Consider the following 72,089-nt stretch of genomic DNA (forward strand, 5'->3'; position numbering starts at 1 on the left):
ACATAAATATACAAGGGTATAAAATAAATTAAAAGAAATAAAAAGAATCATAAATTAAATAAAATTGGATTCTCAATTTCTAATTATAGAGACAATATATAATCCACTTAGGTTTGACCAGCCCCCAGCGGAGTCGTCAAGTTGTCGTAACTGGTTTTTGTCCGGGTACGAATTTTTACTTGGCGGGAAAAATAAAATAAATAAATAAATGATTTTGATTTAAAAAAAATGTCTTGGGAGTCGCCATTGACCTTTTTGGGTTAGGTAGGCCAAATACCTAAAAACGATCTTTTAAAATAGTTTTTTAAAAAACATAATTTAAAAGATAAACTGATTTGCGTATAACCAAAAAGTTTTAGTAAAAAAAAATTCGTGATCAGTTACGTTTAGGGAAGGATTAGCACCCCTATAACGCCCAAAATTGGTATCCATTAATTATAAATTGTTTCTATTATTAGAAATTTAAGAATTCAAAAATATATTTAATTCATAATCTTTTTATTTCAAATTTAATCTGATACTTCTAAGGAAAAAACATTATATATATATATATATATATATATATATATATATATATATATTTAGGGTTTTGTAAATAGGATATTTATTTATTTAAAAATATCAGAAAAGGACATCTAGTTGCTTTAATACTGTCTTTTCTTTAATATTAATAAATAAATAAATATTAATAAGAATATAATAATAATAAAAACTAAGCAAATATATATACATTTATAAGCAGGATATTTATTTATTTTTTAAAGTATCAGAATAGGACGTCTAGTTTTTTTAAGACCGCTATTTCTTAATATTAAAAAAATAAATAAATATTGAAAATGTGATAATTTTTCCTAAAAAATAATTTAAATAAAACAATATATATATATTCTGGTTTTTATAAGCAAGATATTTATTTATTTTAAAATATCATAATAGGACATCTAGTTATATTAAGACTGTCATTTCTTTGATATTTAAATAATAAATAAATACTATTAATTTGTGAAATTTATTAAATAATATTTACAAATCTTTCATAATATATATATATATATATATATTAGCATGACTAAAATAATAATTAAAATAAAATACTAATTTAAACATAATAAAAAAATAGAAATAAAATTGCAATAAAATGACCAAAATAAAATGAATTAAAAACTTATAGTATTAAAATATAAATTATTTAAATTAATGTACATAATTCGAAATATTATAAAATATAATTATTAACAGTGTAATTTTACCATAATACATTATTAGGGATTAAAATAAAAGTTAATAAAATTAGAAGGGCTAAATATATTATTTACCCTAAATATTATATAAGCATGGTAATGACTAAATTATAATAAAATAAAATTCGGGAACAAAATTAAAATGCTCGAAAACTTAATTTAGTGACTAAAATAGAAGTTTACCAAATCAGGGTAAAACGCGTATGGTTTTCCCATATGGGAAATTACACCGAAGCCCTCATCAAAACGGTGTCGTTTCGTTTTGATGAGGGTATTAATACCCTTTAAACCGGCTCCCTTGAGCCATTTCTCTCATTTTTCTTCTTTTTATTCTCTATCAGAGAATATTTTTTCTCTCATCTCTCCCCTAAAATCTCTGCCCGGAGGGAACCCAGGCACCGATCGATCGTCGTGCTCTGGCGACAGCAGCCCCCGCCGGCCACCATGAATGGTGGACGAAAATTACATTTTTACCCAGATCGAAGCCCGTTTCTCCCTCTTCCTAAATCTAGCCTTGTTTTTACCCAAAACATCCCCTAATTCCATAGATCTACAAATTTTTTACCTTCAAAAAAAAATTCTCGGCGACGTTTTGGTGCTTCTGGCGATGATCGAAGCTTCAAGGGTAAGTTCCTCTTCTTTTCTCCTTTTTCTTTCCTTTGGTTTTGTTGCTTGTTGTTGGTGTTCGTCGATGTTGGCTTGCTGTCATTGTGTTGCTCTTCCTCTATTGTCCTCTGTTTGTAGGTGTGGTCAATGGCTTTTATAGCCATTAACGGTGTGGCTCTCGGACTGGTCCCATGGGTGAAGTTCGATGAGTCACCGAACTATGTGGTGACTCACCATATAGCTTCGACGTGGGTGGCTTCGTGGCGCTTCTGGAGTCTTCAGCGAGGCGACGGCGTGGTGGCATTGTCGGAGTGGAGCACCTAGCAGTGGAGCGTCGGCATGGAGGTGACTGTAAAAGATGAATAGTTGGCTAAGGTGGATGGAATCTTCAGGAAACCCTAGAAGGGATAGGGTTTTTAGGGCCTGGTGGGTTGTTGTAAAATTAGACCTTGGTTTTGGGCCTAAAATGTAAATAAAATTATTTATATAATAATAATAATAATAATAATAATAATAATAATAATAATATGAAAAAATTAGTGTCTACATTAGTGGGGAAAGGGAGCAGCCCTATCAAATTAAATGATTAATTTTAGGTTATCTCTAACTTCCAAGAAATCTCTTTGTATTCGTAAGAAGTATTCGTAAGAAATATTTAAAGACGAACCAAATTAAATTCTTCACAAGTCAAACCAACAACTATAGGTCAAAGGAGGCATATAGTCTCATTGTAGTGCAAGTTGAGAAGAATAATGATACATACGCTCTTTAGAGTTCAGCATTTTATTCAAAGAAATTTTCTAGTTCAATACAATACCCAAATCACACTAAAGAATGCTTTTCAAGAAAATTGAATACCACAATTTTATAGAATTCATTTCCATCGATAATTTGATATGCTTCAAATCAATGGAACAGAAACGATTGCAGAACATTTGATGGAATTAATTTACTCCAAACAGACACTAAAGAACATAAAGGCACGTATATTACCCATAAACTTTTATACAATGATAATAGCAGTTCTATTTATTTTTAAAATTTTAATTTTGTAACAAGAGTGAACACAATGGTTTCTTCCTAAATATCATTTTAAAAATATATCTTAACGTAGGACTATTTCTATGAATGCTCAAGACTTACACATCACTTAAAAGCATTGTCCTTGATCCAGTAATCCCCATAACATGAAAATCAATATTAAATTCTTCCTTGAGGACTGCTACCTGCCCAAAAAAAAGTTCAACCATTCATTTGGGTTCAATAAGTTCAGAAATGACGAAAATTTCATCCCTAGCCAATACTGCTGCCACCAGAGCAAACCTACAGATCCCTACTGTAGACACCCGTTTTTGTCCGGGTCTTTTTTTATTAGTAATAATTATTATTATATTAATATTATTTCATTAATATTATTATATTATTATTAATATTACATTTTACATATTTTTGCAGGCCAAAGCCCAATACAATACAAGCCCACTATCAGCTAACCCATTACAACAAGCCCAGACCTGCTCAAGTAATCCGACCCGAGCCGCCCAACTGACCCGACCCGATTCTACCTAGGGTTTCATCATAACCCTAGGTAGGTTTTCTGCCACTGCCGTCGCCGATTTCCATTGCTGCCATCGCCGTTGTCCTTCCCTGCACCAACAGTGACCATAACTCTGCTGCAACAATGACAGAGAGACAGAAATCAATCACAAATCAACCAAAAACCAAACCCCAAATTAAAATACCAATAAATCCCTAAATATTCGTGATTTATATCTTTCAAAATCAGAAAAAGCCATGGGCTATTCTAGACTTCATCATCTCACCAGAAAAGCATTAAAAATCATATGCAAGCAAACCAAGGGGGGATTGGGGGATTTAGAAAAAAATAACCGAGAACGATACAGAAAGAAAATAGAAAAAATCTTACCTTTCATCGCCTGGTGGTCGTGGATCTCATCCGAGAAGAGGAAGAGCCTAACCAAAGGTAAAAGGTGTATTGATTTTGGGGTTTTAGTTTCGGGTTTGAGTGGGTAAGGGTTGTTTTTTTAGAAGAGATTAGAGAGGAATAGGCCATCCTCAAGTGTTTAAACCCGTAGCCACCAATCTACGGTGGCCGGGGTTTTGGTTTCGTTCTCCTCGACGGTGAGGGGTGCGAAGAGAGTGAGAGGAGAGAATGGGTATGAACGGCTGAGGCTTTAAAATGGTTTAGGGTTTTAAAATAACCCTTAAGTGGGTATATAACCCATACACCATGCGACGTCGTTTCAAAGGGGAGGGTTTCCGTGTTTTCTATTTAGGGGTAAATATCAGTTTTAATCCCTGTGGTTTTGTAAACTCAGCCCGTGTTTCTCATATTTTTAGGGTAAATATTTTTAGGGGTAAATATCTATTTGTTTAATCATTAAATGAAATTCATAATGTTCTGTTTCAGACATGTATTTTCATAATGTTATTTTGACATGTTTGTGTATGTTTACTTTAGTCTCAATGTTTTTAGTTATTTTATTTTAGTCATTGGTAGATTGTGTTGTGTTTTTTTGTTGACATTTAAATCGAGCCATGTCATTTGTAAATATTATATTTTAGTCACTGTGTTATGTATTATACATTTCTTGTAAATATTTGACATTGATCCCGATGTTTATAAATGTTTCATTCTAATCACTGACCCTGTGATATATTATTTTCATTAATGTTCCAAACTGGTCATGAAATCTATTTTTCTTTCGTTTTAATCATTGTATATTATGAATGCATTTTGGTTTAACTATTTATTTTGCCCTTTTGATTTCTGTTTTATCTATTTTAATCCCTAAGTTTATGTTTCAGCTATTTCAGTCCTTTAAATTCTTGTTTAAATTATTTTGGGTCCTTTGAAATTTTATTTTTGCTATTTTGGTCCTTGTAATTAAATATTTACTTTTTTATATCATTTTATTTAGTGATCGTATTATTCATTTGTATTTATGTTAATCCTTCATATATGTACATATCTTTATGTTATGTATTATTTATATCATATGTAAATAAATATGTTTAACTTTATTTGTTGTGTATGTTTTATTTCGTATATTTTTATTTATATTTATTTCCATTATGTTTCTTTATCTAGTATATATTATTCGAAATTTTCAAGAACGTATTTTTAGAACGGGCGTAGAAAGTATCACTTGATCGAAGTGGTACAATCTAATACGACGTTTGAACTAAATGGAATTTGAAATAAATCAATTTCTGTTTTACTAATTAATTTGTTTCTATTATAATTCAAATGATGCAATGAGTAATTTTGTAAATAACAATTTATTTTATTTCATACAAATTGTCCATATTTATTTTATATTCAATTTGTATTTTTTAATAGATGAGGAAATATTTTTTACAGATAAGAAATAGAAGAGATAACTTTCCCGATGGAGGATTGTTAATCTCGAAGTTTCTTTTCAAGTTAAAGAATTTTTCCCAATTAAATAATTCGAAGCAAATTAATTAATTTCGATAAATGAATCATATTTTAATTGTCGATGTGAATTCATTATTTCCACTATTTACGACAAAGTATAGGCGACGCAGTACCAATTTTGGGCGTTGTGGGGGTGTTAATCCTTCCCCATGCGTAATCGACTCCCGAACCCGTTTAAATCGAATCTTTGGTAAACGCATACCAGTTTTCGTCCTAAAAAATGATTTTTCTTAAAACTGTTTTAGAAAGGCGTTTTTAGGTATTCGACCTACCTAACCTAAAGTTCGATGGCGACTCTATTTAATTCCATCCAAATCAATTCCAAATTCCCCCATTTTCCAAAATAAAAGTCATAATCGTTTTTAAATAATATTTTAATTGTTTTACGTAAAAATGGTTATGACAGCTTGGTGACTCTGCTGGGAACCTTTTTTTATGAGAGTCAAACTGTAAAGTCACTTACACATTGTCGTTGTGGTCGAAATTATGAGTTTGAGTCTTTAGTTAATTTATGATATGTTTATTGAAATTTTTAATTGCTTCATTTTTTAACTGTCATACTAATGTTTGAATTTTTGTTTTCAGGGATCGATCCAAGTTTTTGTTGAGTTTTATATCTTTTTCGTTTTGAGTCAATGGTAGGTATGCTCCTCCTCACACACATCACATACATTTGCATAACATAAGCTCTAGACACGAGCTTTGATCCAAATTAGTTAGGGTGATTGCTTTACTCTCGTAAGAATTTATTCTTCGTATGAGTTTTAGCAATTAACCCATGGGATACATACCTTATACCTTCGTAGGGATTTATTCCTCGTATGGGTATAAGGCAGTGAATCCCCTCGAATTGAACTCGTTCCGTTTGAAACCTGTAATGGGTGAGGATCGAGGGTCTGGCAGCCCAAGGGGGCACTAATATTAGGGACAATTCGAGTCCCATTTTCTTGTTAGAGCCTAAATCATGCATATAGTGAACCATAGAACGGTCACCCTAGGTATAGTCATATCGAACCTCTGTCCGTCAGTAGGTACCCAAATTAGGTATACACAAAGGAGGAGTGTTTCTAAACCTTTCCTTTTTGCTTTAAATTTTGTTAAATAATTGCATGCGAACTAGATACCATGCAATTAGGATTAATTTCTTGAAAAATCATTGTGGGTAGAAAGCATGTCCGGGTAGGATTACTATCTATTGAAAGCATGTTCGGCTAGATATCATGACAGGGTAGGTGTTAAATTCATCTTTAAATAACATTTTTATCTATATCTATTGTCTTACCTGAACTAACTAATTTCTTTTGTTTGTGTGCACTAATTTATTTCTTCTCTTTTGTTTGTGTCATTTTGTCATCATTTTTTTTTTGCATTGCATTGCATCATCATAATGAAAAAGTATTGATCCGCAAGGGAATATTCGAGAGAAAATTTTCTCAAGAAGAGATGAAAGTTTTCAATCAAACAGTCTCATATATAGACATGCATTAAAGACTAAAAGGATTTCAGAGTACAAGAATGAGATTTGTTCGAAGATTGTGCATCATTCGAGATTGATATGATGATCCATTAATTTGAGGAATAATCCAATAGCGGAGTTTTATCTACAATCATATCATCGATAGTCATCAAGGAGCGACGCAATGGCTTCAGCACTGCTGAGGTATTAACGAAGTGAGTTTACAGAGCATTGAGGGGCATCAGTTCCAAATACAAAGATTCGAGACGAAGTAATGAGCTCAAAGATTATGCAACATTCGAGACTGAAACGACGATCTATTGAGCCAAAGAGTAATTCAACAGTAGATTCTCATCTATGAATATTCCATCAGTAAATATCAAGGAGTGATGCATTGACTTCACCACCGTCGGGGCAGTAACGGAGTTAGACTACAGAACACTTAAGGGGCATCATTTTCGAGGACGAAGATCCGAGACGAGGCAGTGATCCACTTCAGACTCAACATCTAAGCGAAGGCATGTTTGTAATGTGGATTATCTTGTAATGTGAAGGCTTTTATTTCTGGAGAAAATTATTCTATGATATTCATCGTTGGGATCAACATTTTTGCATCTGCATTTGCATCTTTGCATTTTGCATATGCATTTCATTATTCATAAAAACGTGGAACTAATTCATGGAGAATTCGATGGACGTGATCCTGATCACGTGACGACATTGAGAATCGAAGCAAGATTTGAACAAATTAGAAGCAAGAAGCTGAAGTTAATACGGTGGAAGCTTGTTCGGCTGGTTATAGGACTGAACCTTCCAAGATGATCCGAGAAAAGATTCCTCGTTCACTGAGGTATACGATGTTGATCTCGTGTACAACTACCACATACGAAGCCCCGAACATTTTGCTGAGAAATTGTAAGGCACAGAAGCGCATGATCCAAAACCTGATTTACTCAGGGGCATGGACAATCAAAGATGAATGGGGGCATTGCATCTACCATTTACATCCATGGAGATTGTTTTGTTTAAACTCGTTTTTGTTCTGTCTTTTATATTTGCTTAAATTTTTTAAATCTTAATATTTGAATTTATGTTACCTTCTAAGGTTGAATAATTGAGCGAATTTTAATCTTGATTTCTTTGAATATCAAATGAATTACGGATTCTTTTAATTCTTCAAGAATTGTAGATTTTTGACATATGACAATATTATACCTTTCTTTTCATGTCCAACCCCAAAATAAAATCTCAATTTTTACCCAGAATAATTCCTTATTACCACCAAAGAATCAATTTTTTTTTACATTCCCGCTCTTTGAGACATTGAAACATTCTTTTCAAATTTAAAACATTGTATATATCCTTTCGATATACACAAACCATACCCATGCATTTTGTTGAGCTAATAAATTCACACCATTGTCTTCTTAGACGTCAAACCAACTTTTTCTACCAATAAGACTTACAGACATTGAGTACAAGATGTTCACTTGAACATGAAATTTCCTAGAAGAAGAAACAATGTGGGACATCTCGAAGCGATCTTCTGAGGACGAGCGAGCAATTGAGACATGCTGAGAGCAAGAAGCATAATAAGAGAATTATTTCAAAATAATTATATAATGCATTAATTACATTGTTTTCATGTAACTAAAAATTAATCCTGAAAATCTATCCCCCTGGGGATACATCTTCTGCAAGGACTTCTGTGTATGAGATGATGAATGGCATTCTTTCTTTATCCCTTCACAAAATGAGAAAATATATCCCTTGTGTCCCCTTTGAGCCTAAATTATGTTTTCTTCTTATTCAACCCTAACCAATGATCACCCTCCACACTGGGGGGCAAGATGGAGGAAGTCTGCTCACATGAGTGAAGACATTGATTCAGATGATATACCAAAAGTGAACTAAATGCAGAGTGCAAAGATCAAATCAAAACGAGGAAACAAGAAAAACAAAGAGAAAAAAATCAAAGTAAAAGCAAAGAACAAAAAGAGGACAAAGAGCATAGACAAAGAGCACAGACAAAGAGTCTCTCGACTTAAGTGACTCTTCGAGCTTCAAACTGTGAGATTGATCAAGCACAATCATTCCAGAATCACTTCATTTGAAGATCATAGAACATTAAGAGAAGACATACGAGTAGATTCAAATTGAGCAAGACAAGATCGAATGCATCAGAGTTAATTGATCCTTGGTTCAATTACCCTTAAACACTTATTTGGGCCTTTTATCCCTTTCTTTCATAACTCTGAACCATGGCCTACATTACGTGCCTTAAAAGTCCCTTCTAATCATACATGGATTTCTAAACAGAAGAGACTATCTTCAGATTTCATCCCGCTCATCGGGATTAATCTTTTATTTACAAAAGGTTTTCTAAAATCTTTAATGCATGATAGAGAAAAAATAACAAAGGGGGTTCAAGACGTAAATTCTAAGTAACGTCTTGAAACCAAAGGAGGATTCGAGTTGAAAACCTGAAAAGGCAGCTCGAATATGGAGACTATTACATATGAGGCGATCGCATAATTCCCTTGATGAGGCATCGCACAACATGAATGAGAACATGAGAGTTGGGAGTCGGAGAACACTTCCAATAAATAAGTACAGAAGATACTCCATCAGACCAGTGAACATCAAATATATGAGAACACCATACCTTTGACCAAAGACAATAACCTGAGACATTTTTTCATCACTTCCTTACTTAACCATTTCTCAAAGATAGCATTGATCTTGAAACTTGTCAAATAGCTATAATTTATTTAAGGATTAACAGTGTAATTAATTCTTTGTATCCAATGAACTCTTGTTTTATGAGTTGTCAATTGTGAAACCTCAAAAGGGACAATATTTTCAAACTTTTGATTAAATATTTTTCAAAACTCTTTTAATTGATATTTTCATACTTTTGAAAATACAAGAAGAAGAAAAACGTTTTCCAAACAAGATAATCTCTCTGGAGGCATATATTGGAATTCAACGAAGATCCCTCTAAAGCTCAAGATTGAAGCTGGGGCAAGAAAAGACAAATTTTTAGGGAAATTTTGATGGGGTAAGGAAAACAAATTTTCTCAGTTTGAGGTTTGTAAGAGTACACCTGGTGGAAATGAAGACAAAATAAATCAAAGATAGAGTGAAGACTGCTCTCGCAACTATTCTCCTTCCAAATCGAGAAAGCATATATCAATGCATACATACATCAACACATATATACATATTACATGAGTTTGCATCGTTGTATCAAACATTTATCATCATGTGCATTAAAGACATTTATCTCATCACTTGAGGACAAATTCAATAAAAAAATCAAATAAATTTCATCTTAGCATCCATCATAACATCCAAGATAGTCAGTCAAAAATACATCATTTTGATCTCTCAGGAAATCAAAGCTCAGAAATGACCAGATATCTCTAACTTAAAGAAGCAATGATTTGACTTCTTGAAGTCAACAATCAAGACATTTCCTCAAGATACAGGAACAAGAAGACTATCTATCAGCATTGAGGGTTTTTTTTATTGAAGTAAAATTCAGTCTCATATGAGACATTTTTCCATAAATTTTGAGATTTTTCTAAAAACAAATTTTGTCTCGCTTGAGACAATTTCTTTCAAAACAAATTTCGTCTCATTTGAGACATTTTTCCTTTGAGATAGAAAATTTGAATTTGTTTCATATTAAACAAAGTTGATCTCATTTGAGATCGTATTTTCTTAAAACAAACTTCGTCTTTCTTGAGACATTTTTCCCTTTGATATACAAATTTCGAATTTGATTCACTTGAAACAAAAATTAATCTCACTTGAGACTGTTATTCTTTTCAAAACAAATTTCGTCTCGTTTGAGACATTTTTCCTTTGAGAATACAAATTTCAAATTTGTTTTCATATTAAACAAAGTTGATCTCACTTGAGATCGTTTTCTCAAACAATGTTTTCTCGCTTGAGACAATTTCTCTAAAACAATTTTTGTGTCGTTTGAGACAATTTCTCTAAAACAAATGTTGTCTCACTTGAGACAATTTTCCAAATTATGAATTTGTTTCACTGGAAACAAACATCATCTTTGAGTCATTTCTTTTGAAACAAATGAGCTTTGAGTCTATTTCTTTTGAAACAAAACTTTGTCTCTCTTGAGACAGATTTTCTTGAAAAATCTTTGAGTTTGTTTCACTTAAAACAAAATGAAAAAATCTTTGAGTATGTTTCTTTGGAAACAAAATTTTGTCTCTTTTGAGACAGTTCCTTTTGAAGAAAAATCTTTAAGTCGTTTTTATGAAAACAAAGGTTTGTCTCTTTTGAGACATTTCTCTTAAAACAAACATCTGTGAGCATGTTCCCTTGAAACAAAACCCAATTTTGATTATTTTTCTTTTGAAACAAAGTTTTGTCTCTCTTGAGACAGTTTTTCGAAAAAAAAATCTTTGAGTTTGTTTCTTTTAACAAAATCATATTTGAGTCTATTTCTGTTAAAACAAATTTTGTCTCTTTCGAGACAGTTTCTAATGAAAAACCAACATTTGAGACTGTTTCCTTTGAAACAAATTTCGTCTCACTTAAGATGTAATCCATCTTTGAGTTTGTTTCTTTTGAAACAAAATTTTATATCTTAATGACAATTTCTTTTGAGAAAAAATCTTTCAGTTTGTTTCCTTTGAAACAAACTTTTGTCTCTCGAGACTGATTCTTTTGAAAATACCCACCTTTGAGATCGTTTCTATTAAAACAAATTTTGTCTCCCTTAAGGTAGTTTCTCTAAAAATACAAAATCTTTGAGTTTGTTTCTCTTGAAATAAACTATCTTGAGTCGTTTTCCCTTGAAACAAATTTTGTCTCTTGAAACCTTTTCCCTTAAAACAAGAACATCTTTGAGTTTGTTTCTCTGGGAAACAAGGTTTTCTCCCTTAAAATAGTTTCTTTTGAATGAAAATATTTGAGTTTGTTTCTTTGGAAACAAAATTTTGTCTCACTAAGATACAAGTTTCTGAAAAACAAAGTTTTGTCTCTTATGACGATGTCTTTTGAAAAAAATCATTGAATCTGTTTCTTTGGAAACAAAATTTTGTTTCTCTCGAGACAGTTTCTTTGAGAAAAATCTTTGAGTCTGTTTCTTTGGAAAAATATTTACCATCTTTGAGTCTGTTTCCATTGCAACAAAACAAACATCTTTGAAATCGGTTCACTTGAAACGAATTTTGTCTCATTTGAGACAGTTTCCTATGAAACACCAATCTTTGAGAATATTTCCCTTAAAAAACAAATTTTGTCTCGCTTGAGACAATTCCCTTTAAACGTCATCTTTCGAGACAGTTGCTTTTAAAACACATCACCTTTGAGTATGTTTTTCTTGAAACAAATCTTTGAGTCTGTTTCTTTTGAAACAAATCTTTAAGTCGGTTTCCCTTGAAACCACAATCACTAAAGATGACCAGCCGTCCTCATCACGTAGGAGAAGTGTCATCCCCTGACCAGATCTCTTCATCGCATAGGAGTCGTGTTACCCCTAGATAACCAGACGTCCTCATCACGTAGGAACCGTGTTATCGCCCTTTCTAAAAATGACCAGAACTCTTCATCACGTATGAGCCATGTCATCCCCTGACCAGATCTCTTCATCACGTAGGAGTCGTGTCACCCATAGATAATCAGTCGTCCTCATCGCGTAGGAACCGAGTTATCACCATTCCTAAAGATGGCCAGAACTCTTCATCACGTATGAGCAGTGTCATCCCCTGACCAGATTTCCTCATCACGTAGGAACCGAGTCACCCTTAGACGACCCAAACTCTCCATCGCGTATGAGCAATGTCGTCCCCAACAATAAACCTTATCCAATTTCTAAGTTTGAAAGGGAGAGAACCAGACAAAAACGTGATGTCTTTTCGTCTTTGCCCTATTCTTGTTAACACAAAAATGTGCAAAGAGGGGCAGTTGTAGACACCCGTTTTTGTTCGGGTCTTTTTTTATTAGTAATAATTATTATTATATTAATATTATTTCATTAATATTATTATATTATTATTAATATTACATTTTACATATTTTTGCAGGCCAAAGCCCAATACAATGCAAGCCCACTATCAGCTAACCCATTACAACAAGCCCAGACCTGCTCAAGTAATCCGACCCGAGCCGCCCAACTGACCCGACCCGATTCTACCTAGGGTTTCATCATAACCCTAGGTAGGTTTTCTACCACTGTCGTCGCCGATTTCCATTGCTGTCATCGTCGTTGTCCTTCCCTGCACCAACAGTGACCATAACTTTGCTGCAACAATGGCAGAGAGACAGAAATCAATCACAAATCAACCAAAAACCAAACCCTAAATTAAAATACCAATAAATCCCTAAATATTCGGGATTTATATCTTACAAAATCAGAAAAAGCCATGGGCTATTCTAGACTTCATCATCTCACCAGAAAAGCATTAAAAATCATATGCAAGCAAACCAAAAGGGGGGATTGGGGGATTTAGAAAAAACTAACCGAGAACGAGACAGAAAGAAAATAGAAAAAATCTTACCTTTCATCGCCTGGTGGTCGTGGATCTCATCGGAGAAGAGGAAGAGCCTAACCAAAGGTAAAAGGTGTATTGATTTTGGGGGTTTTAGTTTCGGGTTTGAGTGGGTAAGGGTTGTTTTTTTAGAAGAGATTAGAGAGGAATAGGCCATCCTCAAGTTTTTAACCCCGTGGCCACCAATCTACGGTGGCCGGTGTTTTGGTTTCGTTCTCCTTGGCGGTGAGGGGTGCGAAGAGAGTGAGAGGAGAGAATGGGTATGAACGGCTGAGGCTTTAAAATAGTTTAGGGTTTTAAAATAACCCTTAAGTGGGTATATAACCCATACACCATGCGACGTCGTTTCAAAGGGGAGGGTTTCCGTGTTTTCTATTTAGGGGTAAATATCAGTTTTAATCCCTGTGGTTTTGTAAACTCAGCCCGTGTTTCTCATATTTTTAGGGTAAATATCACGTTTGGTCCCCTGTATTTTGTAATCTGTTTGTTTAATCATTAAATGAAATTCATAATGTTCTGTTTCAGACATGTATCTTCTAATAATTGTGTTTTAGTCACTAGTTCGTTATTTTGACATGTTTGTGTATGTTTACTTTAGTCTTTTTAGTTATTTTATTTAGTCATTGGTAGATTTGTTGTGTATTTTTGTTGACATTTAAATCTGGCCATGTCATTTGTAAATATTATATTTTAGTCACTATGTTATGTATTATATTTCTTGTAATATTTGACATGATCCGATTAATGTTCCAAATTGGTCATGAAATCTATTTTTCTTTCGTTTAATCATGTATATTATGAATGCATTTTGGTTTAACTATTTATTTTGCCCTTTTGATTTCTATTTCTATTTTAATCCCTAAGTTTATGTTTCAGCTATTTCAGTCCTTTAAATTCTTGTTTATTTCTTTATCTAGTATATGTTATTCGAAATTTTCAAGAACGTATTTTTAGAACGGGCGTAGAAAGTATCACTTGATCGAAGTGGTACAATCTAATACGACGTTTGAACTAAATGGAATTTGAAATAAATCAATTTCTGTTTTACTAATTAATTTGTTTCTATTATAATTCAAATGATGCAATGAGTAATTTTGTAAATAACAATTTATTTTATTTCATACAAATTGTTCGTATTTAATTTATATTCAATTTGTATTTTTTAATAGATGAGGAAATATTTTTTACAGATAAGAAATAGACGAGATAACTTTCCCGATAGATGATTGTTAATCTCGAAGTTTCTTTTCAAGTTAAAGAATTTTTCCCAATTAAATAATTCGAAGCAAATTAATTAATTTCGATAAATGAATCATATTTTAATTGTCGATGTGAATTCATTATTTCCACTATTTACGACAAAGTGTAGGCGACGCAGTACCAATGTTGGGCGTTGTGGGGGTGTTAATCCTTCCCCACGAGTAATCGACTCCCGAACCCGTTTAAATCGAATCTTTGGTAAACGCATACCAGTTTTCGTCCTAAAAAATGATTTTTCTTAAAATTGTTTTAGAAAGACGTTTTTAGGTATTCGACCTACTTAACCTAAAGGTCGATGGCGACTCTATTCAATTCCATCCAAATCAATTCCAAATTCCCCCATTTTCCAAAATAAAAGTCATAATCGTTTTTAAATAATATTTTAATTGTTTTACCTAAAAATGGTTATGACACCTACGATTGACTTGTTCTGTTCAAAGAAAGCCGACTTTCAATGGATGCATATAACGGTAGTTTAATTTCACTAGGGATCTAAACAAACCAAATTGAAATGGCCTGGAAAGTACTTGAACTTGACTAAAACTTGATTGCATTTCATTTCTCATACTCAGGCTTGACTTTATATGCAAGCTACTCCAGTTACTCAATGTTGATAGAAGCCAACTCAAGTAAAAGCAAATGGAAAGTCAGCTGAGTAACTTGTGACTGACTCAACTCTATTACATCCGCATTTTTCAAAATGACTGATGAATCACAAGAATATTTGCAAAGGTTAACCCAAGGACCAACTACTACACAAAAAATGTGAAATAATATAGTTATAATAAAGTAGAATAAATTATTTGCATGTTACTGCATCTTAAGATTTACTTCTACAATGTATTTATTGAACAAGTAACAAAAAGAATTTGTTGCATGCTAAAATACAAATATTTGTTAGCAACAGAAGAAAAATAAATAAATAGTACTTCTTATGATACTACACCTGATCTCTCAACTGATAGAGTAATGCCGCACCAATCAATCCAGGTCCAATTATCCCCATTGCTATGGTTGTTCTTGAAAGATAGAACCTCGAATGCACAGCTCGTAAAGCCCTTATACAATCTTCACGCTTGAGAACTACTGTGATATTGTACTCAGAACAACCTTTAGCTATGGCATGAATGTTGATATTAGCCTGTATTATGATATTAGATGGGAAAAAAAGGAAAGAGTAAGTACTAATGCGAATATTATACAAACATATATGAAAAAAAAAGTATTGTCTGAAGGGATATGTATGGAACTTTCTACCTTTGCCAGAGCATTGAAAAGAGTTGCACTGACTCCAGGAGTGCTAGCCATTTTCAGGCCAACAGCTGCTAATATGCTACAGTTAGGAATGGCTGCAACCTGAGAAGGACCACTTATTTGAGAAAATAAACTAGACAAATAGAAGCATACTAATGTAGCATAAAGGTAACTTAATCCAAAATAAATAACACAGGACACTTCTCCATATATATAAAGCTGCCAAGAAAATATTTTGAGTTGAAAAGGTCATCTTCCACCGGCGAGGAATGAACGGCTTTATGGATAATCTGAGCAGGAGAATATCAAGGAAAGCACTATGGGAACTCTTTGACTATCACGGTAAGGTTGTCAGGGTCTTCATCCCGAGAGTCAACAACAAACCAAGGTATATAGCCTCCACCTTCGCGTTATTTAAATTTGCACGCGAAAAGGACCTAGTCAATGCTATCGCGAAAGTAAACAAGTCGTGGATAGATAGGAAGAAAGTAGCAGTAGGGGCTGCAAAATATCAAAAGTTTCGTAGAGGAGAAGCCCAAACTGAAAGGTTACCTGAAGTTTCAAAACAGCCAACTGAAGATGAGAAGAGGAAGAACAGGGAGCAAGAGATGATATCGAGAAGCATAAGAGATGATAGGTCCTATAAAGAAGCACTGGTAACTAATCAGAGATCGAGGGTCACACCCACAACCTTGGAGAACAGAATGGGGATGACACAAGCTGTAAATGAGAGAGAACCAAATGGAGATGTATATGTCATCCAAAGAGACCAAGTGGTTGAAGTTCTCAGGGATTATTAAGCCTTCTTTTGGAGATGAATTTTGTACAGAAGGCCATATTTAATGATGGAATCGACGTGAAGATTGCTAGCTGGGGCTATCCAAGTAACTCCTGAATAATCACTTTCTCGTCGGCTGAAGACTTAACAGAAACATGGAATAACAAGAAAACTGAGTTATCATATTGGTTTGACTAGCTGAGCCCCCTTGTTATGGAAGATGGAATCCCAATGGCTTACTGTTCGATTGAATTATACGGTGTCCCTCTACTCTGTTGGCAAGAGTCTTTTTTAGAAAGGTTAGCTAAAAGGCGAGGATCTCTGGTTTGCATCCAGGAATCAACTAAACATAGAGAGGATCTATCGGTTGCTAGGATGTTGATGAGGGTTGCTAGTCCCTTCGATGTTCCTAAGTCAATCACTCTAGGTTCATATGGGAGATCGTTCAAGGTTAGAATTAAGATGGGTGAGGCTTCCCAGAAGCTGAATGATTGTTTGGAGAAGGAATCAGAAGAGAACTCAAACGATATCTGGAATGAAAAGTCGGAGGAGGAGGAACAGGATGGCGGTCGGATTTTGCAGGACGGTGAGGCTAACGAATCGTCTTAGGTGGAGTCTCAAATCAGAGTGGCATCGTGGCTGTCTAATGGAATGAAAAATGGCAACCCAGAGGATGATTCTGACAACAATTCTTATGTAGGTTCTAGATGCCCACCATTGTTGTCGGCTAGGGAAATGGATTGTAATAATAACCACGAACCAGTTTTTCAACATGTTCTAACGAGGTTAATTCAACTCAGTGTTCTAGAGAAGTTCTAAAATCACAACATGTTGGGCATGATCCATCGATTGAAGTGCCCGTTTGTGCGGTCCAAAGGAGTAGGTCCTTTACTAAGGTAATCTACCTTCTGGGCCTGGTGCAGGGAGTATCCAAAGGGAACTGACTCCGATTAATATGGGCTTCCCCTTAAGAATCAAAACCTTAACCCAACGATGATAAATCCACCAACGGTTAATGCCCAACGTAAGAGAACTAAAGAAACTCCCACTCAGAATCAGCTTGTTCAACCTAGAAGAAGCACTTCGAAAGGAGGGAATGAAATTAGTTTCTTCGATAAGGTGTACAGAATAACCAAAAGAAACTTGATTGTGGAATCCTTGGATCGGGTTAGTACCTCTACAGCTTCTTCCCCTACGTTCTCTAAGTACATTGATGAAGCTTTGGCCACTTGGGAAGTGAGCAAGATGCTGGGAATATCTTTTAAGGGAGGAAAGCAGATTTTGATAGACAAAATAATCAATCTAGAGAAGAATAAGGATAGGGAAGCAGGAAGATAATTCCTTTTCCTAGCAATGGGTGTCTTCGATTATTGATGTTGAAAGTTTCATTCATTTCTTGGAATATCAGAGGCCTAGAGAGGAAGGAGAAACAGAGAACAATTCGGAGGTTATTAGCAAACAAAAAATCAACCTTTCTTTTCCTACAGGAAACTTAGATGGACACTCTAAGGCCATCTCAACTGAGGAAAGAAAGGGGGAAAGTTCTGCAAGGACATGATTTTTCTCCTGCTGCGGGGTCTGCGGGAGGTCTAATTAGTCTTTGGGATGAAAACATCTTTGAAGTTACGGATAAGTTCAATCACAGCATATTCATTGCTATCATAGGGAAGTTAAAAGAGAATCAATGCCAGTGTCGGTTTTTTAATGTTTATGAGTCTGTTAAGAAGCTGATAAAGAAGGCCTTTTTGAAGAACTCTTGTCATAGTTGGAGAATCTGGAGAATCTGAGAATTCCTTTGTGCTTGGGAGGTGATTTCAATGCTTATCTTTCGTCCAAAGAGGAGGGTAGGTCTCAAAATTTGAATAAAATCGAAATTTTCAGAGCTTTTGTCAACAGACCAGACTCATTGATTTACCTCTAATTGGAGGTCGATACAATTGGTGCAATAATAGAGATAGTCCGACCCATGTTAGGCTTGATAAATTCTTGGTGGATGTTGGTTTCTTAGTTGCGTTTCCAGACTTATCACAAAGCCTTCTTCCAAAATCCCTCTCGAATCACAGCGCAGTACTACTGAAGAACCGTGGCTACAATTAAGGGCCCAGACTTTTCAAGCTTTTTAATTACATGATGGAAGAAAGTTTTGATGGGATGATAGAATCGACCATCTAGGAGCTCAAAATAGGTAATATAAGGTTGGGCATCTTGAGTATTCTAAAAAGGCTTCAAGGAGGCCATTAAAAAATGGTCAAGGAACCGATAACAGAATCTGTCTGAATCAATAACAGTATTAGAGAAGAAAATTCATGACTTAGAAATTGAGTAGCAACAGAATCCCCCTTCTCATGCTTTGATTGACTCCTTGGTTGTTCACAGGAAAGAATTGTGGAATCTATGCAAAATTGAAGAGCAAATATGGCACCAAAAGTTGAGAACTAGATGGATCAAAGATGGAGATCGCAACTCAAGGTATTTTCATATTTGTGTCTCAAATCGAAGAAGGGTGAATGCTATTAAGTCGTTGAGAGTCAATGGAAGTATTGTTAATGAGCCTCCCTAAATCAAAGATTGAGTTCATGATTATTTCCAAGAAGCTTACAACTTGAAACCAACATTAGAAGTCAATAAAATATACCTAACTTTTTCGAAATTATCCAAAGAGCATACTTCTTTCCTGGAAAGAGAATTTGCGGAGGAGGAGATTTGGAAAGCAATTGATTCCTCAAACAGCTCCAAAGCCCCAGGTCCAGACAGTCTAAATATTGGTTTCTTTAAAAATAATTTGGTCAAGTCTCAAAGAAGACATTCTAAAGTTCTTTAAACACTTCTTCTCGGGGAAGAGGTGGGAGAACGATATCAATCACGCTTTCAAAACTCTTATTACTAAGAAAATCAACCCAAAAAGCTTGGAGGACTAAAGACCTATTAGTTTAGTAGGGGTATGTACAAGATCCTTTCTAAAGTTCTCTGAAGAAGGTTAAGACAATGCATAACTTTTTTAGAATCTAAAGATAAATATAATAGACAAACAAAACTTAAAACATGAGAGAGAAAAGTTGAAAGGAAAGGTATATTCTGATGAGGTCTGGAAGGCTTTTGTGGATAATCTCAGCATGAGATTGTCACGATGTGCGTTAACGGAATTGTTTTTATCTCAGGGACCTGTTGAGAGAGTTTTTATTTTAAAAGAAACAAGAAACCCAAAATACAAATTCTTCACCTTTGCTTTTGTGCAGTTTGGAAGTGAAGCAGGTTTGAAAAGGGTAATAGTTAATTTAAATGGTTCATTGATAGAAGGGAGAAGGATTACAGTTGGAGTTGTACGATATAGGGATGTTCATTCAAGGATAGCGGAGAAGAATAGTCCATTGAAGACGGTTCCAAATCCGAGTCCAGTAGAAACTTCAAAGTCTAAACAGAGGGATGATTCTAGCAGGAGTTTAAGGGATGATAGAACATATAAAGATGCTTTATTGACAAACATAATGAGGAGTAGCGCATTGGGATATAGGGAGTTATCCTCTGATGGGATTCCCAGGGAGAAAACTAAGAAAAACATTTTGGAAATGCATATTCCTTCTGAGAGCTCGAGTTGGGTTAAGGTCATTAACGGGGATCATTAAACATCACTTTGAGTTAGAGTTAGTTCATAAGCCACTAATGAATTAAGGTTATGATATCCAGATTGCTAGTTGGGGCTATGCTTGGAACTCTTGTGCAGTTACTTTTAAATCTTATGAAGAGATGATGGAGGTGTGGATGAAGAAGAAAGATGAAATAGGATATTGGTTTGATAGATTGGCTCCTTTACTGAATGAAGATGGAGTTCCAATGGGCTTTTTGCCAGGTCGAACTATTTGGGGTCCCTCTCTTATGCTGGAATGACTCTTTTTTGGAACGAATAGATGGGAGATGTGGATGATGGTAGACATCCACGATTCCACTAAAAACACAGAAGATCTCACGACGGTGAGAGTTTTAATTAGGGTAGCTAGCCCTTTTGATGTCCCAGAAGTGATTACTCTGGGTTCATATGGTAGATCGTACAAAGTGAGTATTAAAATTGGATCGGTGCATGAATCTTCAAAACCTTTTTTCAGTAAATCTCCGGTGTTCGGAGCAGTTGGGAAACATTTTGATGAGTTGATGTCTAAGGAAGAAGAATACAGGGAGGAGTCAGAAAATGAGGAAGGTTTAGTAAGATCAGCAGAGAAAATTATTCAAAGGGTCGACACATGGATTGACCAGGGAGAAGCTTACGGTTTTGTTGAAGTTGGTGGGGAACAACACTTTCCAAGGTTTACCAAAGATGGGAAGTGCATTAAAAGAAGGTTGTCAGATTTTCAGAAGGTTGGGAGTATCAAAGTGGGGGAGTTTGCAGGATTGGGAATTAGAAATTCAAATATTCCGGCTGATGGATCACAAGCCCAACTAGAAGATAATGAGAAGTATGGGTTGATAGTTTCAAAGGTAATTTCCTCTGGGCCAACATTTAAAATTAATGAATTTGGGAAAATGGTTCAGAACATGAAACCGACTGAGCCTGGTAGTAAAGAGAAATAAAAACAAGGGGTTTAGCTTTAATTCAAAATCGACTGGTGGTGTTGGAATTGAGGCTCAAAATACTGAATTAATGTTGATAGAACCCAATTCAGATTTTACACAGAGTAATTCAAGGGGTAGATCGTTTTATCGATCTAAAAGCTCGTTATCTACAAAGAGTGAGCCTTTAGAGATGAGAAGAGCAGCTATAAAAGGGTCTATAAAAGGTCTAGGGGGAGGAAATATTAGTTTGGGAATGATCAGAATATTATACCTGTTAGAGAGGAAGCTTCAGACATTCAAAATGCAAAAGATCAGACCTTGAGAGCAGTCCAACATGTTAGTTTTCAGCAGTTTCGAACATCCAAGGCAGTGTGGAACCTAGCACAGATAGAAGATCAGTTGTTAGAAGCTTGGATAAGGAGTTTGATGGATGGTTTTCAGAAGGAGATAGTCTAATTTCAAATCTGGATTTTTGAATAGAAGAGCTAAAAGAATTATGTTAAGGGAAGCCTTAGAACAAGTCAGTATATCAACAGCTTCCTCTTCAGTTTTTTCGGGTCTTTTGGAGGAAGCTTTAGCTACTTGGAAAATAAGTAAGCTAATGGGGGTTTCTTTTAGGCAAGGGAAGGTAACCTTTTTGGAAAAAAATCATTAATCTGTAGAAAGGCTTGAATCTGGCCAATTAAGGCGTTTCATGGGGCATTCAGATTGTTGAATTATTAATGATGAAGGAAACATTACTCATAATTTCATGGAATATAAGGGGTTTGGGAAAAAAGAGAAACAATAAGTTGTTCAGAGATTAGTCTCTAAGATATCTCATTTTATTTGGTTGCAAGAAACTAAATCTGAGAAGATACAGAGATCTTTTTTTAGAAGAAGTGGGTTGAATATTCTTCAAGGTTTTATTGAATCTCCAGCAGTTAGTTCTTCAGGGGGTTATTATGGTGCTGGAATGATAATGTTTATGGGCTGGAAAATCAGTATATTAATAGGAGATTTATTGTTGTTTCAGGAAAATTCAGTTCTAATCAATTTAGATGTGGTTTCATTAATGTTTATGGTCCTTCAGTGGAGGATGAGAAAGCAAGTTTTTTTTTGAAGAGTTAAGCTTGTTCACTTCTGAACAGAGTCTTCCTGTTTGTATGGGAAGGGACTTTAATGTTTACTTGTGTGAGGCTGAGAAGGTTAATAGAGCTCAGAACCAGAAATTTAATAGGAATTTTCAGGTCAGTTATTTAATAATCAGGATTAATCTACCTTTGAATAGAGGTAGGTTTCACTTGGTGTAAACCAAGATATTCCCACATTTGTAAGGCTAGATAGGTTTTTGTGGATGGGTTTTTTTTTGAAGAGTTAAGCTTGTTCACTTCTGAACAGAGTCTTCCTGTTTGTATGGGAAGGGACTTTAATGTTTACTTGTGTGAGGCTGAGAAGGTTAATAGAGCTCAGAACAGAAATTTAATAGGAATTTTCAGTCAGTTTATTTAATAATCAGGATTAATTGATCTACCTTTGAATAGAGGTAGGTTCACTTGGTGTAATAACCAAGATATTCCCACATTTGTAAGGCTAGATAGGTTTTTTGTGGATGGTTAATTCATGGCTGCTTTTCCTAATATTGCTCAATCATTACTCACAGGTTTGTGTCAGATCATAATGCTATAATGCTTGAGAATGGAGGAGTTAATTGGGGTAAAAAACCTTTTAGACTCTTTAATTATTTGATGGAGGAAGATGGTTTTGAGGATGTTGCCAGTTCTACAATCTCATATTGCAAGAAAAAGCATAGGAAAGCTGCAATTTTTAGCATTTTGAAGCAAGATGTAAGCCATGATGGGATAGCAGCAGAGTTGAATGTCTATCGATCAAAATTATGGAGATTTCACAGGATAGAGAAACAGATTTGGCATCAGAATTCCAGAATGAAGTGGGTATATGATGGGGATCAAATACTAGATTTTTTTCATACTTGTGCTTCAGTTAGAAGAAAGATAAATGCTATGAATGCTCTAAGAGTTGAGGGAGATATTATCCAAGACCCGACTGTTATAAAGGCCACTGTTAGGGATCACTTTTTTAAAATCTTTAAAGTTCGGTCTACCTTGGAAGTGGGTGATATAGGTTGACATTTTCTAGGATTTCTTTGAAGCAAAGTCTACTTTTAGAAAAGGAATTTTCCGAGGAAGAAATTTGGGAGACATTAAAGTCGTGTAATAGGCTTCGGGGCCAGATGGATTAAATTTGGGGGTTTTCAAAAGGTTCTGGCATATCCTTAAGGAAGACATTCTGAAATTTTTCCAAAACTTCTACTTGGGGAAATATTGGGAGCATGGTATCAACCATACTTTCATTACCCTTAGGGTGCGTTTGGTTCACGGAATATAAGATTACCGGTGGGAATAAAAGATTACCAGGGAATAGGATTACTAGAATGTTGTATTTTGTGTTTGGTTGGTTTAGCAGGAATATAATATTACCGTGTTTGGTTAAAGGAATAAAATATTATTGGAATGTATATTTTACCAAATTGTCCTTATTATATATTTGATTTTTAATGAGTTGGAAAATATTTATATATTTTCTTTAAAAAATTTAAATTCATAAAATTTATATAATTTTTTTTACAAAAGTGAAAATATAAAAAGGTAATTATAGATTTTTTTTTGTAAATCTAAAATAGTTTAAGGATAAATTTGTAATTTAACCTTCGTAGAACTTTTATTATTCAATGACATAATAAGAATATTTTTGAAAGAAATTTTTTTAAGGGGTATTTTATTCCAAAACGCTAGTAATCTAACAATACCTAAGGAAAGAGAGGTAATTACATTCCCGGTAATATACCCCAAAAAATCCACTATTGGTAATGTAAGATTACCGGGAATAACATTCCCAGCCAACCAAACGGGGGAATGTGGATTACATTCCCATTTGAATCTCATATTCCCCCAACCAAACACACCCTTATTCCCAAGGGTTTTAACATTGGAGGTTTAGATGACTATAGCCTATAAGTTTAGTAGGAGGGGTAGACAAGATCTTATCTAAGTGTCTTTCCAGGAGGTTAAGAAGTTGCATCAGAGACATCATCAGCCCGACACAATTTGCTTTCATCCCTTTTCATCAAATTTTGGATTATTCTCTCATTGCTAAAGAGGGAATTGATTTTTGGAGGAAAAAAGGGCTCAAGGGCTACGTTTTCAAGGTCGACTTCAAGAAGCCTTATGATACAGTTGATTGGCCTATTTTGTTTAAGGTAATGGGGAAGACGGTTTTGGATCTAGATGGAATGGTTGGATAATGAGATGTGTTACTACAGCTTCTGTTTCAGTATTGGTCAATGGAGTTCCCTCTGAGGAATTCCCAATGGCAAAGGGTCTTCGACAAGGTTGTTCCCTGTCTCCATTATTGTTTAATTTAGTAGGGGAACTGCCTAATTTATTACTTCTGAAGGCAGTTTCTGAGGGGTTATTTTCTGGAATGATTATATGTAAGGAGGACGGGTCTTTTAATTGATCACATTTGCAATTTGTTGATGATCTTATCAAAAAAAAATTACGAGGCCTCCACTTCTTATCAAAAAAATTTACGAGGCCTCCACTTCTTATCAAAAAAATTTGCTGATGATCTTATCATATTTTGTGGAGCTTCGAAGATGCATATTTTGAATGTAAAGATGATTCTTAGAGTGTTTGAAGTTATGTCTGGGCTTTAGTTAAATCTAAAGAAAAGTAAATTGTTTGGAATTAACTTATCTCAAGAGATTGTTTAGGAGTGGGCAGAGTCTATTAGTTGTTCAGTTGGGTCATTTCCTTCAGATTACTTAGGACTTCCCCTTGGTGTTATTAGGAATTCATCAGCTCTTTGGGATCCGGTGGTTCAAAACTTTCACAAGAAACTAGCTGGTTGGAAGGCTTCTACTCTGTCATTAACAGGGAGATTGGTATTGGTAAAGTCGATCCTATGCTCGCTTCCTACTTATTTTCTGTCGATGTTTAAGATTCTAGCCTCGGTTTACAAAACCCTCAGTTCTATCATGTCTAACTTCTTACGGGGAGGGGTAATGGAAAAAACAAGATACATCGGGTTAATTAGTCCAATGTGTGTAAATCAAAGAACGAGGGAGGTTTGGGTGTTCGAAATCTCAACAGCATGAACAGAGCGCTATTAGGGAAATGGTCTTTGAGGTTTGCTAATGAAAGAAACTCTGTTTGGAGGAAATTTATGTGCAGCAAATACAATATTGATTCATCCTTGTTATTATTTGACAGAAATGTTCCACCTCAAGCTTCATGGATTTGGAGATCAATGGTGAATAACCATTTCAAAGATGACCCTTTCGACTCTAAGTTTTGAAGTTTGTGTAGTTTTCAAGTTGGTGATGGAAAGTTCATTCGGTTATGGCAAGATAATTGGGCTTTGGATTATCCGCTCCTGGTTATTTTTCATAGACTGTTTTCTATTTCATCAAACAAGATTAGCAAATTATGTGAGTTTGGTGAATATCGTTCTATGGGCTGGATTTGGGATGTTCAAGTGAGAAGGAATTTAAATGATTGGGAGCTCGAACAATGGTCTAATCTGATGGTTATCATTTAAAATTACTCTCTTTCTAAAGATTCCAGTGATATTTTGATATGGAAAGGCAATGGGGATGGTGTGTATTCTGTTAGCTCTTGTGTTAAGTTGTGTTCTTCAGGTTCAGAGGAGGTTCATTTATGGAAAAATTTAATTTGGAGGGGTATGTTTCCTCCAAGAGTTGAATCCTTTATGTGACAAGTTGTTCTTTAGAGGTTGGCAATTAAGAATGATCTGGTCAAAAGAGGGGTTCAGGGTGTGGTCCTTATGGAATAAATTTATGAAGTTTTGGAGGCTTAGATCTGTTTTTCACGTAAATGCCAAGATTTTTCTCCTAGCTTGGGATGACTTGAAGACTAATTCTGCTATATGGTAATTTATCCCAATGGCTGTTCTCTGGACCATTTGAAAAGTCAGGAATGATATAGTGTTCGAAGGGGGGAAGTTAGATCAGACAAATTATTTTTCTTAGCAAGATTTAGGCTTGCTTCTTGATTTTTAGCAAAGTATAAGGAGATTTCTATCTCTAAGGATTCTCTCATTTCTGATCCTTCCCTAGGGGATTCTTGTTCATCCTACAATAAAGTGATTTTATCTAAGATCCCTTGGTTCCCTCATCCTAAGGGCTTCATTAAATTGAATGTTGATGCTGCAACTAGTTGCGTCTGGAAGAAAAGTGGTCTTGGTGGCGTTTTAAGAGATCATTCTGGTTCAATTTTAGGCTCTTTCAAGGAGTCTTCTAATTCGGGTCCTCCTACACTGATGGAGCTTAAAGCTATTCAAAGGGGTTTATCATTCTTTGTCTCTTTTCAAGGGATTGTTAAAGATCGGTTGATTATCAAGAGTGATAGCAGGGTGGCAATGGATTGGATTAAGAATGTTGATTTATGTCCAGATGTGTATGCTTTTATTGTTAAAGACATAGTTGATAGGCTTAAAGCTTTTGAGGGTGTTGTTAGATGGGTTGCTAGGTCAACTAACTTAGAGGCTGATGCCTTAGCTAAGGTTGGAATAGGCTGATTTATGTGTTGTTGTTTATGGTTATCTTATGGTTTTTAGTTCCTGTAAAGGGTGTTTTGCTGTGTTGTATTTCTATTGTAACTTTCTTTATGTTTAATGAAATCTTAAGGCACTATTTTCCTCATTCCGCTGATTAAGGAGCTTCTTTACAAGTTTAATTAATCAAGAAGGGGGTTTTTAACGAGGTCTTCAAATCTTATAAAAAAAAGACGATGCATAAACAATAAAATCAGTTCTTCTCAATTTACTTTCCTACCCGGTCGAAAAATTTTGGACTGTTCCTTCATCGCTAACGAAGGGATTGATTTCTAGAGGAAGAAAGGCTTACAAGGAGTTGTTTTCAAAGCATTTTTTAGAAGGGTTGATATTGTTGATTGGTCAATTTTACTCCAAATTATGAAGAGTAAGGGGTTTAGGAGAGCTGGTGCAAATGGATTTATAGGTGCATATCCTTGGCTTATATCTTTGTCCTTATTAATGGAGTTCCACTGAAGAATTTCCAATGGCTAAAGGTCTTAGGAAAGGCTGCTCACTTTCTCCATTGTTTAATCTGGTGGGGGAGTAGCTTAATTTAACGCTTGCCAAGTCGGTTAATTAATGGTTTTTCTATTAGTTCGAATGATAATTCCTTCATGTTGTCACATCTGCAATTTGCGGAATACTTGATAATTTTATGCAGCGCATCGATCAACCAAATTAAGAATGTGAAAAAAGTTTTACGCATCTTTGAATTGATGTTTGGGCTTTATTTGAACTTCTTCAAAAGAAGACTATTTAGTATAAATGTGGGAAAAGATGTAATTAAAGAGTGTGCTTCAATAATTGGGTGTCAGTAGGTGTTTTCCCATCCGAGTATAGCGGGCTTCCAATCGAATCAAAGAAAATTTAGCAACCTCGTGGGACCCTTTTATTCAAAAATTTCATAGCAAATTAGTCGATTGGAAAACAACTACCTTGTCCCTAGTTGGAAGAGTAGTTCCTTAGAAATCTTTTGTGTTCTTTTCCAATTTATTACCTTTCAATATTCGGGCTACCAACTAATGTACACAGGAAATTAATCACCATAATGGCAAGATTCCTTTGGGGTGGAGGAGCAGAGAAGGACAAAATATATTGGATTAATTGGTCGTCAGTGTGTAAACCAAAAGACTGTAGGGGTTATTGATCTCAGCCTGATGAATAGAACGTTAAATGGTAAATAGACTTGGAAATTTGCAAACAAAAAGGATTCATTGTGGAAGAGGTTGTTATGTAGCAGGTACAATCTAGATAGTAGCTTTATGGTGCTAAGCAAATCAAAATTCCTCCAAGCTTCATGGATTTGGAGAGGAGTTGTTAGCAACTATTCTAAGAATGATGAATTTACAATGTGTTTTCGCAAACACTTACAAATTCAAGTTGGCAATTGAGAGGCTACCCTCTTCTGGCATGATGTTCGGATAAGGGAAGCTCCCTTAAAGTCCCAATATCATTTTCACTTTCAGTCAATAAGGAAGGAAGAGTAGCCGATTTTGGTGTTCTTGGAAGCTCGGGCTAGATGTGGAATGTTGAGATGAGGAGAAATTTAAGTGATTGAGAATTGGATCAATAGTTTGATTTGATGTCTTTATTAAGCAATTTCAGATTTGGCGAAAACATAGTGATTGCATAATATGGAAAGGGAATGGGGGAAGGATCCTACTTGGTGAAGTCATGTATTAGTGTGTTCTCAAACTCAAAGGAAGTGAACCAATTTTGGAATAAATATCTTTGGCAGGGGTTCCTCCTAGGGTGGAGACTTTTATGTGGCAGGTTATTTACCAAAAGATGGTTGTAAGGGTAGAGCTTATTAAGAGAAGGGTCCTTGGCGTAGCAGACCCTCTGTGTCCTATGTGTAGAATAGAACCGAAAACTACTTCTCACTTGTTCTTCTATTGTAGAGTAGCTTGGACCTTATGGATTAGCTTTTTGCAGATTTGGGAAGTGTCCTCGGCCCTACAAGTAAACACATCAGCGTTTTTAGAAGTATGGGGAGATCTGGTGCCCCATTTTTCCATTAGTAGGTTTATCCCTAGTATCATTTTATGGATGATTTGGAAATGTAAGAACGTTATTGTTTTCAATAAGGGGATGCTAGAGTCAACTTACCTCTTCTTTCTAGCAAGATTTAGATTAGCAACGTGGTTTTTAACAAATAATCCTAAAGTTCCCATTCAGATGGACTCTTTAGTTGGCGATCCATCTTTAATGATTTCTTGTGCATTCTCAAGGAAACAGTTATCTCCATCCTCTACATGGACTCCTCCCCCTGAAGGTTTTTTTTAAAATTAACGTTGTTGGAGTAGTGAATGGAGATTGGAAAGTGGTTGGCGTCATAGGTATATTGTGTGATTATTCCAACGTCATTCTTGCGTCTTTCTCGAAACCAAAAGGGCTTGATCCCCCTACTTTGGTGGAGTTGGTGGCCATTAAAACAAGGTTACTCTTCTTTGAGTCATCGAAGTGGAGCTCGAAGAGGCGTTTGATTTTATACAAAAACTGTGTGGAGTGGATAAAAAATCCAACATCTTGCCCTGCTATTTACTTCTTCATTGTAAGGGATATTATTTACAGGATTATGAAACGTGAGGTTGTTTTACGTGTAATCCCTAAGACTGCTAATTTGGAGGCAGATGTCTTAGCAAAGTCATTAATAGGATACTGTAGTATGGGTGGGTTGTATGTTTTGGGATCTATCAGTTTGTGTCTCATGGATAGACACCTTTGTATTCTAGTACCTTGTTGTTTTACTATATTTTAATAAACCTTGAGGTATTCTTTTCCTCCTTTCACTTTTTGCTGAAACACTTTTAGGTTTTTCAGCAATTATAAAGTGAATTTTACGAGACCTCCAATTCTTATGGGAAAAAATTAAGAAAAATTTAACCCATGAGGACAATGCAGATACACAGGCTAGCAATGTTTAATCAAGCCTTATGCTGTAACCAATACACTAGATAATGCCCAGAACAGAAAACATGAAGATAGTTTATATTAGAAATATTAACAAGATGTCAAATACGCTGTTTGTTATGCATGTTCTGAATTTAACCTACAAAATGGGTTCTGAACTAGTACAATTTTAATCTAAAGTTTGCTTATGATGTACTAAAGTTTTCATCTATAAATTTCTAGATACTCTTTTCCTCCTTAGTTGTCCTTCTGCAAAAGGGGATTTTTTAATGAGGCCTAAATTCTATAAAAAAAACTAGTACAATTTTTAGTTTCCATGACCCAAATTATAACGCCAGAGCCCCATGACCTATATAAATCCAAATGATTCCTCAGCAAATTCTTCACAACTTGCCCTGGTAATTAGACCAATTGTTGTCTTAGGAAAATGCCAAAAGCCAATTACATCAATAATCCAAAACCTATATAGCCTTTTAAAAAATTGAAAAACCTATATGATGGTTTGCACAACAGTACTAGTTTTAGAAAATCTTTAAGCTGATTTTGGAATGTTAGTTAAAAACTTGCGACAGGAGCAGAAGTTTTACGTATTTGTGAGAATGAGACTAGTCCAATTTTTACTTTTTTTTCAGTAATCAAGTATTTCAGTAAGAAGAGAATCCAGACTTGTATGAGACAAATTTCAAGCTTAAAAGAATGTACCTATATGCATTGTTAGTCTCTTATGTATATCGTCTCTATTGATACAAGGAATGGAGAGCCCAGAAAGCTAGGAACTCAGGTTTTCTTGAAACATTAAGTGTGTAACAATAGCCTTCTCACAAAATTATGCGAGCTCAATCAAACCAAAATAATAATGGTCTGTTATAGACGGAGAATGTAGATATGCTAGTTGAGAGATTAAATTATCTACGACTTTATTTCAATTTTATATTTTATGGGTTATTTGTAACTTTTATTGATATTTTAGAACATGGTTATTTTATATATATATTTAATTTACATCTTTTCATCAGGGTTCTGAGTTTAGTTATAAACACCTATGTTATTTTAGTTTAAATTAAGTTTTGGATGATTAATATTTGAGATATTATAATATTGAATATTCAATTTCACTCAATTGACTTGCTAGCTTTCCCTCCTAGTTCCCTTTCCATAAAAATCTTCTTTGTTTCAATGCTTCCATCTTCTGATTTCCCCTCGAGATCTTATATTCATTGCATTTACCCTACTTCAACTACATCAGCTATATCATCTATGCTTGTCTGATAATCAAGTCCAAATGTATGTTTAAACTGAAAAGAACTTGTGAAAGACGCCCAGCATCCAAAGCTTGGCGAAATCTAGATTGTAAAGTCTCAACAACTGCTTTTACCTCATTCTCAGGATATTTAGGGACCGTTTCAATTCTCCCGTTGGAATTGAATCATCGCGGCAGCTCTCGCTTTTAAAAATTTTAACTAAGCATGACAAAAGTCATACTTAGCATTTTGGAAAAAAAGCTTGAAAATAAAAGAAAAAAGGGAAAAACTTGAAAAGTAAAAGAGAAACTTTAATAAACTAGAGAAAAGAAGAATGTAACTTGTGTGATGATTTAGGCTTACCCCAAGTGGGTATTTATAGCTTCTCAAAGCTTAAAAGATAAGCAAAGAAAATAATAAAATAATACAAAAGATAATTGTTTTTAAATTTAAATTCAAACTTAAACTAGTCTCCTAATGCAACTCTACTCGTCAATCTAGAATGCGTGCGGATGAAGTCTTATAGAAACCACCGCTAACTGGACCTTCTAGAAACTGTCACGTCAGACCGCGTCATGCCCATGTCTCCAGCCGTGACCAAATAATAATAAAAAATACAGAATTCACCTGTTTTATTACTAATTCTGGAAAGTAAAGACCTGCACGAAAATAGGCATAACACAACTAAATCAGCAGCAATAACTCCACAAAATTGAAGAAATAATGAGCAAAGATTAACGATTCTGAATACTCATCAAATTCCCCCTCACTTATCTCATGCTTGTCTTCAAGTATGATTAACCAAATTAGTCAAAAACTTCATTAAACGTTCTTTGTCAAGTTTCATATTCAATGAAGCAAGGTAGAGACCACAATAACTATTCAAGTCAAAAAATCAATCAATTGAATATCACCAATTGGAACAAGTCAAGTACAATTGTAATATCCATTCATTCATTAATCTCAATGCTCATAACTCAACACGAATTCACTCAAATCACTCAATGTGTTTAGGGTAAAGAAACGCTCAATGTCAGAATTGAGACGGTATTACCATAAGCCTGCAAGTAAATCAAATTTCCACTACTAATAAGAACAAAATGCATAAATCAAAAGGTCTTTTATTGGTTGTAACGAGACTTAGGTAAAGGTGGGGAAAATGCTAAAAATATGGCTAAAAATTCAAGACAATGAACTAACAAATAATAATTTCAACTCCATCAAAACATTAAGCACAACAAGATAAAAAGACGACATATCAAACAACAAATTTCTTGTCGAAATGCATTTTTTCTTTTTCACACTTTTGTTTTTCTTTTCCATTTTTTCGTTTCATGTCTTTTTTCTCTCTTTTTCTTTCGAACAACTTTTTTTTCTTTCGAACTGGTGTTTTTTTTTCTTTCATTCAACATTTTTTTTCGATTGAGAATATAACAGTAAAATTTTTCACTTGCCCTGAAAAAGGTAGAAAAGATGGATAAAAATAAAAAGGCTCAGGTTTATGAATATGGTGAAAACAAAGAAACGAGAATAGGCTCAAAAATGGTTAGCTAAGGGGAAAATGCATAGGTATGCTTTTTAGTCGGGGAACGAAATGGTTAATCTTTAGGTGCCCAAATCATCTTTAAGCATCATGTTCATGTGTAATCTCGACAGTATTTAACATGCAGGTTCTAGAATACCAATGCCAAATTCAACACACACAATCCAACAAAATGAGAGCGAAACTGATATGCCCGTAAAGACTCAAAACTCACCAAATTGTTTCATGCATTTAGCTAATCACATTTTAATCAACAAAGTCATGAAATATCACAAAAACACCAACTTATCACAATTCATGCTATTCGCTATCAAGAATATCCTAACCTAAACAATCATGTGTTCCCAAACAAGCATAACATTCCAAAAATTTTCAACAAGACAAATAAATTCAGTGAAGTTTCCGCAAATTCAACCAACACATACTTGAATTGAAACATAAAGATAAGCAAAGGGAAATTGAATCCTACACTCTACTCTACTCCCCCTTACTTAAAGCGTTTTGCCTCAAAACGAAAAAAAAAAATTAAAGTGCAAGAGAATGAACAGAGTACTCCCCAACTTTAATGTCGACCGGTCTCCTTAGAAGTGTGCTAACGTGCGCCGTTACATGCTCCTAGGGGTAGAATTTGGCATTGTTCGGATGATAATCTCTCAATTCTTCGTTGTTTAAGTTTGAATAAAAATATTCAGTTTCTGCATAATAAAAATAGAAATTAAATAAAAAGATGCTCGATAAAAATAAAAATAAAAATTTAACGGAAAAACAATGGGTTACCTCCCATGAAGCGCTTTTGTTTAACGTCGTTAGCTCGACGACCTGATTCAGACTACAGGTTCTTCTAAGTTGAGATCTTCAACCAAATAAATTTCGTTATTCGCATAATACGGTTTAATCCTGTGTCCATTTACTTTAAACCGAGTGCCCGAATTGTCTTCAATTTCGACTGCGCTATGAGGAAATATTCCAATTATCGTATAAGTTTCGTTCCATTTTGATCGAAGTTTACATGCAAAAAGTTTCAATTTTGAGTTAAAAAGAACTTTTTGTCCGATAGAAAAAGATTTAGAAATAATTTTTCGATCATGAAGTTCTTTAGTTTTGTCCTTATATATCTTGGCGTTATCGTAAGCATCTCTTCGGATTTCCTCAAGCTCTTGTATATGTAGCTTTCGTGTTTTGCCAACCGCTTCTAACTCCATATTGCACTGTTTTACGGCCCAATATGTCTTGTGTTCTAGCTCGACAGGTAAATAGCACGGCTTACCGAAGAACTAATTTTATTGTTTATGCATCGTCTTTTTTTTATAAGATTTGAAGACCTCGTTAAAAACCCCCTTCTTGATTAATTAAACTTGTAAAGAAGCTCCTTAATCAGCGGAATGAGAAAAATAATGCCTTAAGATTTCATTAAACATAAAGAAAGTTACAATAGAAATACAACACAGCAAAACACCCTTTACAGGAACTAAAAACCATAAGATAACCGTAAACAACACATAAATCAGCCTATTCCAACCTTAGCTAAGGCATCAGCCTCTAAGTTAGTTGTCCTAGCAACCCATCTAACAACACCCTCAAAAGCTTTAAGCCTATCAACTATGTCTTTAACAATAAAAGCATACACATCTGGACATAAATCAACATTCTTAATCCAATCCATTGCCACCCTGCTATCACTCTTGATAATCAACCGATCCTTAACAATCCCTTGAAAAGGGACAAAGAAGGATAAACCCCTTTGAATAGCTTTAAGCTCCATCAGTGTAGGAGGACCCGAATTAGAAGACTCCTTGAAAGAGCCTAAAATCGAACCAGAATGATCTCTTAAAACGCCACCAAGACCACTTTTCTTCCAGACGCAACTAGTTGCAGCATCAACATTCAATTTAATGAAGCCCTTAGGAGGAGGGAACCAAGAGATCTTAGATAAAATCACTTTATTGTAGGATGAACAAGAATCCCCTAGGGAAGGATCAGAAATGAGAGAATCCTTAGAGATAGAAATCTCCTTATACTTTGCTAAAAATCAAGAAGCAAGCCTAAATCTTGCTAAGAAAAATAATTTGTCTGATATAACTTCCCCCTTCGAACACTATATCATTCTTGACTTTTCAAATGGTCCAGAGAACAGCCCTTGGGATAAATTACCATATAGCAGAATTAGTCTTCAAGTCATCCCAAGCTAGGAGAAAAATCTTGGCATTTGCGTGAAAAACAGATCTAAGCCTCCAAAACTTCATAAATTTATTCCATAAGGACCACACCCTGAACCCCTCTTTTGACCAGTTTATTCTTAATTGCCAACCTCTAAAGAACAACTTGCCACATAAAAGAATTCAACTCTTGGAGGAAACATACCCCTCCAAATTAAAATTTTCCATAAATGAACCTCCTTTGAACCTGAAGAACACAACTTAACACAAGAGCTAACAGAATACACACCATCCCCATTGCCTTTCCATATCAAAATATCACTGGAATCTTTAGAAAGAGAGTAATTTTAAATGATAACCATCAGATTAGACCATTGTTCGAGCTCCCAATCATTTAAATTCCTTCTCACTTGAACATCCCAAATCCAGCCCATAGAACGATATTCACCAAACTCACATAATTTGCTAATCTTGTTTGATGAAATAGAAAACAGTCTATGAAAAATAACCAGGAGCGGATAATCTAAAGCCCAACTATCTTGCCAGAACCGAATGAACTTTCCATCACCAACTTGAAAACTACACAAACTTCAAAACTTAGAGTCGAATGGGTCATCTTTGAAATGGTTATTCACCATTGATCTCCAAATCCATGAAGCTTGAGGTGGAACATTTCTGTTAAATAATAACAAGGATGATTCAATATTGTATTTGCTGCACATAAATTTCCTCCAAACAGAGTTTCTTTCATTAGCAAATCTCAAAGACCATTTCCCTAATAGCTCCAATCCTTGCGATTTGGCTTAACTATTTTCTCAAGAATCATCTTTATTTCTCAGTTTGAAACTTCCGATTGTCCGTTCGTTTGCGGATGATAAGCCGTGACAATTCTATGATTCACTCCATGCTTTTTCATAAGCACATCAATCACCCGATTGATGAAGTGTGTGCCGCGGTCGCTTATTATCGCTCTCGGTATGCCAAACCTGAAAAAAAATACAATTCTTTAGAAATTGAACAGTAGTTTTAGCATCGTTGTTTCAAGTGACTATAGCTTCTACCCACTTCGAAACATAATCAACCGCAAGGATTATATAACAGTTGCCAAAAGAAGAAACAAATGGACCCATATAATCAAATCCCAAACATCAAATATTTCACATATATGTATAGGATTAAGGGACATTTCATTTCTTCAACTCAAATTACCTGCACGTTGACAATTATCACAAGATTTGCAAAACAAGTAAGGATCATGAAAAATATGAGGCCAAAAGAATCCGCATTCCAAAATTTTATGAGCAGTTCGTTTCGGTCCAAAGTGTCTGCCACACGAATAGGAATGACAAAAATTTAAAATTGAGCTTACCTCGCTTTCAGGAACACACCGTCGAATTACCTGGTCTGAACAATGCTTCCAGAGATATGGATCATCCCAAATGAAGAAACGAGATTCTCTCTTGATGCGGTTTACTTCGACTCTCGTTAAATCAGATGGCAATTTACCTGTAGCTAAGTAATTAACTATATCTGCGAACCAAAATGTTAACTTCTGTGCCATCATCAAGCTTTCCTCCGGGAATTCTTCACGAATGGGAGGATCAACTGTAGTGATTGGAAGCCGACTTAAGTGATCGACCACTAAGTTCTCACATCCTTTATTGTCCTTGATTTCCAAATCAAACTCTTAGAGGAGTAAGATCCAACGGATTAGTCGTGGTTTCGCCTCTTTTTTGCTAAGCAAGTACTTCAAGGCTGCATGATCAGAGAAAACAATAACTTTAGTGCCAAGAAGATATGATCTAAATTTATCTAATGCAAAAATAATAACGAATAATTCTTTTTCAGTTGTTGAATAATTCCGTTGTGCGAAATCTAAGGTACAGGATGCATAAGCGATAACGTGAGATTCTTTCTCGATCTTTTGTCCGAGCACAACCCCAACACTTCCATCCGAAACATCACACATAACTTCAAAGGGAAAGTCCCAATTTGGCGGTTGAACTATGGGTGCCGAAACTAACTTTTCCTTCAATACGTCGAATGATTGTTGGAATTTTTGGTCGAGATCGAAGATTTTATCTTTCTATAATAGCTCACACAATGGTTGTGCCACTTTAGAGAAATCCTTAATGAATCTACGGTAAAAGCCTACATGACCAAGGAAAGAACGAATTTCCCTCACCGAAGTGGGGTAAGGAAGTGAACGTATTATATCAGTTTTTGCCTTATCTAGCGCAATTCTTTTATATGAAACAATATGTCCTAGAATCAAATATTTATCAACCATAAAGTGACATTTTTCATAATTCAAAACAAGGTTAAATTCTAGGCACTGACGCAACACATTTTTCAAATTTAATAGACATTCCTTGAATGAGTTACCGTAAACAGTGAAGTCGTCCATGAAGACTTCAATACCTTTCTTAATAAAATCAGAAAAAATATTGATCATACACCTTTGGAATGTGGCAGGTGCATTGCAAAGTCCAAAAAGCATACGTCGGTAAGCGAAGGTACCGAAGGGGCATGTGAATGCCGTCTTTTCTTAATCTTCAGGTGCTCTGGAATCTTGAAGAAACCTGAAAATCCATCAAGACAACAATAATGAGATTTACCGGCTAATCGTTCTATCATTTGATCTATAAATAGAAGAGGAAAATGGTCTTTCCGAGTTAAAGAATTCAACTTCTTGTAATCGATGCAGACTCTCCATCCATTCTGAACTCGTGTTGGTACAAGTTCTCCTTCAGAATTTTCAACCACAGTAACTACTGTTTTTTTAGGAACTACATGTACAGGACTTACCCATTTGCTATCCGAAATTGGATATATAATATCTGCATCTAAGAGTTTTTGTATCTCTTTTTTTACCATTTTCATCATTGGTGGATTCAACCGGCGTTGACCCTTACGTGTTGGTTTTGCGCCTTTTTCAGTTTTAATTTTATGCATACAAGTAGATGGACTCAAACCTTTTATGTCAGTAATAGTCCATCCTATAACCTCCTTGTATTGGCGCAAAACCGTGATCAAGTATTTTTCTTCCTCCTCGAACAACCCTTTTGATATGATTACTAGCAGAATGTTGTTTGGTCCGAGGAAGGTGTATTTCAAGTGATCAAGCAACTGTTTAAGTTCAACTTCGGGTGCCTGCAGAACAGAAGGTAAGACTTTAGGCTTAGAAGAAATCAAATTCAATTCTGTATTATCATAATTCATGTTTTCATCATGACCCTCCAGCTCCCTGCATATATCAAAGGAAAAATTAGTTTTTAAAAATTCATCATCTAAATGATCGATTAAATCGACAGAATTTAAACTTTCCACTTTATCAGGATATCTCATTGCCTTATATACGTCAAATTTAACGATCTCACCGTCGAACTCCATAGTTAAAATTTCGCTCCTCACATCAATTTTTGTGTGTGCAGTGCTTAGAAAAGGGCGCCCCAAAAGAATATCAGACGATGTGCTCGTGCGATCAATCTCCATGTCGATTATATAAAAATCGGCGGGAAATATCAAGTCGTTTACCTCCACCAATACATTCTCTAAGAGTCTTTCAGGATAGATTACTGACTTGTCAACGAGCTGTATCGAAATCTTTGTGTCCTTCAAAAGATCGTTAGTGACCATTTTATAGACAGATAGATGCATTACATTAATTGATGCACCAAGATCACACATAGCTCGTTTAATCTCAACCTTACCAATTTTACAAGGGATTGCAAACATACCTTGGTCCTTCAGTTTAGGTGGTAACTTTCGTTGGAAAACGACTGAGACGTTTGCTCCTAGACTTACTTTCTCGACTCCGGTAAGCTTTCTTTTTGTTGTACAGAGATCCTTTAAAAATCGGGCATACTTTGGAACCTTCCGGATAACCTCAAAGAGAGGTATATTAACTTCCACCTTCCGAAGTACGTCTAATATTTTCTTTTCAACGGTTTTTTTATCTCTTTTGACTAGCCTCGACGAAAAAGGTAGTGGCACGTCATAGGGAAATGACGTTGGGTCGTCTATTTGTTCTTCGTTATTCTCCTCCTGGGACCCTGAATCATCAATCTTCTTCTCTTTCTAGGTCACTTCGTTCAATGGAACAGGTGGTCCCACTACTGTACCGCTCCGAAGAGTGATGGTGCTGACGTTCTCCCTCGGGTTTACTTCAGTTTGAGATGGAAACTAACCTTGTGATTCAAAGTGGCTTACGGTTTGAGCTATTTGGCTTATCTATTTGTCAATCTCTTGGAAGTGTGCTTCAGTTCGAGTTTGGAATTTTTCTTGGGAAAGTGCTAACCTCTCGACAATCGATTCTAATGATGACTTCTGTGGTTGTTGCGATGGTGGAGCTCTTGCTTGATAGCCTTGATTCGGTCTCGGGTTATGAGCGTAACTGAAGTTCGGATGATCCCTCCATCCTGGATTGTATGTATTACCGTAAGGATTATAAGCTCTTTGGGGAGGTCCCGGAAAGTTTCCGAGTGTGTTGACTTGAACTGATGCGTCATCTTGAATCAGTGGACAACCGTCTGCTGGATGATCAAGCGACGCACATATTCCACATACTCGGTTTTATCTTATCTGTCCTACAATAAGAGAGTTTACGATTTCAGTTAATTTATCTATTTTACTTTCCAAGGAAGATCTTATCTCATGAACCCTTCAAGAATGTTCATTATTTATGCAAAATTGCTGGGAATTTACAGCCATCGTCGATATTAAGTCTCTAGCCTCAGTAGGAGTCATATTCACCAAGGCTCCACCCCTGGCAGCATCGATCATCTTCATTTCCAGGGGAAATAATCCTTCATAAAAATATTGAAGAAGTGTTTGTTCGGTTAACCCATGTTGTGGGCAACTAGAACATAACTTCTTAAACTGCTCCCAATAATCGTAAAGTGACTCTCCATCAAGTTGTTTGATTCTGAGTATTCTTCTTCGTAGTTCACTTACTTTTACCGCAGGGAAAAACCTGTCAAGAAAAAAATGAGTCATGTGAGCCCACGTAGTAATAGAATTAGGAGGAAGATAAAATAACCACTCCTTAGCCGTATCGGCTAAGGAAAAAGGAAAAGTTCTAAGTTTGATTTGGTCCTCGGTTACTCCTTGTGGTGTCATGCTGAAGCAGACCATGTGAAATTCCTTGAGATGTTTGTGTGGATCCTCGTTTGGCAATCCACGGAATGTAGGGAGGAGATGAATAAGGCCGATTTTCAATTGGTACGGAGTTTCGCCTTGTGAAAAATCACTGCACATAGGTCCTTGTTCAGTGGGTGCCGCGGCTAACTCCCGAGTAGTAGGTTCGGCCATCGGAATTGTATTACCTAAATTTGATTCTTCTTCTGGATTCGTTTGTTGTCTCCTTTCCCGAAGTGTCTGTGCGTGGAGTCTCCTAACTTTAGCTTCGATCTCCGGGTCGTACTCCACTAATGTACCCGGATTAGTCCTGGTCATAAATCAAAAGCAAACAAAAATTAGTGACTTTGGCGAAATCCCCAGCAACGACGCCAATTTAACAAATGTCGTTTCGGTGTCAAAATAAATTCCTTATTCTCAATCAATAAATAAAGGAAATACGTAGTAAAGAGAAATAAGGGTCTAATCCTCAGGGACTTAGAAAATCACAAATTTATGTTTGAATGATTTTTAACCAGGCGAAAAATAGTAAAATGGGGGGGTGCAATGTGATATTTAAATAGTAAAAGCGAGTAAATAAATTAAAGCAATTAAAGTAAAAATAGGATGATGAAGATTATAAATAAATATGGTAAAAATCGCCTCAAGCTTCGCTTTGATTCAATTTCCTTTAGATCATCGAATAAGATTTTCTCTTCGGGATTCACGTCGGTTACTTTGTCTACAAGGGCGTGCGGATGAAGTCTTATAGAAACCGCCGCTGACTGGACCTTTTAGAAACTGCCACGTCAGACCACGTCGTGCCTATGTCTCCAGCCGTGACCAAATAATAATAAAAAATACAGAATTCGCATGTTTTATCATTAATTTTAGAAAGTAAGGACATGAACGAAAATAGGCATAACACAACTAAATCAGCAGCAATAACTCCACAAAATCGAAGAAATAACGAGCAAAGATTAAAGATTCTGAACACTCATCAAATAGTTCCATCAGTTTTGAATTTGGTGGTGAAAATCCATTTACAGCCTACTGTTTTTTTCCCTTCAAGCAGATCCGAGATTTCCCATGTTCCATTGTTTTTTAGAGCATTCATTTCTTCCATTACAGCATGTTTCCATTCGGGTGATTCAAGAGCTTCCTTCACATCCCTTGGAGTTTTTACATGGTCAATATTTGTCAAAAAGTTTTTGTAGGATTTGGAAAGATTTCCATAAGACACAAACTGAGAGATAGGGTGTTGGGTGCAGGTCCTTACACCTTTTCGAATAGCAATTGGGAGATCAATAGATGGAGAATCAAGGGTTACCTCTGTTGTAGAACAGTCCACGGTTGTAGATGAATTTGGCACTGCTATGTCATTTTCAGGAGAGTAATGAAGCCTTGAAGAAACTCGGAGTTCATGAGCACAAAGTAACTGAGTTTCAAGAGCAAGCTGTTGCTGTTTTTGCAGACTAGGATCATCATTGTGCTGTTGGGAAGAGGGCTGCTGTGAGGGGACTATGAGGATGTCATTAGGTGGCTGCTGTGAGGAGACTATGAGGATGTCATTTGTATGAAAATTTTGTGGTAGATTAAGATCGGGTGGTAGAGTAATAAGGAGGGTATTGAGGTTCTCATCTTCATTGAGAATCTCCCCCTGAAGATGAGTTGCTGAAAAATATGGTTATGTTTTAAAGAAGGTTACATCTCGGGAAACAAATGTACGATGCAAAGTAGGTGAGTAACATTTGTACCCTTTTTGCGTAGGGGAGTAGCCAACAAAAACACAAGTATGAGCACGAGAGTCAAGTTTAGATAGGTTGGGTTGATGATTATGGACAAAGGCTTTACACCCGAATAATTTAATCGGTAAGGTAGGAACATGGAAAAGAGGGAAAACTTTTTGAAGGGTATTTAGAGGTGTTTGAAATTTAAGGACTTTGGATGACATTCGGTTAATTAGGTAGCATGCGGTTAGAACAACCTCTCCCCATAGGTATTTTGGGGTATTTGTGGTAAACATTAGGGCTTGAGCAACATTTAATAGGTGCCAATTTTTCCTTTCCGAAATTCCATTTTGTTGTGGTATGTCTGGACAGGAGCTTTGGTGTATGATGCCTTGTTCTGCAAGGTAAGGACTTAAAATCGAGTTGAAGTACTCTCTTCCATTATCGGTGCGGAGCGTTTGTATGGTGGAATGGAATTGGGTTCTAATCATTGAATGAAAATTTTGGAATACATAAACCTAACAAACTCTAGTATGGTCATCAATAAATGTTATAAACCATCTAGCCCCCGTAATATTTTTCACTCGGCTAGCCCCCCATAGATCACTGTGTATTAAAGAGAAAGGTTTGAATTGGATGTAAGGTTTTAATGTATAAGGAACACGAGTATGTTTTGAGAGTTGGCAGATTTCACACTTTAGGAAATTTGGATTTTTATTTTGATATAACAGTGGAAATACATACTTCATGTACAAGAAGTTTGGGTGTCCTAGCCTTTGGTGCCACAACATAATTGTGTCCTCATGAGAAGCAGATAACGCCAAACTTCCTTTCTTATTGTCTTTATTCAATATGTAGAGTCCATCATCAACCTTAGTAGTGCCAATCATCTTCCCCGATTTCTATTCCTGTACAACACAACCACGAGCAGAAAATTCAACAAGAGCATCATTATCCTCAATTAGTTTACTAACTGACAGTAAATTGCAAGATAAACTTGGGACATGTAAGACTTTGTCAAGAGAGAGTTTTTCAGTGAGTTGAACTGCCCCAGTCCTAGCAACAGGCGAGTATGAACCATCAGCTATTCGGATACGAGATTGATTGTGACAAGGGATGTAACTAGGGATGTAACTATGGAACAGGGATGAGTTACCTATCATGTGGTCGGAGGCACCTGAATTCAGGATCCAAGCGGATTGATTAGTTGAATCCGAAGTAATATTAAAAGCAATACCTTGAATAGCCAAGGATCCATGAGCAGTAGGTGTTTCAAGTATCTTGTGTAGGGCTTTAAGTTGAGATTTGGTTAGGCAGACATCGAAGGTATTTTCTATAGAGGATGAAGTGTTGGATGATACAAGAGCTGAGGTTTTAGATTCGAAAAGATTTTCTGGTTGTTCTGCCATAGGAAGAAAACAACGCAAGAACAATTTCTAGAAGAAGAGCATAATAGGATCGAATGAGTCCTACAGCTCTGATGCCATGAACAAATGTGAGAAGAAATGAAATTCTTAGTTTATTGCTGCTCTAAACGTAAATTACAATTTATAAGGAAGAACTACTCTAAGTTAGGAAATAATTCCTAAGATCGGGGAATTAGATTAGTTGACTATTTACATAAGGCAAACTCCTAGAATTAAGAAAAAAGTTATTGTTCCTTGATTCTAGGAATTCCAACACTGGCAATGAATCCAATAGCAATAATTATCTTAGACGGATTCTGTGAAAACCACTTTTCCAGTTTTCTTTCGGATACCGTGAAATCAGTATCGACCTGGTTAGAACTAGTGGGATTTACAATAAGTACCTCCCTTGTATCCATCCATTTGCAATCTATCCCATTCTGTACCAAAATTCATTTCACAATTCATCATATAACATCCCCAAAAGTTATAATTAACAAAAAATAGAAACGCATACCTTTCCAACAACATATGATAACATTTAGCAGACCATAATTCCCCATGTCCAACAACAAAATCTGAGAAAGATTCTGTGACATGACCAGCTGAAATGGAGGAAAAGATAAGCATGTAAGTTTACATGACAAGAAATAATCCTTTAGAAGAAGTATTAGTCACACTATAAAAGGAGAAACAGAATACAAATTACCACAAGACTGTCAGGTTAAACTATGGTAATGGAAAACTTCAATAAAAGTAGCAAGAATTAGAATCTAGAACTCAAGACCTGAAAATGAACTTAACACAACTATTTGAATAACTAAAGCTCAGTAATTTCGCTAGTGCAAGGGAAAACAACTTAATAAGTGCACAACAACAACGAGAGGAAATGTATGTTTCCTTTCATCTTCCTCTCCTGGAAACAGTGATCACTGATAAAATTTATTTGAGCTGAGCAGTCCACATAAAGCCAAATCTTTGCGTCTATACAAAATACAAAGTTGAAACAATAAATGCAAAAGGGAAAGCCAAAACTGAAACTCTTTGTGGTAAAGTAACTGACCCATTTAAAGTAAACCAACCATGTCATACAAATTCTTCTTTTTGCTAATCATATACCTGAAGTGAATTTCATATAATTATTTCCAGGAACATGTTAAAACTAAATAAGTATTAGCAAAACATTAACAGAGAGAGAAAAGAAAAATCTAGCATTAAGGTTCAAGTAATCAAAGTTGTTTCAATACAATTACTTATAATCGAAAAATGGCAGCCACATTATCCACATAAATTTTGAAGATGTTTTTAGTCTTTTTTACTTCTTGTAGTTGGACCAGGCAGAAAACTCTATCATTACTAAACCAACTAGAACCAGATTCTACTGCCCCCTTGCACGTCAAGTTCTACAACGAATCTAAGAAAATGAAGTAAATTATCATGAAATTACTCAAATCATTGGATGACACGTTTTATGGCAAGAAACATACACGAGACAGAAAAACAATGTTAACCTAAAGAACATAATTTTTTCCATAACGAACTACAAAAGAATGATGTTTCAGGAGAGACATAAGGTCGAGATCCAAATCAATTACATAAATACCTGTTCAAGGGATATGGTGGTTCTACAGTTTTAAAATGTTCTAAATAATTAATACACAGAATTTCCTATTATTACCAAACAAACCATTGGATAAATTACTTGTTGGAAAACCCATGAAAGAAATGGAAAAACCAATAACAATGAAAACAAGTTCTGTATATGACATTTTGAATGCAATTGATTGACTCATAGAGAACACGTTAACATTTAGATTGGATGCTGGAAAATCCTCATGTCCTTGGTTAAGAGGGACAGAAGGAGGTGGGAAAGAAAAGAAAATCACAATGACTACTATTGCAAATGCACTTGATAAAATTACAAAATTGAAACTGCTGCTGGTTCGATAATAGATTGAGGAGCCATCAGTACCACTAGTGGCCTTTTTTTAACTCCTATGAACAAAGACAAACAAGTAAAAATTGATTTAACCTAGTCTTCTGAAGATTTGTTAGATTCTTTCCGAGAAAAATATTTTTAATATAGCATATGAAGAACACATTTATCAGCACATTAACAACAGTATCCTTGCTTAAACAAAATTAGCAATCAAACATACAAAACTGCACTAATCACCCAACTCATTTTGGTCTAAAAAAGATGTGAACAGAGGTCAGAGAGTGTGTTCTAACCTATATATATTGCACGAAGCATTGCTTTGAGGTTACTAACATCATGATGCAGTTGAGATAAGAAAGTAGCAAGATCATCTCCATCAAGCAAATCAAGTGCTGTAGAATTATGTTTTTCTAAGACAGCATCCAATGCAGAGATGTAGGAATCATCTCTTGATCGTGCCTTATTGATAAGGTCAAACATCATATCTGTCACCTTAGACATGGCCGATACCACTACCAACTATCTTTCTGAATCATCGCTAATAATTATATCTGCGACATTCTTGATCCTCTGGGAGGTCCCAACACAAGTGCCCCCAAACTTATGGACAGCCCACATGTCTCCCTTCGGAAGATTTACTTCATCCATCTATTTCTCGACGGAGATATCTGTAAATGAGAGAGAAAGTAAAGATGTAACTTTTAAATATCAATAACCAGTAGTAAATAACCTACAGACTATTTGATTAAGCAAATATGTGATATATGTAATCATGTAAATCAGGCTAACATTAATTACAATGTTTATCCCAGCAGATATTTTCTATTGGTTGAAAAGGACTACTCAATTCGCTAGATCAAAGGACATATAAAAGTCAATCCATATAGTTTAATTTTTGAAATTTAGTCTCAACATTTACTGGAGTGGAATGGAACAAATTGCATTCAGTGTCAAATTTAAACAGTAGGTTCAGCTTATGCATTATTAAGGTAGTGATGAGACAAAAACTAAGCTAATATAGCAACAATATTACAAAAATTAAATTAAAAACTAAAAAACCATCATCATTTCCTTCTTTTTTCTGTTATCTTATTTTTACTCTTTACGTTTTGAAGACAAGAGTAGTTCCCGGTCTCTCTCTTAAGGAAATTATACATGGAAAATCTAAATGCGGTACAAAGGTGGATCAAGGTAAAAGAAACAGAAGTCCAAAGTCAAAGCTGTAGAAAATTGCCTCTGGTACTGATTAACATTTAGATGATTTCAGTAAAGCCTAGCACCTAAATCAATGAACAAAGAGATCCAATACCCATTGACGCACACACACGGATAAATTACATAAGTTACACAACAAATAAATTCTATAGAAGTTCGTCTTAAATAATGACTATATCAGATAACAATTGCAGAGACATCAATGATAGATACCAGAGAGAAAATTGAAACAGGCTTCAAGAGTAAAGATATGAAATGAATCCAAAACTTGCTATTAAAAACATGAAAGAGAACTACATGTAAAACAAACCTGATACTGAAGTCTGGGAACAAATAGTTAATGACTTCCCTCTTTCCAACCGAGAACCAATATTTAATCTGGAATACATAGATAATAAGATAAACTCATTAGTTTCTTAGTAAAACATAATAACAGAAAAGCCAATTGGGATATAAAAGGACAGGTTATTTGATGACAAGTCCAAAAAAATTACCCAGATCCTCCATATTAGCTACTTAAGTGTTTAAATTTATATTGTTGTGGGAAAGAAAACAAGGGTCCACATTTTCAATAAGCAATTAGCCTAGGCTATTGTTGTTTGAATTGGCTGAATCTCAATTGTGGGTACATATTTGAGCATTCAACACATCAATAGCCTATGCCTATATTACAAGGACTTCAACCGTAGTTTTACATAGCAAAAGAGAGGCTCTAGGCATTAAGGTCCTTACAACACCATAGGCACAAAGCATCAAAAGCACTCATCACAGTGAAGTAAGTCGGTAGGTTTTCAAGATTTGCTTAGAAACACGACCGTAATCATAAATACAGGAATTAAAGTAGCAAAAAGTTCAACCTTAAAAAATAAATTAATAGACACAATCGATCCATAATGAACTAAAAAGTTCATTTGTTATTCATAAAAGTCTAAACAATATAAATATATTCACACTACTTCCTCTCTCTCTTTTTCTTTTCTTTCTTTCCTAGATTTTTTATAAGAAACAAGCAAATCAATTCAAAATTTGGGAGCAAGATCAATCTATATACAACCGCTGTCCATTTTTTTATCTCCTTGCATCTAAGCTATATACTTATAATCATAATCGAAATAAGACCAGATCGATTTTACCTCCATGAAATTAAAAACATTAAAAAGGAAGAAACACTTCAAACATGCTTAAAGAGCAGAAAAAACAAAAGATAAATAGATAAATAACGCGTTATAGCTATCATTTGGCCAGCAATAAGCATCATTTCCTGAGAACCAAACCGAGTTAGTAGAACTGAAGCGGAAAAACTGAAAACCTGTAAGGAGGAAAAGGCTTGGGAAGAGGAAAGGAGCGGCATTGAGGAGAAGGAGAAGAAGCAGAGATCTTCCGCTTAGGCAATGAGGTAGATGAGAGGGAGCGTGAGGAGCCGGAGATCGTGGCTGAGAAGGCCGCCATTAGCATCACTTGCAACAGTTACAACCACCACCTCCCCAAGCAAAACTGGAGTAGAGTTCTTTTTCTCTCTCTTTAATGGCTGCTGCTTTCTCGTTTGTGTTTACGATTAGGGACGACAAAACTGCGTTCAGCTCAGGAATATATATTATGGGGAGCTCTCATTTACGGCACCTTTAATATACTATATTAAGAAAATGTGTTATTGAAATTATTATTATTTTTTATTATTTTCGGTAAAAACTTATTTAAAATATTATTATTTTTAATTAAAATAATAATATTTTTAATATTTTCGGTAAATTATCTAATATTAATATATTTAGTAAAAAAAATAATATTTTAGATAACGTTTTATTAGATATATTAACAAATTCGGTAAAGTACCCAATAATATTTCTAGTAGAAATAATAATGTTTTAGGTAATTTTTTACAGGAAATATTAAAAAATAATAATATTTCCAATAGCGTATTTCCTTAACCATATATTAGGCTGCCGCACGTGAGACTTCCCCATATATTATGGGTAGCTAAGTAAGGCGCTATATATTAATATTTTCGTAAAATACTACTTAAAATAGTATTTGTTTTACCGAAAATATTAATTTTACTACCTAATTTTTAGTAGAAAAAAAATATTTTAAGTAACGTCCAATATTAATATTTTCGGTAGAAAAAATAATGATTTTGACAATGTTTTACCAAAAATATTAAAATAATATTAATTTTCTGAAAACATTTTCTTTAACCTTATATTAATGTTATCGATAGACATCCCTATATATTATTGTTAACCTATGGGTTTTGAATGGTTTGATTTCTTTTTTATTATTAAACAGAAAATGGTGGGTAAAATACCTTTCCATTTTGTATATTGTTATCTCTTTATCTTTTTCATATATATATATATATATATATATATATAGAATAATAAATTAAATAAAAATTATTTAGTAAAATAATTTTAGATTAATAATTTAAAATAAAATTTATTTAATAGAATTTATTTGATAAAAATATAAACTTTGTTGTTATCCCTAGAGGTTTCGAGTTTGAGAATCAATGATTGTAGGGTATTTGTGCGTTTGATGTTAAATGATTGAAAGTCTTTAGAACATATATTATCAATTATAATCATCCTATATCAATAAAATAAACAATTATCTCATATTTCCGAGATTACATTATTTATTAAAATTTAAAATTTTCAAATAACTTAATTATATTTTATATTTTAATTTTAAATAATATATCAGAAAGAATAAAAACTTAAATAAAATATTTAGTTTTTTATTTCATCAAATAATACGTTAATAAAAAGTAATAATATTTGGCTGAAAATGTAGTATGTCTTACTCTCTCTTTATTCTCTCTCTTTAATGGTTGTCCTGTTGTATTTGTCCATTAAGGATGGAAAACCAACATTTATAGTTTGTATTGCCAATTAGGGATGACTAACATATGCGTATTGGAATGGGATGGGTTTTTATTCATGTATTAAATTTAAGGGTAAAATACATAAAAAGTCTCTTTATTATAGGATATTATTTTATTGAGTCTTCCTACTATTAAAATTTATGAAACGATCTCTCTACGATAGGATATTGATTTGTTAAGTCTTTTGTCTATTAAAAAATTATAAAATAATTACTCAACCATTCATATATTTTAAACTCTTCATTTCCCTTTAAAAAATTGGCGTAGTATGAGTTGGACGATAACATGTTCATTAGAATATGATAAAATTTTATCCCAAAATTGTTTGAGTTGTATTTAGATTAAGTCTTTATTTAAATGATGTCATCGAGCTAGTGCTTGAAATATTATGTCGTTGAACTAATGCTTGTAAGTAACTACAGTGTCAGTAGACATCATTAAAATATAGTTTTATTATATTTTAGTCAACAAGTTAACGTCTAGCTTAGATGACCATCAAATTTTAACAAAAAATAACGCTTTTGAAACATATGAATAGTTGGGTAACTATTTCATAACTTTTAATAGTCGATGGACTCAACAACAACACCTTAAAATCGAAGAAGTATTTTGTAATTTTTAATAAACGAATGACTCAATAAAATAACACTATATAATCGGGGGATTATTTTTGTACTTTGTCCTAAATTGAAACGCGTAATATCCTCTCCAATTTAATTAGTTTATAAGTACTTTATATGGGTTTTGGATCATATAAGAAAGGTGTAAAAGAAAAATCTTCGCAGCCTTTTCACATAATTCTTTTTAGGCGAAACTAAATAATATTTTTATAAGGGTAAAACTATAATTTTATAATTGTGTTAGTTTATAATTTAATAGTTTTTAAATGATAAAATTATTATTTTATTATTTTAGGAGATGAAAATAATTTGATCATATATTAAATTATAATTTATAAAGGGCTTAAGAAAAGAATTTACCCCTTTATAGAGACGAAGCCTAATGCTTGCCCTTGGGAAAAATTTTCAAATAATGTGTTGGAATTTTTTATTGGTTCGAATAATGATAAGTTAATTTTTTTTTTTAAAGTTTAAGACTTATTGTGTATAATACGACTTCGAATACAATTTTGGGAGACACATGGAGTGCAATGTGTCTCCCATTATTTTGTTTTTTAATGTTTTTTTATTTGGGGTTTAAGGTTTAGATGTGTGATTTAGAGTTTAGGATTTTAGGTTTAGGTTTATATATATGATTTAAGGGTTAGAGCTTAGGATTTAGAGATTAAGATTTAGGTGTAAGATGTTAGGGTTTAAGGTTTAATTTTGACCATTAATGTAAAAAATAAAAAAATATATAAAAAATATGGGAGACGCACCAAATTTATATTAGAATCGCATTGTATTTCATGCATCTTAAATTGTACTATATTAAATACGCTATTTCATAAAATAATTTTAACTGACCATTATTCGAGCAATTTTCCCCCACATTGTTACATTAAAAAGTTAGTCGCCCTACCACTGCACCTATAATTACTAATGCACATTTTTAAACTTTGTTACGAGCAACATAAATCAAAGTGAGTAGGAAAATTTTCAAAACACCAAATGTAAATGTTGACGAAAACGGGTAAAGAAAACAAAAGAACACGAGAATTTTACGAGGTTCGGCAATGTGCTTACGTCCTCGGTGCCTAGGCGGCGCTAGAAGTTTTTATTCAATGATATTTTAGGTCTAGGTTACCTCTATTTATAATAGAAAACCCTGGTACATAATTACAAATCAACCCTGTACCGTACCGGGGGCTGCGCCCCCACACCCCCCACATAATTCGTAACCCCACACGAGACTTTTTATGAGCCATACATAACAAATCTCCACCTTGGCGAATATCCTGCCCCTTGGAAACTTCAATGTGGGTTGGGTTACCTTGCTTCTTTAACAACTCGAAACATTCAACAAGTCCAAGCAATGCTTGAACTTGTCTGTCGTAACTGGCTTGGTGAACATATCAGCGGCATTCTCATCAGTATGTACCTTCTGAAACAAAACCTCTCCAGATGCAACCAACTCTCTGATCTTGTGGAACCTTACATCAATATGTTTTTCTAGCACGATACACCTGATTCTTAGCCAAGTGAATAGCACTTTGATTATCACAAAGCAACTGAACTCCACCTTGTTGAACACCCAACTCCTTCACTAAACCAGTAAGCCATAAAGCTTCTTTTGCAGCTTCAGCCGCTGCCATGTATTCAGCTTCAGTTGTAGATAGTGCCACGACAGATTGAACAGTAGACTTCCAGCAAATAGGCCCTCCACCAAGAGTAAACACATACCCTGTCGTAGATCTTCTATTATCCAAGTCACCTGCATAATCTGAATCCATATCCTACAACCAAAGGATTATCCCGCTGACTCCCAAAAACAATTCCATGTCCCACAGTACCCTTTAAGTACCGAAGATCCACTTGACTGCTTCCCAATGTGCTTACCAGGTTTAGACATGTACTTACAAACTTGACTAACAGCATGAGCTAAATCAGGACGAGTACATACCATCGCATACATCAAGCAGCCAACAGCATTAGAATACGGAACCTTTGCCATATCTTCAGCTTCCTTATCTGTCTTGGGGCACTGTTCTGATGAGAGCTTAAAGTGATTCGCCAATGGAGTGCTAACTGGTTTCGCGCTGCTCGCAAACCTTTCTAGCATTTTCTCAATAACCTCGTTGAGATAGCCGCAGTTTCCTTGAGTCTCTGTCCCTGCAAATTTCCATTCCAAGAATTTCTTTGCAGCACCTAAATCTTTCATATCAAATTCCCGACTCAATAAAGTTTTCAAACCGATAACATCATCCATGTTCTTCGCAGCACAACATATCATCAACATACAGTAATAGAAAAATAAAAGAACCATCATCAAGGCTCTTAACATAGACACAACAATCATACTCACATCGGTTGTAGCCAATCTTGATCATATAGGAGTCAAACGTTTATACCACTGTCTCGGAGACTGTTTAACCCGTACAAAGATTTCTTCAATCTGCAAACTAATGCTCGTTTCCAGGTTGAGTGAAACCTTCAGGTTACCGCATGTAGATCTGCTCCTCTAAATCACCATGCAAAAAAGCAGTTTTAACATCCATCTGCTCTAAATGCAAATCCCAACTAGCCAATGCAAGTACTGCTCGGATTGAAGTGTGCCTGACCACAGGAGAAAAGATTTCATCATAATCAACTCCTTTCTGCTGTGAAAAACCCTTCGCTACCAAACGAGCCTTGAACTTCTCCCCCTCTTTTCTGTTACTACTGGTTTCTTATACACCCATTTGCAACCAATCGGCTTCTTACCCTCAGGAAGGGGAACTAACCCATGTGCGATTGTGATTCAAAGACTCCATCTCCTCAACCATGGCTGCCATCCACTTGTCGTTTTCCTGACTAGTAACGACATCATGAAAGTAACCGGATCATCACTGCTAACAATAAGTGCAAAAGATACCAAGTCTTCAAAACCCAATCTGTTCGGAGGCTTTATATTCGTCCGTCTCACCCTGTCTCTGGCGAGACTATAATCCTGCAAATCATCCGTAGTGGAACCACCAGAAGTCGTTGAGAAGTTCTGGTTTCTCAACTGGAAACTGCTCGAAATCCACCACTGTTGTCTTGCTTCTGCTGCAACATGGATTGTTCATCAAAAACGACATCTCTACTAATCACAACTTTCTTCGCAACTGGATCCCAGAACTTGAATCCTTTGACACCTTTCTTGTAACCCAGAAAAATGCACTCCTTCGATTTTGCATCAAGTTTGGATCTCTCATCAGCAGGTACATGCACATAAGCAGGACAACCAAAATCCGTAAGTTATCAAAAACATCATGACCAGTCCATACCTCTTCTGCAACTTTCCCAGCCAGCGATGCCCTTGGCGATCTGTTGATAAGGTAACACGCCATGTTAACAGCCTCAGCCAGAAGTGTTTGGGAAGCCCCGCATTCAACCGCAAACATCTGGCTCTTTCATTCAACGACCTGTTCATTCGTTCCGCAACACCATTCTGTTGTGGTGTCTTGCGCACTGTAAAATGCCTCTGAATCCCATGCTCCTTACAGAATTGTAGGAACTGTGAATCTGTACTCCGTACCATTGTCAGACCGCAAACACTTGATTTTTCGTCATGTTTGGTTTTCTACCAGCTTTCACAGCTTGAACTTCTCAAAAACTTCAGATTTCTGTTTCAAAAATACACCCAAACTTTCCGTGAAAAATCATCAATAAAAGTAACATAGTACCTAGATCCACCCAAAGACGATGTCGTGGAAGGCCCCATACATCAGAATGCACATAATCAAGAATCCCTTGAGTGTGCTTCGCAGTCTTGAAACGGACTTTAGTCTGTTTACCAAGAACACAATACTTGCAAAAATCGAGCTTACAGCTTTTGACACCATGCAACAAGTTCTCTTGTGTAATTCTGCCATACCACGTTCACTAAGATGAGCAAGGCGCATATGCCACAATTTTGTCGTATCATCACAGGACTCAACAGAGTGAACTCCACCTGCAACGGTACTCCCTAACAATCTGTAGATATTCCCTGCAGTCATCTTGCCTTTCATCACAGTCAATGCTCCTTTAACAATCCTAATGGTTTCCCTATCCTCGTCAGCCTTAGGGATAAAACCATTCTGTGCAAAGTGCCCAAGGAAATCAAATTCTTCTTCAAGTCTGGGATATCGAACACACTCAACGTCCGAACGGAGCCATCGTGCATCTTAATTCTGACATCACCAATACCAACAATATTGCAACATCGATCATCACCCAAATAAACCGAACCAGAATTAACCGGCCTGTATGTCGAAAACCATTCCCTATTTGGCGTGATGTGATAAGAACATCCAGAATCAAGAATCCAAGCATCCGTCAATTGTGTCGTTGAAATAGAAAGCATATCACCCTCGACCACGTTCACAGACTTGGATGAGCCATCACGCTTCTCATCAGTCTGCTTTTTCAACTTCGGACAGTCTCGCTTCATATGTCCCGCCTCCTTGCACTTGTAACAGTGAATCGTTTTATCCCTGGATTTGGATCTGGAATTCCGCTTCCCGGACCCTGCCTTCTCTGGCTTCCGTCCACGTTCTCGATTACCCTTGACATATAAGCTATCGGCTTGAGAGCTTTCCCCTGCATTCTGCTTCCGCTGGTTGTGAGCCAACAAGGCTGCAGTAATCTCCTCAACGTTGATAGTCTCTTTCCCATATGTAAGAGTAGTCACCATGTGTTCGTAAGAGGAAGGCAACGAACACAACAGAATCATCGCTCTGTCTTCATCCTCAATTTTCACATCAAGCCGAGCCAGATCAGAAACGATTTGATTGAAGACATTCACGTATTGCGCCAAATCGTGATCGTCCTGCATCTTCAGCCCATACAACCGCTGCTTCAGATACAGTTTTGTCGTTAAGGATTTGGACATAAACTGACTTTCCAACTTCCTCCAAATTTCGTCTGGAGACGATAGATGCATGACGTGATACATGACCTCGTCCGCCAAGCATAATCGTATGGTTCCTGCCGCTCGCTGCTGCAATTCTTCCCAATATTCCTCATCCATCGACGCCGGCTTTGTAGGTCGCAAAGCCTTCAAGATCCCTTGCTGCGCCAATAGATCCTTCACCCTCGTTTGCCATAATCCGAAGTTACCCTGACCATCGAATTTCGCGACTTCGAATTTTGCTCCTGACATCTGATACCAATTGTTGACGAAAACGGGTAAAGAAAACAAAAGAACACGAGAATTTTACGAGGTTCGGCAATGTGCTTACGTCCTCGGTGCCTAGGCGGCGCTAGAAGTTTTTTCAATGATATTTTAGGTCTAGGTACATCTCTATTTATAATAGAAAACCCTGGTACATAATTACAAAATCAACCCTGTACCGTACCGCGAGGGCTGCGCCCCCACACCCCCAACCCACATAATTCGTAACCCCACAACGAGACTTTTTATGAGCCATACATAACAGTAAAGATAATGAAAACAAATAATAAAAAAGTCTCACTCGTAAATTCATAAGGACGAAGCAATTACATAGTGATATTTGTGGTAAAAAAATTGTTGTTGATTTTTGAGGATTCGAATTTAAATATCATAGATATCAAGAATGTGAGCGTTCAATGTTAAAAGATTAAGAGTTTTCTTTAAATATATATTGTATTGTATTTACATCAGATTAATTAAAAAAAATTCATAAGGATGAAATGGATAATATATAGTAGGAGTAAAACAAGTCTATTCTATGAAAAGGAATCACACAATCAATACTTTCACTGACAGAATTTATGCTCAACTCCAAAGTTTTTTAATAATTATAAGATGATATTTATTTTAAATATTTTAAATTATTAATAATGTATACATATTTGTAAAAATAGTTATTTGAATTTAAATTTTTAAAGAGAATAATATATTTTTTATTAAAGTCATTTTATAGGTTTACTAGTTTTATTGTTGTCTATTCCAACAAATAAAATTAGGATAAATTACAGAAATGATCATTTCGTTTGAATTTTATAAACTTTTTGTCATTGAATTCAAAAAACATAAGATTTAGTCATTTCCATTTCGTAATTAAGGTGTGGTCAAAGGTTAATGGGTCATTGAATTCAAAAAACATAAGATTTAGTCATTTCCATTTCGTAATTAAGGTGTGGTCAAAGGTTAATGGTCGTTAAAACCTTTAACGGTTTGCTGATGTGGATGTGGCACAATAAATATATAAAATTAAAATTACATCATTTTCACTTAAATAATATGTAACACCCTAATCCAATTTGACCCGAAGACCAAAGGATTAAAGTGTCACATGGGACCACTAAAGTGGCTAACCCAAAAATTTTTGTTTATAAAATACGGGAGAGCTCCCAAATCATCCAAAATAATACATTGATTTTAAATCAAAATAGAGTTACGAATGAATACAAAAGGGGTTTACAATAGTGTATGCCCTCTAATACAAATCAGGGTGTACTCTGAAGCCTCGGCTATATTGGAATATCTGGTGAAGATAACGCTCTATGGACGGTCTCCTAAGAACATGTGTATGAAGTCACATTTTGAGCACTCAAGTTACGAGCTTAGTGTCACACTAATAATTGTACTATATTACATGCATTCACTAAATGTGCATGCTAGTGGCATAAGTATGAAGACATAAGAACACCAACATGAATTGTTGAGGTATGCTGAGGTAGCATCATGGTGTGGCTGATGGTTCTACATCTCGAAGCACACACCCCTCTGGTCTTCCTAAAATACCTTCAGGTATCTAGGGTGAGATCTAAGACTGTATCGAAAACATACATGTAACACCCATTTTCCCATATACTTTTTCATACACGAGTCACATATGTCACATGACTTTTAAAACATTTTCGGCACTTGAAGATTGGTAAAATTTTTGTTTTCTTTAGATAAAATAATTTAATATTATGGTTTATAAGACATCTTCCATTATATATATTAAAGCGTCTACTCCAATTAGCAATACTAGTTTATATTATCCCTATTTAAAATCAACATAAGACGATTCAATTAATCTATTGCAAACCAATTTCCAAACGATTTAAATAGAGCTAATAGGACATTCATAAGTACATGCCACTAAACTAGGTCAAAAATTACATCATATAATGTCTTATTGATATCACAGTATATTCATTGATGCTTAGAGTTGCTTGGTACTCTTTACTTCTAATCTCGGCTTTTACCTACACGTGAAACCAACACACACTAAGTATTTACTTAGTGAGACATAGTAATACAAAATGAATTATACTTAAATATAAGCATATCCCAAATTATCAAAATACAAATGAAAATCGTATAATTCATACAATACATTAAATAAGCTTGGCGAACCAATCTTCAATCAAATAACATGATAAATATCTTTAGTATGCCCAACATACTTATCAATCATTATTTTCTAATTTATCTTTTGTTTGCCCAATATATGTTAAATGAAAATGCATGGTACATGAGTTGCACCTAAATGTCGTAATTAAAACATAAGTATATCATAACTATCAAAATACGAATTTATTATTTTCATAACAGTATACGTTCTTTGGGGTGCACACGTAATGTCGATATGGTCATTCATAAGCTCATTATGAATTTTGTAGGTTGCACACTTAGTGCCTATACGGTCGTTCATCAACATATGATGAATTCCATGGGTTGCACACTTAGTTCCTATACGGTTGTTCATTAACATATGATGAATTTCGTGGGTTGCACACTTAGTGGCTATACGGTCGTTCATCAACATATGATGAATTTCGTAGGTTACACACTTAGTGCCTATACGGTCGTTCATCTACATATGATGAATTCCGTAGGTTGTACACTTAGTGCCAATACAGTCGTTCATCAACATATGATGAACTACGTGGGTTGCACGCTTAGTGCCTATACGGTCGTTCATCAACATATGATGAATTCTGTGGGTTGTACACTTGGTGCCTATACGGTCGTTCATCAATATATGATGAATTTTGTGGGTTGCACACTTAGAGTAACATCTCAAACACCGGGTTAGAGACCAAATTGTAAAATTTTAAGATTTAGTGATCAAATTAGATAAATTAAAAAGTTCAGGGACTTAATTGGAATATTTTGGTGTAGGACTGAATAGCAAATAAGGGTGGATGGAAGAGCATAATGGTCATTTGATAAGTAAATGAATTAAAAATTGGTTATGGTTATTTTAAATAGCCACATGGAGCTGTGGAGAGAAAGAGAAAAGGTTTTCCAGAAAACTCTTCATCATTCTTCTTCCTCTCAATGTAAGCTCCATAGCTAAGGTGAGATTCTTTTTTAGTTGGTTATTTCTTGAAATTTATGAATGGTTTTGATTCTTGGAGCATTAGGAAAGATTATGGAAACTTAAAGAGATGTAGAAACTAAAAAAATTGTAAGTTACAGGGGATTGAACATAAAGGGTTTTAGTGAATTAGTGGAAAAGAGTTAGTAAATGGATTTTGAAGTTATAATTGACTTGTAATCATTTAGAATAAGTAATTAAAAGTGTTAGTTTTGGATTTAAGACATGATGATTGTTTGGTATAATTTTTAGATTCTAAGTGTTCTAGTGAGATATAGGATCTTAAGTAGTGTTAAAGTGTTATAAGTAGTTATGGCTAAGTATAGTTAAGTTATATGCTTAAAAGGAAATCAAAATGGAAGATTTAGGTAAGTATTGGTAAATTTTTGGGTTAAATGAGTGAATTCTGGGTAAAGGGATTCGATACTGTATGAACAGTATCGATACTTCAATGTAAAAGAAGACAGAATTTAGGTTAGGGTATCGATACTGGAAGAACAATATCGATACCATATAGTGAAATTAAATGAATCATTAGTGTAGTATCGATACTAGAGGTGTAACATCGATACTAGAGGTGTAGCATCGATACCAAGGGTATCAATACTATAGTAATGGTATCAATACCATTTTTAAAGATGGATTCCAGTATGTAATAAGGGTATCGATACTGAGGAGTGGTATCGATACCACAGTTGGGAAGTATCGAAACTATACATGGGTACTGATAATATTCATATTGAATTGGTGAATCAAGTGTCTCTTTAAGATTAAGTTTGAATGATTGATTATTAGTAATTCAAAATTTGGTATTCATATAAGTCACATGTATTGTGTAGATTTCGAATGAAAGCACGTATCGGATGAGTCAACGAGATAAGATTGATCAAGTGAGAGATTAGAGTTATAAGTGTTGCTTTGACTAGTGAGGCCCATGTGAGTACATACTAATACATATATGATGTTTTATGGAAATGAGACTTGCGATAAGTCTATTTCCAATGTTTCCATTGCCAGATTCCATGAATATAATTATATTTCTACGTATTATATGCATCATGATATATGAGCTATGTGTGATATGTTATCCTATGTGACCATGATCTGTATGAATATATGAGAATAAGACATAAACTATGTGAATATGATATATGTAAATACATGTCTATGTAGCAAGCTATGTGAAACTAAACTAAATGAATATATGAAACTAGTTTATAAGTGATGTGATATGATCTATGTCAGTATGTGAAAATGAGATATAAACTATATGAACATGAGCTAAATAAGTAAATGATTATGTGATAATCTATGTGAATTGGTATAATGGAATTATATGATTAAGTGAAAAAGTAAAATAAGTTATGTGTTATTGACATAAAGTATTATATAAATATGTGATATAATATATGTAAAACCGAACTATGTGCATATATAAAACTGTGAGATAAGCTATGTGTCATATGTTATTCTATGTACTACATGATCTATGTGAACATATGAGAACAAGATATAAGTTATGTGACATGATCTACGTGATTATAGGAACATATGATATAAGTTATGTGATATATCCTACGTGATTACTATTCTATGTGAAATAAGATTTAATAACTAATATAAATAGTAAAGCCCATAGTATGTGATGTAAGAGCTAGGGGTATAATTGGCATGCCAAGATTCAAGGGTTCTACGCGGTCATTAGGGCTATTAAAAGAAATAATATAAATAAACAGTGGGTAATGTTACATGATTTACTTTGTGAAAAGTATTATGATTGTTGTATTATATGATGTTTTACAAAGATTAAGTACAACATTATATGTTTTAACTAGATTAATGATAATGATGTAGATAATGATGTTGATGATGATAATGAGGGTATATGTACATGTATGCATCTGTTTATATGAAATGTTTTATGGTTTTTGTATGATATTATTATATGAAACGCTCATGTGTTGTTAAGTTATTAAGATTATTATTATATACTTTATATGCCTCACTAAGTCAAAGACTTAGCGTGTGAGTGTTTCACACGTAGGTTCCGATAAGCAAGAGGAGCAAAGTTAAGCAAATCATGTCAACTTTTCCTTTCCGAAGATCATATTAGAAAAGAATTTAATCGTATGTAATTTATTATATTGAATGTAGTTGGCATGTAATTAAAGATTTGAAGCGGATATGCTCTGATATGTTTTGTAAAACCATATGTTTTATTAAATACATATTATTCGGTTTTATTTTAAATGTGAAATTGAATTTTCAGTATCTTGTAAAAGTAAAGGATTTAAAAAGTCAATGTGACACCTCAAATTCGTATCCGGGTCGGATACGGGTTAGGGTGTTACATTTAATGGTATCAGAGCTATGATTTAGCTGATTATAGGCTCAAACCAAAGTTAAGTGGTTTTGAAAAAATATACATGCCAACACAAAGTGAAAATTTTCTGATATGATAGTGTAAGGAGTGTGATATCTTGTAAATAGAGTTGAATTATTGTGTTATATTAGATGGCTGAGCATGAGAGCTTTCGAAGTGAAGCGGGAGGTGATATACCTGAAGGTAATAGTAATTCATCTACCATGGTAATGCAGGGTGAAGAGCGAACACCTCAGATAAGTGTCTGTATAAGATCAGTGAGTGTTTTGAGGATGTTGAATGTTATTCTGACGCGTTTTCAACCTCCTACTCCTTCAACTCCTAGAATAAATGTAGCGAAAGAGTTAAAAGGGTTAGGAGTACCCGAGTTCAAGGGTAAATACGAGGAAGGTCCTATTGTTATGGACATTTGGTTAAATGATATGAATATAAGGTTAGAAGGTTTTCACTGCTCCGAAGTGGAGAAGTTAAATGGAGTAGTATCGTTACTACGCGACAAGCTAGAGTATGGTGGACAAATATCACCAAGAGAATGTTAAAAGATCAAGTGAAGTAGTCATTATTTTTAGAAGAGTTCAAGAATAAGTACATCGATGATCAGTTTATAAGACAAATGAAGTAAGAGTTTATGAGTTTGAAATAGGGGAATCGCACCGTTTATGAATATGAGTGCAAGTTCAATAAGTTGAATAAATTGCTACTGAGTTAATTCCGACTGAAAAATGATGCATGTGATTCGTTTGTAGAGGGTTTGCACCCTAAATTAAATGAGTGTTATTGGTTTTGAATCTGTCCCCTTTTCAAGAAGTGGTTAATGGCGCTAAAGCTCTAGAGATAGCTCAGAATAAGAGGTTTGAAGAATAAAATTCCCAGATGATTAAGAGAATTGGTGCTTCATAAAGTTCAACACCATCAAAGAGAGGCAGAGATTCTGGTTTTCAACTTCAGACTAGGTTTGAATTAGCTGTACTCTTTAGTAGAGGATCAAATTCGATAATAGCCAGACATACTCAATTAGTAGGGTCTGGTGCTGGAAGATTAAATAAGGAGCTAAGAATGATTAATTGATAATAAGTCAGGTTTAAAGAAAAACTTTGTGAAAATTATATAAATTGAAGTAGAATAAGTATTTTAAATGAATTAGGTGAGTATTTGAATCTGGTACTTGATGAATCAAGTGGAGGAAATACAAGTATAAGAAATGATAAAGAATAAGGTTCTGTGCAAGTAGTGCGGCCTATCAAGATTATGGGGATATGATAAAGATTTGTAATTAGAGATGAGTATAAGTGATATGAAAAGAGTATTGAAGCATGAAGAAAAAAAAGACGTGACCTATGCTACAAGAAGAGTTTGATGTGTGAAAGAATAAATAACTAAGGAAATTAACTGATAGAGTTTAGTATAGAAGTAATAAAATTTTCAATTCTTAGAGGAAACGATAAAGAGTTATCATGAATACTAATATCAGAATTTCTTTGGAGACTAAATTTGGACTTTTATGAAGAAATTGATTAAGTTAACATCCTTTATTTTAAAGAGGTGAATATTTCTTGGATAAGTGCGTAAGGTTATATTAAAATATTGTTTGATTTTGTGAAGAATATACCTTAATTATATCTGATGAAGATTTAAGGTTACCTCAAAGTTGTGGAAATTTCTGAACAAGGTCTCAGGAATTCAAAATAATTGTAGCAATTCTATCAATGAATAGACATATAGTTAGTTTAAGCATATTATTTAGGTTTAAAAAGGTTATGTAAGGGGTTAATGAAATAAAGTTTAAAAGATTGGAAGAAAAATGTGAGGCTAAGTTAACCAGGTTTGACATGGAGTTGTTTAAAGTTGTGTTTGTTTGGCCATGTAAATGCAGTTAAAGAGACAAGGATTATATTTCTCTCTGATCAAGTTGTTAAACATAATCATGTTACTTTTGAAATGATAAAAAGAATATGTGCATTGTAATTTGGACAAAGATGGTACAAGAATAAAGGGTTGGTTTATGTTGTAAAGTAATTAGAAAATAATAAAAGAAATCAACTGATTCATGATCTTGAGTGGTAAGGATTGGGGTTACCGTATTGATAGAACATTATTATCTGTATGATGAGTGACATTATAATTATACAGATTTCTAAAGATTAAAAGTAGGTGTAGAATCTAAGAAGTAAAAGATAGGAAATGGATTGAATTTCTTGAAAATTTAAAACAAGTTTATTAATAGTAACCATGAAAGGTTAAAGTAGTGACTGATATTCAAAAGTGAAAGATATTTCTATTTTTAAGAGTTCTGAATACGTAATTGTTTTTCCAGATAGATAGTGTTCTAGAGATCCTTTGTTGCTAGAGTGATTTAAGGATCTTGAGAGAAAGATGAAAAGTTCTTTTGGGTCAAGTATAAATAGGTAAGAAAAGGGAAAAGCTAAAGATGTAAAACTGAGTTATTTTTATCATTGCCATAGAAAGAGTTATCCTGGAGTTTTACTTAAAAGAAATGTTGGACACTATTAAGTTGGTTTGAATTTAAATAGTGAGAATTTGTACGGACAAAATTTTAAGATTTAATGATTAAATTAGATAAATTAAATAGTTCAGGGACTTAATTGGAATATTTTGGTGTAGGACTAAATAGAAAATAAGGATTTATGGAAAGGCATAATGGTCATTTGACAAGTAAATGAATTAAAAATTGGTTATGGTTATTTTAAATAGCCACGTGGAGCTATGGAGAGGAAGAGAAAAGGTTTTCCAAAAAACTCTTCATCCTTCTTCTTCCTCTCAACGTGATCTCCATAGCCAATGTGAGATTCTTTTGTAGTTGGTTATTTCTTAAAATTTATGAATGGTTTTGATTCTTGGAGCATTAGGAAAGATTATGGAAACTTAAGAAGATGTAGAAACTAAAAGAATTGCAATTTACGGGGGATTGAACATAAAGGGTTTTTAAGTGAATTTATGGAAAAGAGTTAGTAAACGAATTTTGAAGTTATAATTGACTAGTCATCAGTTAGAATAAGGAATTGAAAGTGTTAATTTTGGATATGAGACATGATGATTGTTTGGTATAATTTTTAGATTCTAAGTGTTCTAGTGAGATATAGGGTATTAAGTAGTGTTAAAGTGTTATAAGTAGTTATAGATAAGTATAGTTAAGTTATATGCTTAAAAGGAAATCAAAATGGAAGATTTAGGTAAGTATTGGTAAATTTTTTGGTTAAAAGAGTGAATTATGGGCAAGGGGTATCGGTACTGGATGAATAGTACCGATACTTCAAAGCAAAAAAAGATGGAATTTGGGTTAGAGTATCGATACTCGAAGAATAGTATCGATACCATATGGTGAAATTAAACAAATCAGTAGTGTAGTATCGATACTAGAGGTGTAGCATCGATACCAAGGGTATCGATACTATAGTAATGGTATCGGTACCATTTTTAAAGATGGATTCCAGTATGTAATAAGGGTATCAATACTGAGGAGTGGTATCGATACCACAATTAGGAAGTATCAGTACTATACCATGGGTACCGATACTATTGAAATGAAATTGGTGAATCAAGTGTCTCTTTAAGATTAAGTTTGAATGATTGATTATTAGTAATTCAAAATTCAGTATTCATATAAGTCACATATATTGTGTAGATATCGAACGAAAGCATATATCAAATGAGTCAACAAGATAAGATTGATCAAGTGAGAGATAAGAGATATTGACTAGTGAGGCCCAGGTGAGTGAATACTAATACGTATATGATGTTTTATGGAAATCAGACTTGCGATAAGTCTATTTCCAATGTTTTCATTGTCTGATTTCATGAATACAATTATATGTCTACGTGTAATATGCATCATGATATATGAGCTATGTGTGATATGTTATCCTATGTGACCATGATCTATATGGATATATGAGAATAAGACATAAACTATGTGAATATGATATATGTGAATACATGTCTATGTAACAAGCTATGTGAAACTAATCTAAATGAATATATGAAACTAGTATATAAGTGATGTGATATGATCTATGTCAGTATATGAAAATGAGATATAAACGATATGATCATAAGCTAAATAAGTACACGATTATGTGATAATCTGTGTGAACTGGGTATAATGGAATTATATAATTAAGTGAAAAAGTAAAATAAGTTATGTGTTATTGACATAAACTATTATATGAATATATGATATAATATATGTAAAGCTGAACTATGTGCATTTATGAAACTGTGAGATAAGCTATGTGTCATATGTTATTCTATGTGCTATGTGATCTATGTGAACATATGAGAACAAGATATTAGCTTTGTGACATGATCTACGTGATTAAAGGAACATATGATATAAGTTATGTCATATAACCTACATGATTACTGTTCTATATGAAATAAGATTTAATAAATAATATAAATGGTAAATCCTATAGTATGTGATATGAGAGCTAGGGGTATAATTGGCATGCCAAGAGTCGAGGGTTTTACGCAGTCCTTCGGGACAATTCTACGTGGTCCTTCGGGACATTTCTACGCGGTCCTTTGGGACATTTCTACGCGGTCCTTTGGGACATCTATGTGGTCATTTTGGACATTCTATGTGGCACTTCGGTGTATTACTATACGGCACTTTGGTGCATTTCTATGCGGCACTTCGGTGCATTTTATACGAGTTGTGGTGACAACATTTGTGCACAACCTCAATGCACTCACATATCTTTAGTTCTAAAAAATGTACTATGGGCTATTAAAAGAAATAATATAAATAAACAGTGGGTAATGTTACATGATTTGCTTTGTGAAAATATTATGATTGTTGTATTATATGATGTTTTACTAAGATTAAGTACAACATTATATGTTTTAACTGGATTAATGATAATGATGATGATGATGATAATGAGGGAATATGTACATATATGCATATGCTTATATGAAATGTTTTATGGTTTTTGTATGATATTATTATATGAAATGATCATGTGTTGTTAAGTAATTAAGATATTTATTATATAATTTATATGCCTCACTAAGTCAAAGACTTAGCATGTGAGTGTTTCATACGTAGGTTCCGAGTAGTAAGAGGAGCAAAGTTAAGAAAATCAGGTCGGCTTTTCCTTTCCGAAGATCATATCAAAAAAGAATTTAATCCTATGTAATTTATTATATTGAATGTAGTTGGCATGTAATTAAATATTTGAAGTGGATATGCTCTGATATGTTTTGTAAAATCATATGTTTTATTTAATACAATTTATTCGGTTTTATTTTAAATGTGAAATTCAATTTTCAGTATCTTGTAAAAGTAGAGGATTTGAAAAGTCAATGTGACACCTCGGATTCATATCCGATTTGGATACGGGTTGGGGGTGTTACACTTAGTGCCTATACGGTCGTTCATCAACATATGATGAATTCCGTGGGTTGCACACTTAGTGCCTATAGTACTGATATAAAAATGCAACATATGCCTTTAACAACATGCATCTATAACTCTTAATATACATAATAAATGCACTCACCTAGTTTGCCTTACAACAATTCTCAAATGTAGTCTGACTATTCTGCGACTTTATCATTACCTTTCAGATTCCTTGACTCAGGAGCTTGATTACGATCTACACAAACATCCATTAAGTACACATAACATACCAATGTTAGTATACTATCTAACATTTATACTTTTAATAATACTTAAAAGTACTATTATAATCAATTTCTATGAAAATTCGTCTTATCTTAATTTTTCAGACTCAATAGTATCGGTACCCCTACCATGGTATCGATACTTCTGTACTATGGTACCGATACTCCCTTCAGTATCAATACCATTTATACTTTATGGAAATTAATGGTATTGATACCTTCCTCTTAGTATTGATACCCACAATAGTATCTATACTAACTGCATAAGTATCGATACTGTTCATCCTATTTCCCCAAATTTAAACCTATAGTATTTGTATTGTTCTTCCAGTACCGATACCCTTACCCATATTTTCCAGTTTTCATTTTGATTTTTTCCCAATTTCGTCTAAATCTCTTACTTTTCCTCCAACAATACCGTTAAACTCATCACTACTAATCCCAACTAACTTTCTTTCAATAATCTTCTTATAACATCAAAAATCTTTAAAGAACACTCCAAACCAAGAATTACACCACTTTTCCATACATGTTTTAAATCACATCTAAGGCTTCTAATCTCTCTTTTAGTTCTTTGACAAGTCAAATTTACTTGTAAACCTAAAACAAACTCATACTTCATCATATCACTCAAAAACCTATTTTCTTCAATCTCAAATAATTCACTAGTCACTTAGTTTTAATCCTTCTTAAACCTTCCTTAAGCCTCTAAATTACTTAAGGTTTCAAAACCAAACCATAAACAAAAGGAAAAACTAACTCGATGAAACCTTACCTTTGCTATGGGGAGCACCGGGGGAACAACGAGAAAAAGAAGAGAACCCAATCTTTTTCAGCTTTCCCAATTTAAATGATTATTATATTTATTTCTTCAAAAAGACTAAATTGCCCCTTTATTCTTACATTCTTACTAATTAGTCTTAAACCCAATTTCCTAAACCATTCCTTTTAATTTTCAATTTACTCAATTAAACCTACCAAATTTTAAATTATTTCACTATAGTAATTGACCCGATTTTTAGGATATTACAGTACACCCGTCCAACTTACTGCGTCGAGTCTTGAGGCATCTATGCCTAGCTGGCAATTGAAGCGCATTGGCACTGACTGAGATATATGAATTGTACGATCGTTATCTGCTAAAGTAACTCGGGTGTCCTAATTATGTCTCGAACATCAAAAAGGGCTAGTTTAATGTCATCATAGTTGTTATTGTTTATAGTTGTTCTGAGTTTTTTATTGTTCAAAACTTGTAGTTTTACTTTATAGTTTTATGGTATTATTGGGTCCCTTAAGTCTACCCCTTAAAATCCTTAGTTTTCTCACCCAAAACTGTTTGCACGTACCTATACTAAGCCCTTCAATATTGGTACTTACCTCTGGGTATCGATACTAACTCTGAGGTATCAATACTACTGACTTATTAAAGGCTAATAGAAAATAATTAGTATCTATAATTTAGTTTGAGTATTGATACTCCTGATCTTTGGTATCAATATTTTCTTGGGTATTGATTCCAAATTTGGCTTTGATGTTTTGAAAAATACCTAAGTATCGATACTATTATTTGGGGGTATCGATACTCTACCCTCGGTATCGATACTTCCATGAGTACTGATACCAAAAAGTGGCTACTAGAATATGCTAAGTAAACTTGGTATCGATACCACCCTACGAGTATCGATACCTTACCTATAGTATCAATACCCATTGCATGAGTATCGATACGTTTAACTTAAAACCCCTTTGGTTTTAGCGTATGAAGACCATTATCGGTACTGTTCTTCTAGTACCGATACTTGAGGCCAAAAATACTCTATTTTGGGCACGAAAATGACTCTCCAACACTTCTATACATGTATGATAACAGGGGTCATAATAAGTCCATAAACATGTTAAGAAACACCAAAAACTGAAATCTACCATGAATATGCTTCATGGCTCATACGAGCTAACAAACTCATCTAGTGATCTACATTATAGTAGAGTTGAGTTAGAAGTGAGTTACCTTGTAATCCTAATCTACTGGAAACACCCAAAGTTCAACCAAGCACTAGTTTCTCATTCCTTTTGACCTTGGAGCTTTCTCTAACTTCTCTCACTAGGCAATAGTCAAACACTTAAGTTACTAGCTTGATTTAAAGGTTAAAAAGGGTTTAAGAACACTTTTTAAGGCTTAAACTCTCTGAAAAATTATTGAAACACTTAATTTTCATAAATCCCCACAAAATTGATATTTGGTTATCAAGGTGAAATGAAGAGGTTGAGGGCTTGATTTTAAGCTCTAAAGATGGAGGTTATGAATCTTACCTTTAGAATTCCAAACTAAGGTTGCAAAGCCCCCAAGTTATCACCTTTGTACACTTTTGCATATTTGTACACTTTTGCTCACTAAATTTAAAAAACATAAGTTTTGGTTACTTACGTTATTGTTTTATTAAATTTTGGTCATTTGTGTTATCGTTTTACTAAGTTTAGGTCATTTGGACGTTAAATGTCATTGGTTTGATAACATGACCCATTATTTAAATGATTTAATTTTTATTTTTAACCCTTACACTTTAGAGAAAATATTGGTTATGGGTCTTTTTTGTAAATTCAAATTAGTTTAGAGGTAACATTTCAATTTATCCATTTTTAATAGGTTTTCTTCCCAACCCCATTTTTGTTCATCTTCTCCCTACTTCTTCTTCAGACATCTCTGTTCCGTTGCCTCATTGCTCCATTTGCCTTCTTTCAAGGACTCATTTTGCATTTCAATAATAATGAAATATTTTCAACTTCCAATAACAAATAATTACACCACAAGTTTAGAGAAAAAGAAGAATGTATGCATCCAGAGATAAAATGAAGCTAGGTAATCTCAGTTATACAAACTAAAATTAAATTTCCAAAGATTGAAATTGTAGAATGTTAAATCCAACAAGGAACAAGAAAATAAATCAATGGATCCAAATAACCCGATAATTGGATATCACTATTCATGGTGATTTTTCCATGAGAAAACACCTTTGGTGAAACAAAATCAATGTATCCAAACAACCCGATAACTGGATCTATGAATTCATCAGCTGAACTCAATCCAAAGTTCATGATATTCAATGTTGAATCTTTGTTTTTGCTTGAGAACAAGTAATTTTTGATTATAGATCCATATGAATCACCGTTAACCCTTACGGTCTGCATGATCTGTTGCATCACCACCACTACGCCAGCCTCCATGAATCTCATTTCTGCAACAACCTGATTGCAAAACTCACCATTGGAGCAGAGTTCCAATACTAAGTGAACGTCATATTGATCTTCGTAAACATCCTAGAGGTCTATCACGTTCGAATACGACAAAAATTTTCGATAATTTCGCATCACGAGGATTTCGTTGGTCAGTAACTCATCAGATATAGAAACTTGATATCATGTCGTTAATAACGCCACCATTGAATTAGTTATAGTTTTCTCAGCTCGAGGCAGTGGCGTCGCTGTGATGGTAAATCTTTTCAGAATTTTAATGGCGAATTCTCTACATTTTTCACGATCTTCATTGCTTCTTTTTATAACTTTTCGTACAACTGAGAACCCACCTAATTTAACTTCAAATAATTACAACTAATAATTAGAAACAAAAAGACTATTTCAATGGAGCGAATATATCTGAATAAAAAGCTGGGAGAATATGAGCAGTATTGGGGGTTCAGGAGAAAAATATTAAAAAATGGGTAAATTGAAATGGTGTCCCTGACTAAATTAAATTAACACAAAAATCCATAATTAATATTTTGTCTAAAGTTTAGGGCTTAAAAATAAAAATTAAACCATTTTACTAGTGGATCACATCATCAAACTAACACCATTCAACGTCTAAGTCATAAGAACTTAATAAAACAGTAACATAAGTAACCTAAACTAAATAAAACAATAACGTAAGTGATCAAAACTTATGGTTTTTAAATTTGATGAGAAAAAGTGTACAAATATGAAAGGAAAGTGACCAAAACTTAATCCACGTATTATCTACGTGAAAATGATGTAATTTTAATTTTATTTATTTGTTGTGTCACATCAATAAACCGTTAAAGATTTAACGATTGTTAACATTCAATGATCATATCTTAAGTAAAACAAAACGAAAGTGACCAAATCTTAATTAAAATAAAATGAAAGTTATCAAAATGTTTTTTTAAATTCAGTGAGAAAAAATTTATATAACTCAAAAGAAAGTGATAATTTATGTAGTCTACCCATAAAATTGAAATAATTAATATAAAAAATGTAAGTTGATATGGTGTGCATGAAAGTAGTGTATTGTTGTAGTTAGTGGATGATTCAGTCTTAATCTAGGTGGATACGTTTAGGAGTTAGCGAAATTTGATTCAACTTGAAAAAATATTTTTTTTTTCAATTTGATTCAACTTGAAAAACTTGATTTGAATTGAGTTCATGTTGTAATTTTAAAAATTCAACTCAACTTGAAAAAATTGCAAGTTTAAATCTATTTTTAAAATACAAATCGAATCACTCAAAATTTTTAGTAATTAGTGGATTGATTTTCAAGTTTGAGTCAAGTCCTTCAACTTTGTATGATATATATATATATATATATATATATATAAAGAAATATATTTGTATTGTATATGATTATAGAAAGTCATTTAAATTGGAATCAAATAAGATTATAAATATTTATAATTAAATTTAAATAGAAACTCGAAAAATCGTCTTGACTCAAATTTAATAAACTTGACTTGATTCGAAAAAATTTCAAGTCAAACTATGAGTTGTAAAATAAGACTTGTTAGCTTGAATAACTCAATTGTTTTTACTCTACTCGATCGAACACTCACCCCTAAACATGTGCCCATTCTAAAATTAATTTTTTCTTTAATTAATTAATTATTTTATTAATTGTATCTATCTTTATTTATATTTATCTTATATAAAAATTTATATTATTAATATATATTGGTATATGTAACCACCATTTTTATTCCCTTTTTTCTTTGTTTTATTATTTTATAATAATAATAATAATAATAATAATAATAATAATAATAATAATAATAATAATAATAATAATAATAATATATTGTATTAGTTAGGCGTTATAATAACCCCAACCAGCTTTGTAACAACCCCTTTTTTGCCAGAGAAAAAAAGGAATGAATGAAGATATTTTTCACTCCATAGGAAGAGAGGAGAGAAGGGAGAGGGTCGATTTGGTTTTTTTGGTCGAGGAGGTTCCTCGGGTTTGTGGTGGCCGATGACGTTGATGAGTTCTTTGTGAGTATTGCCGGTGTTGGAGCTGGATTAGGCTTTCCCGGCCACATGAAAGGAGGAGAGAAATAGTGAGAGAGGAAGATAACAGGGGAAGGGGAAGAAGTTTTCGGTCGTTCAAGCCATCGGTCGGGCTTCCTTTTGTCGTGGTCAGGGTCACGAGTTGTAGTGTGGGGGTGACCGACCCAATAGCCGACATGTGAGGGCCGCCAACAGCGGCCAAATGAGTTGTTGAAGCTTAGTAAGGTTCTCGGTCAGACTACTTGAAATGGGGGGAGATGTTTTGTGTTTTAAGAAAAAGGGTAAACCATACTAGGATCCTTGGACTTTTAGCGTGATTTTATGTTTAGTCCTAAATTCGTGGGTAAATTACGCATAAACCCTCCTAATTATCCTGTGTTTTTGCATCTTGGTCACCATGTTTTTCTGTTTTTATTTGTTATGATTTTGACCCCTCTGTTTTATTTTATTTCAATTTTGTCACTATTTTTGCTATTTTATTTGTTATAATTTAGCTGCTATTTTATAATTTTTTATACTATGGTCACTATTAATATTATTATTTATTTGTTTCGAATATGATGTATTAATTCCATTATTTATTTAATGTTATTAGTTTTCAAATTATTATATGACCTTGTGGTGACCCGATCAGGGGTATGTTTCACATTATTATGGTCCAGACTTTATTAACTCCTAACTGTTAATTTTTATTAATTTGTTTGAATTATTATACGACCTTACGGTGACCCGATCTGGGATACGATTCACATTATTATGGTCCGGACTCTGCTAACATTTCTAACACTAACCACTAATTACTAACATCTAACCACTAACTACTAACACAAACCACTAATTTTTATTTATTTATTTATTTTATGTTCAAACCATAGTACGACCTTGCGAAGACCCGCCCCGGGGTACGACTCGCATTATTTATGGCCCGGGTTAAATATTAAAAAATTAACATTTACTTTTTATTTTTAT

At 34.3% G+C, this 72,089-nt stretch overlaps 1 protein-coding gene and 1 long non-coding RNA gene across 3 annotated transcripts; both read right to left on the bottom strand.

Moving 5' to 3' along the window:
- Positions 1–3,015: 3,015 nt before the first annotated feature.
- LOC120144586 lies at positions 3,016–15,297 on the bottom strand. The gene is made up of 3 exons (XR_005518050.1): positions 14,968–15,297; positions 7,927–7,931; positions 3,016–3,183 (listed from the first exon to the last, which is right to left on the bottom strand). It is a non-coding gene; the product is annotated as an uncharacterized LOC120144586 (long non-coding RNA).
- Positions 15,298–43,197: 27,900 nt separating this feature from the next.
- Positions 43,198–45,311, bottom strand: LOC120144584 (bifunctional aspartokinase/homoserine dehydrogenase 2, chloroplastic-like). 2 transcript variants are annotated; one of them, XM_039158619.1, is made up of 3 exons: positions 45,089–45,311; positions 43,374–43,461; positions 43,242–43,296 (listed from the first exon to the last, which is right to left on the bottom strand). In XM_039158619.1, the coding sequence occupies exons 1-3, from the start codon at positions 45,294–45,296 to the stop codon at positions 43,287–43,289; spliced, it is 306 nt and encodes a 101-aa protein (XP_039014550.1). In that variant the 5' UTR covers positions 45,297–45,311; the 3' UTR covers positions 43,242–43,286. The 2 variants fall into 2 exon arrangements, with proteins under 2 accessions (XP_039014551.1, XP_039014550.1); XM_039158620.1 differs by lacking the exon at positions 43,374–43,461 and having other exon boundaries at positions 43,198–43,296.
- Between the last annotated feature and the right edge of the window lie 26,778 nt (positions 45,312–72,089).

This window comes from Hibiscus syriacus, unplaced genomic scaffold (genome assembly GCF_006381635.1).
Source record: "Hibiscus syriacus cultivar Baekdansim isolate YM2019G1 unplaced genomic scaffold, ASM638163v2 tig00110890_pilon, whole genome shotgun sequence".
NCBI lineage: Eukaryota > Viridiplantae > Streptophyta > Magnoliopsida > Malvales > Malvaceae > Hibiscus > Hibiscus syriacus.

What these genes read in the sequence shown, in the direction of transcription:
- LOC120144584 (XM_039158619.1), bottom strand. Translation starts at nt 45,296, where the DNA reads ATGTCTAAGGTGACAGATATGATGTTTGACCTTATCAATAAGGCACGA. An exon ending in GCTTCGTGCAATATATATAG is followed by an intron (nt 43,462 to 45,088) that starts GTTAGAACACAC and finishes CCTCCATTTCAG; the next exon opens with CTGGTCATGTCACAGAATCT.